A 72,089-nucleotide genomic window follows, 5' to 3' on the forward strand; every position below is an offset into this window, starting at 1 on the left:
AGGTGCTGTTAATTTGTGTGGTGAAGGGGGGGCAGCAATGGTGGAGCTGGTGGTTTGTGGTGGTGAGTGGTGCTGCGTGGGTGTTGGTGTTGCGGGGTGTTGATAATTGTTGGTGGTATTATTGCGAGGTGGCTGTGCAGGTGAGTGAGTGGGCTGCTGTTTTGTGTGGTGGTTTGAGGAGTAGGGGAGAAGCAGGGGACAGTGAGTGGTGTGTGTGTGCGTGGCTTGTGGTGGAGGATAAGGTAGGGTGTGGTGATGGATAAGGGGCAGCAGGGGTATTGGTTAGGGGCAGCTGCTTGCTTGTGAGCTTGTGCCTCGAACCTTGGACTCGGACCTTGAACTCGGACCTCCGACCTCCGAGCACGATCCTACACAACCAAATAAACATAAGGGAGAATCGGGACAAAGAATAAAATAAAATAAATAAAATAGAAATAAATAAAAATGAAAATAAGAAAAGGACGAAATAAAATAAAACCAAGACAAATAAAATAAAATAAATAAAATAGAAATAAATAAAATAAAATAGGAAAATAGACTAAAACTAATAAAATAAAGAAAATAAACTAAAACACACCAAAATTACCAAAATAAACCAGAGACTTTATTAAAGAGAAAACAAGAGAATAAAAGGAAAAATAAGGGAAAATAAACACGAAAATAACCTAAATACTACCCCTACGAGTGACATAAATATCACTTATCAAATTCCCCCAAGCTAAACCTTTGCTCGTCCTCGAGCAAAGCTAAGGCAAAAGAGAACAAGATGGAATTATTGAAACCAAAAGAAACAAAAATAGAAACAAAGAGAAAGAATGTACACTAACTCACTGTCGTAGGAATCACGGTTGTTTTTAGCTACAACAAGCCCTTAAAACCTCAAAGTCGCCTATGAGGACGAGTGAGGTCTCGTGAGGGTTTCCTAAGAGCTTACCCCACAACTCTCGACAAAAGCCAAGGCAAGACAACAAAAGGAAAAGGAAAAGATACACGAAGAGAAAAAGCAAAACACAAGCTTATATATGGACAAGAGATAAGGACAAGTACTAATGAATGCAAACCTTTCTAAATGGACAAATGTATGCACGTTCCAAGATGTCAATGGTTGATTGAAACATAACACATGCTAAGCATAGAGAACTACTTAGGACTCAATCCACCCTAGCCCCAACCAATCGGGCCACGTTCTCTCCACTAGATTCAAATCAACCCTTAAGCTAGCTTCTCAAGATTCCACGAAAGAACCGGAAAAAGATAAAGAAATGACAAATTTGAGAAGGTAATCCCGACATCTCAACTATGCATACTCTTTCCATAGGTTTGAAGTCTATCTCCCTCCACCGTTCTTTTGACCTAACCCACTAGAGTCTAAGGGTCTTTTTATTGGTTGTAACGTAAGGCTAAGGGTTAAGGCGAGGTAAAAATTTAAAATTTGGTGAAATTTCCTAAGTGAAGCAAAAAGTGCGGCCGACACTCAAAAATAACTCAAGAATTCACTAAATATCAAGCAAAAATACCACTAATGCCATTCCCCAAAGCTTATTCAACACAAACACACAATATTCCCCCCAAGCTTGAACAAAGCATTGTCCTCAATGCTTAAACTAAGGAAAAAAATGAAACCAACTAAAATATTTTTGCTTTTTTTTTTTTTTGTTTTTTTTTCAATTTTTTTTTTCTCTTTTTTTTTAACTTTATTCAATGTCCTTGCCTTTTTAACTTTGGACGGCTTTTTCCTGAAACTTCATTTGATTTCCATAAATTTGCATATTACTTTACAAGCTCAACTCTAACCAAATCTCAAAATGCATCCTGTCTATGATCAACAACTCAAAACTCAAACCTCACATGCCAATGCTTCACTAACTAAAAGGTTGGTAAACATAGGCCATTAGGTTTGTAATGTGGTTTAAACAAGAGCGGGAAACATAAGGCTCAAATTGGTTAGCAAGTAGGTTTATGCAAAATAGAAAATCAAATTTGTAACAAAATAAAAAGAAGATAAAGAAAAATGAGAAAGAAGTGCCCTTTTCCTCCCCTAGAGTGCTTCGGTCACGATCTTGGGAGCTATAAGTCAAAACAAGGATCAAGACATGCATAGCTAAGGATCCAAATGTGCCACACAACAAAGTGATGAAGGCTAGAACAATGTTACCTCACACGGGATTATAACTAAGCAAATACCAACCAAGGGTGCCAAATCCACTATAGAGAGCAACACCATCTTACCACATACCCGTGAACTAAGGCTTCATGGCGCCCTAAAAGTTCTTAACCCGGCTACCTTAGCATGTAATATCCTAGAGTCAACCAATGACACTCTCAAACCGTGCACACATTAACCACTTAGGAAGAAAGGCATTCAAGAGTAAACAAATCCAAAAGATATAATGTCCAATTAAGAACAAACAAAACACAATTTTGCTAAACTTGCCTTGAAGTAAACAAAAAAATCTCTTTTGGATTTTCCAAAAGCATGAAAAACATGGAAATGCATATACTCAATGCATGACATATATGAATCAACATCCCACCAAACATGATAGAATACCCTCCCCCAAGCTTGAATGAGGCAACATACTCAAACATAGACCAAATAATCCATGGGAGGGGAAAAGGAAGAGATAAAACCACAAACCAACACATGTCCAACAAGGCATCAACCATTAGAGAAAGAGCAAGGAAAGATGTTACCGGATATTAGGTGGGTGTAAATACCCGCAAATGACCCAAATAAACCTTTCAAGACTAAATTCCTCTAGTATCGAATCTCGCCCTCCATGTGCTAGCATTTGCGGTGCCAATCTTCTTTGATTCTTAATCCAAACCAATGCACCAAAGTATACCAAGTCATGTACCTAGCAAAAGGCACACAAACATTTCCATGAGAGAAAATCTATTCTAAAAAGAAAAGAAAATGAAAGCAATAAAACACGGGTTACTTCCCGCAAAGGCTTGCTTAACGTCCAAGCATGACCAATCTAGTAAATAACCCGACAAAGAACGCAAAAGCTTGTCATATGCACCGGCAAACATATCAAGAAAAAGAGCATACGCGATGCTCATATGACAAGCAAACATAAAGTACAAGGAGACTTTATGTTTGAGAGAAGGGGGAAAAGTAAAAGTAAAAGAATCAAAAGAAAAATCAATAAAATAAGAAGAAAAAGAAAGATAGGGAGGCAAACTATCCTCACAAAAATCTTTTTGGTTGGCATTATAACTCTTTTCCTCATCAACAATAAAAGAGTTGGGGGCTTCGGAAGCATGGATAGGAAGAGGATTCCTAAGCGGTTCTTTGAGAAAAGAAGGGAGGAACATAGGATAGTAGGGGATATGGTTAAACCTTTGGGAGAAAGGTGTATGAGTAAGGGGAAAAGGGGTAGCTACTCCCTCACCACAAGGTCTCACATCACTAATGAGGGCATGGAAATCAATCATGGAATCCTCAAATGAAGAACCCTTACGATCTATATCTCCCTCAAGCTCAAAAACTCCAAATGATTCAACCTCAACCTCCTCTTCACCACATTGAACAACATTTCCCATACATTTCTCAAGGCCTACCATATCAAATCCAAGAGTGAATGGGGGCAAATTTCTCTCAAACTCATCTCTTTCCAATGAAGCCTTATCAATGAACTCACTCATAAGGTTATGGGCTACCGTTTGAAACTCAAGAAATATTTGTGCCATAATCTCAATTGAGTCCAAATCATCATGGATAGACGAGTCAAAATCTTGCTCATTGGAATCATCTAGGGGACTATGGGGCACACCTTTAGAATTCATGCAAAAATCGGATGCAATATGAGAAAGAACATGCACTTCATCATCATTAGAATGTACCTCATTACATTGAGCTATAGAGGGAGGGGAGTTGAAATCATGCATTACATGGTCACTATGGGGAGCATCAAACACATCATGGGAATTCATATTAGACAAATCATGACAATTACCATCAACATTAATAGCATTAGAATCCCGAACATAAGTCTCATGATTGGCCCTCTCCCAATCAAAATTATCCCTAGCTAACCATGAATAGAAATCCCAAGCTTCATCCGAAGACATAGTTTCAAGACCACCATTTAACATATTATCAACCACTCCTCTAAAATGCTCATTTAATCCTAAATTAATGACTTCACAATAATCACCCTTGGTAAAACCTTTAACACCATCCAAGAAATCCTCAAGTCTATTAAAATACACCCAAAACGGTTCATTATCAAATTGAGGAATAGAAATACAAGCCATTTTTTCAAATAAAGCAACACAAATAAAAACCAAAAAATAGAAAGATAACTATACACAATGGACTAGTCTCAATAAGATAACACAACGGTAATGGAAGCCGTTCCCCGGCAACGGCGCCAATTTGACAAGGGAATAATCGCGTCGTCAAACGACTACACCTAGATCAAATACAATTTATACAACCTAAACAAACCTAATACGAGTATAAGGCAAGCATAGGGGTCGAACCACAGAGAACGGTTAAACACCACCAAATGTTATCGACAATTAAGCTAGTCCGGAATAGGAGATAAATAAACTAAAGTCTAAAAATGCTAAAACAAGAAATAAAACATTAAGGGAAATGGTTTAGGTATAGCATTCACTTGAACATAAACAAAAGCATAGAAGTTGAATTAATTATGAACTAAACATGCTCAAATATCGAAATAAAGGGTCCAATCAAGCCGCCTTCCGGGGTCAATTGGCTTCTCCTAACATAGCCTCTATGTTTCCACATTAGAACCATATACTAGGAGATACTATTAAATAACAATCGATAACAATGAACCTTAACTAAGTCAACTTCCGTTCCTTGTTAGCAAAGATTCACCTTTAATCAACTAACAACATGCATTTTGCAAGTAGATTAAAGAATATCAAGCATATAAAGACTTTAATCACAAATAAATCAACTCTAAACCTAGAACATGCTCAAGATCCAACTACACCACAACCATCCCCTCAGTGGGGATATTACTCACTAATCATGACAATAACAAGATTAATCAACAAATAATCAAGAATCAACATGATCAACAAGCAATGAAAGAAAATCAAAATAAGCAAATAAAACTAAATACAAAAACAAAGAAAGAGAGTAAGAGGTTGCTCATTAATTGAAGATGAAGATTTGCAAAGATTCAATCAAGCTCCTTCTTCAATATCCAAGTTCATCAATGGAAAAACCCTCACTTTCTCTCTCTAAACTACTCTAATTCTAATCTAAACCTAGAGAGAGAAGCTCTCCTAAAACTAAATTAGAGAGTAGAATAATGGGTATTTATACTAACTTCATAAAACTAGGAAAAATAGAAAAATAAAAGAAGAAAATAAAATAAAGAAAGAAAAGGAAATAAAAAGAAAATAAAAGAGAAAAGAAATAAAAGAGAAAAGAAAATCAGAAAAGGAAAAGGAAAACAAATAAACATAAAAAGAAAAAGAAAAATCAAAATAAACCCACAATTCCCCCCAAAACATCAGACACAATTCCCCCCACAAATAATCCCATGCACCATACTTCACCAAGCTCCACCATCAATTATCTTCATTGCATCACCACCGTCCGATTTCACCCAAGCACCAAATGAACGGTTATCACCACCAATCGCATCATCAACGCCTACTATGAGCATCAATCAAGGCCGTTGGTCTTCATTAACAATCGCGTGCGAAGCTCGTGATGTGGTTCAAATTGAACCCCGATTTACGCGCCCGCGAAGACACCGCGCAGAGGTCGCGCAAACTTACTGCCTCAACTCTGAATTTCGACTCCAGTTGTGCGCCTTCTGACAGGGCTGCGCGGCCGCGAAGCTCCAATAAAATTGGGGCTAAATTGAGGTAATTAATTGCAATTGCGAGGCTGCAAATTCCGATTGATGGGAGATTATTGCGAGGTGAGAACAGGGGAAGGTTGAGAAGGCGTTGGTGGCTGCTGTAATTGGGGTTGTTGATGAGTGTGTGGTCGATGTGCGTGGCTGGGATTGGTGGTGGTTTGGGAGGCTGCGATTATTGGTGGTTGGTTGCGGGTGAGGTGCGAGGTGCTGTTAATTTGTGTGGTGAAGGGGGGGCAGCAATGGTGGAGCTGGTGGTTTGTGGTGGTGAGTGGTGCTGCGTGGGTGTTGGTGTTGCGGGGTGTTGATAATTGTTGGTGGTATTATTGCGAGGTGGCTGTGCAGGTGAGTGAGTGGGCTGCTGTTTTGTGTGGTGGTTTGAGGAGTAGGGGAGAAGCAGGGGACAGTGAGTGGTGTGTGTGTGCGTGGCTTGTGGTGGAGGATAAGGTAGGGTGTGGTGATGGATAACGGGCAGCAGGGGTATTGGTTAGGGGCAGCTGCTTGCTTGTGAGCTTGTGCCTCAAACCTTGGACTCGGACCTTGAACTCGGACCTCCGACCTCCGAGCACGATCCTACACAACCAAATAAACATAAGGGAGAATCGGGACAAAGAATAAAATAAAATAAATAAAATAGAAATAAATAAAAATGAAAATAAGAAAAGGACGAAATAAAATAAAACCAAGACAAATAAAATAAAATAAATAAAATAGAAATAAATAAAATAAAATAGGAAAATAGACTAAAACTAATAAAATAAAGAAAATAAACTAAAACACACCAAAATTACCAAAATAAACCAGAGACTTTATTAAAGAGAAACAAGAGAATAAAAGGAAAAATAAGGGAAAATAAACACGAAAATAACCTAAATACTACCCCTACGAGTGACATAAATATCACTTATCAATGCTTGATAAGGTAAGATGACCAAGTTGCCTTTTAGTTGAAAGGGTAAAAGAGCTAAAATGACCTTTTGGAACTCATACATATGATGTGTGCGGACCATAAGTTCAAGGATTAGCAAATAGATTAAACAATTTCATTGCTTTTACTAACGATTTAAGTAACTATATCGATAATTACTTAATGAAGTAAAGCTTGGAATCATTGAAATGTTCAAGAATTCCAAAATGAAATGTAAAATCAGTTTGAGATAAGCAATTTAACACCACAATATGATTGTTGTGATAAATGTTTAACTCAAAATCAATGATCATCTAAAGGAATTGTTGAATTAGTTCACAATCCAGAAACATTACTATTACAATGTATGTTTATAAAGAAGGAATCAAACTTTGCTTGCCATGGTTCGATCCTAGATTAGCTTTAATGATTTACAAATATCGTTTGAGGATATGCATTACAACAAAAATTGCGAATATACTAAACAAAAAACTTAACCAAAGAAGTAGAAAAAGATGTCATAAGAGTTATGATTTGGAAATGTTCTAAAAGTTATCTTTTCAAAACAGGATTAAGGGTTATGAAATAAATGTAAAATGTTTACAAAGATGAAATAATAGACCCTAAATTAGAAAAATAGTTCTTCATGGGTTTTCTCATGGAAACTAAGAGGTATTATTTCTACAATCGTGTAGAAAACAAAGTGTTTGTTGCTCGCGATAATGTCTTTATAGAAAGAAATCTCTTCCTACAAAGCCAAGTGGGAGTAAAGTTAGATCTCAATGAGATTCGAGACGAGCAACAAAAGGATGTGAATAACATCACATCAGTGACGAAGGCATGTGAAATCAGTTAATTTGATAAACCATGTGTCGAAGCAAGCTAATTCCACTAGCGAGGCTTCTATCGTCCCAACTTGAATGAAAGGCTTCAAAGAGTTGAAGAGAATAATTCTATTTTTGCTCAAACCTATTGTAGGTTACTTGGGATCAAAACCAACAATTTGTTGAAATTCTGAGAAAAAGGTGGATTCTAAAATTTTTCAATTGGAATGGTTGGAATCCATGCCCTACAAGCAAGCTTTGGATAAGTGCCAACTCAAGAAATGGCTTAAAGCCAAGATATCCAGTATGGACTCCATGCCTATAAAGATGTGTTAGTCCATGATAGTCTTACAAATAGGGTCAAACCTATTAGATGCGTAAGCCTATTCGGATTCTTCTAGTGATTGCTGATTTCGATTACGAAGTTTAGCAATGGAGATCAAAATCACCTTCATGAAATGTTCTTGACGGATGGTATGTATATGATACAACCTAAGAATTTTGAAATCCAAAAATCCTAGAAAGTTTTGTGAACTTCAGAAATTCATTTATGGATTGAAGTAAGCATAATGGAGTTGAAACATTCGTTTCGACTAGGCAATCAAACAGTTTGATTTCCTCAAAGAACGATAACGAATATTGTAGAGAGAAGAATTTTAGTGGGAGCAATTGGTCTTCTTAGTCACGTATGTAGATGACATACATCTCATATGAAATGACATATCAATGCTTGAGTAAGTCAAGTAGTGGTTAGGGAGTTGTTTCTATATGAAAGACTAAGAGATATTGAGTGCATATTAGGAATTAGGATCCATGAAGTGATCTTGAAGAATGATTGGAAAACATCGAGAGACTTATGTTGATAAGGATCTCGACAAGTTTATGAAGCAAGACTCTAAGAGAGGATGTTTTCCCACGTTTCATGGTAGTACGCTCAGTAAAACTCAGTGCTTTCAAAAGCTAATAGAGTTGAGTTGTATGGATAGTGTACCTTATGCTTTTGCAAAAGGGTCCATTTTATGTGCCATGATATGTACAAAGCAAAATGTTACATATGACTAGTGCATGTGTAGCAAGTTTCAAGTAAATTTAGAACAAGCATACTGAAAGTTGCAAAGAGAAAATCCTTGAGTACTTGAGAAGGACTAAAGGAATTTTTCTAGCTAATGGTGTTAAAAGTGAATAAGTTGTCAACAGGTTATACGGATGCAAGTTTCCAAACAGGCAAGATGACTCTAGATGTTGATTTAGATGCACATTCGTGTCTGTATGAAGAAGGACAGTAAGCTTGAAAGAGTTCAAAGCAGAATACTGTTGCATACTCATTGTCAGAATATGTGTTTTAGCTACAGTAAGAGTAGTTAAGGAGGAAGTTTGGATCAAATTGTCTTGTGACTAAAAGGACACTTTTGCCAAAACAAATGAGTCAGGGTCACATCATAAATCCAAACAAATAGATATGAGATATCACCTCATTTATGAGATCAATGACAAGCGGAATATTGTGGTCTGCAAAGTTTTATTACTAGTGAGAAATCACTAAACCCCTTCCATAGACTAAGATATGAGAGTCATATTAAAGACTTGCATTGAAGCAAGTTATGTAATTCAAGTTGTATATGTTTTGAGAAAGCATATTACATAAGGAATGCATATATTTGCAGAATTATGTTTAAAATAGAAATTTCATTTCTCTTATTTAATTATGGTTTTGGAAATTAAATAAAATGTCCAAAATAATTATGGATTGATGGGCTTATCAGGTTAGTTTATTTAAATGACCTGGTGAATGAAACCCCACAGGTGAACAAAATTCATATATTATTTAAGTTCCTAGTTCGAAATCATTAAAGTGGACATAAATGATTTCAATAAATGGACTAGAATGTAAGATTGATTGGATAGCGCAGTTTCATGGGCTACAGGGGCATAGAGATGCTCGGTCGATCACTTGGATATGCATGAATGATGCATGATCGAACTATTGACCTACTTTGAAGTTCAAGTATAGAGCTTCCGGATATATTAGTGGATTCCTTTGACATGAGTGGAACATTGATTTCATTCAATGATTGATTTAACTGTGGTACACTCAAACGTCTTCCCGTAACTGGAGATTATAAAGTGTGTTTCCCGGTTTTTTCAAAAGTTGAGTGGGAGCCTTGTTGCCACAAGATTGGATTGAGTCTACCTATTAAATTAGGGAATGTGTCATGGCCGCTTGAAGAGGGAGAATTCAGAAAATACGTAGCCGCGTTCAAATGCATTACTCAGTAATCATTTGGTTTTGTAATTCTAACTCAGATTTAAAGAAACAATTTGTAGATTAATATGATCTCGACATGTGATGCAATCATATTATCAAATCGACACATATTAACTTAAGGAATTTGAATATTACACACTTGTCTCAGACAAGTGGGAGATTGAAGGATTTATGTCTTCGTCGTGTGCAATTACTAGATATATAAATGGATCAAATTATGGAGATAATTAAGTTCGGACATTTGGGTCGTCGTTTTATCATAGCTAGAGGTACTAACGATCTTTAGGCTAGTAAAATAGCTCAAAGCCCAATTGGAAAGATCCTATAAGGTCACACAAAGGGTCTAGATCGGGCACGAGAGGACAAGGCCCATGATGGGCCTCATCCTCTAGTATGGTCGGCCATATGGAGTAAGGTTGAGGGTTTTGGGCTTCCTAACCCTAGTCTAATTATAATGTGATTATAAATAGACTAGGTGCCTAGGGTTTGCTAAGAAGTATACAATTATCTGATCAGTGAGATCAAACCCTAATTAGCAAACACGAGACCAACCCCTCTCATACTCCTCTCTATCTCACGGCTCTCTCCTCCTCCCTTGGCGCCAGTGTGGTGGTTCGTGGTGGTGGTGGATCGTGGTGGTCGGCTTAGTCCATTAAAGGTGGTGATCGCGGTTTTCCTCAATCACTCGACCAATCTAGTATTGGTGGACGGCTCGTTTGAAACTCGTGGACTAAGTAAAGGAGCAATGCTTGGGGCTCTATTCTCTCCCTGATTTGTCAATCAATTGCTACGTGGAATTCACTCTTCAAAGGTATGATTATGTGTCTTGTGTGTTATGCATGTGTTCTTGGAATTAGGTACTTTTATGAATATGATTCATGATTTTCCGCTGCGTAGTACCTATAAACTCCTACACTTTTTACTTTGTTAAAGTTAGGCTAAAGTTTCAATGACATATCGAGGGACTTTAGACCAACGATGACATGATTGAGAGGAAATTACCCCCTAACTCCTTTTTTAAACCGATCTCTTCTCATGACTTGACATCACCCAGAACACCTTTACTTATAAAAGTGTTCTACAAATGCAAAGGATCAATCTAGATTCTTTAGCACGTTGAGACTAGAGATATCGTTTTCTAGCCTTAATAGCTACTTGTTACAAACACTTAGCGAACCAAGGATCGTTTCGACATCCTTAACCTTTCTGAAAGATTCTCTATTCTTTGAGAACTTCGCAGAATGAGTCTCGGATTTATTTCCTTGACTACTTTGATCATCGTCTATTCTAGACTCGATCAAAGTGGGGGCTGACTGTAGACACCTACTTTTGGCCTCTTGTCCTGAAAGGAAGTGCGATGATGTTACAAAAATCCGTTCTTTATGTTAGATCAAAGTTGAAGTGTTTATGGACTACCAAATGCATTATGAACTAAGTTGAAACCCATATTTGAGACCAATTTATCTTAGAGCCTTGTCCGATTACTAATTAGGCCTAAAACATGTTCATACATGTTTAAACTTGATTAATAACGGACCCAAATGCGGCAAATGCAATGATTGGATCCAATGGAACCTATATTGTTGAAAAACAAGCCAAACAGATAAACCAACCATCAAATTCCCATTCAAGGCCTATACATATGGATATCCCTTTCAAATATCTTTCCAACGGTACATTATAAGCCCAATTCCGAGCCAAAACGGAGAAGTTATGATCAAAACACTAAACCGGGCCCTAAAACCGACACCCTTGCACTCTAACGGCCATAACTTTTGATCCATAACATATTTAACCTAATACTAATGGAATTGGAAAGTAGAAATTCAGAGATTTCCAATGATATCTCACACGCCTTAATCCGACTCCGCAATCAAAAGTTATGGATGTTTTAAAAACGCATTTCGTATAAGGCAAACCGCAAACCAGCGCAACTCAATCAGTTGTGCGCGCCTGGCGCGCGCGACTCATTGAGATGCGCGTGGCACCCAGCGCGACTCAGAGAGTTGCGCGCGCCACCTAATTGTTCGGCTCTAAAACCCTAAACCTAGATCCCTACGCCTATAAATAGGGGTCTTCGTTCAACATTACGAGGACCGAAAAATTCAGAATTAAAACCCTAGTATTCTCAAAACCCTAATCTCTCAACTTCTCTTACTATCATACTACTTTTTCTTCTCTCTTCCCAAATACTTTCCAACCCTAATTGAATTCATTGAAGTCCTTGGATGTACGAAGAAGAAAGAAAGTCCATAAACACATTAAACGGAGATTTAACATAAAAGAAGAACGGTTAGTTTCCTGAGCACTTAGATAAATCATTTTTCCTTTATTGTTTAAAGAACTTTAATTGAATAATTAGTGTTGTTTGATCACTTTAAACAAAATTTTAATTAATTAATTCACATAGTACTCTTTCGTTAATCAAGACTAGGATTTGAATAATTAATTGTTGTTTTATGACTTAAAACAAGGCGAATATTGCTTATTTATTATTCTTTCACGAATATTGATTAAATAAGAATAACGACTTTTGCAATGTAATTCCTACATGATTAATGCGTTTAAATAAAATCAACTAACTTAGTTTTAGGTATCGCGTTGCATATATTGTTTGGTGATGAAATTGTGAAAAAGGAAGAGCTACTAGAGGCCGCACTAGGGCTAGAATAGCGATTCCTCCCTAAAAGGAACGTTATTTTTGTACCCTCGCTCCCAAACTCGTTTCTGGTTTATGTAGACCAATTTGGGCATGGGTAAACTTACGATTCGTGCTAATTAATCCCATGAACTCCACATGGGAGAAAGGCATGAACAAGGTTTATGAGTTTTCCTAAAACTCATTGGGGACTCCCTACTTGTTTCTTATAAAAAGTGTGATGACAAGATCAATTCTAATTCAAGGTTCCCCAAACAGTCAGGAATTAAAATCCTACTACACCTTAACAAGTGTAAAGTCCTAGGCTTTTAAAGAGCCAATGGGCATCTAAGGAAGGATCCCCTTACGATGGGAACACCCTGCTTACACTAGTCTCATATCTTCCCTTAGTGAGCATCTCAATAGTTCCACGAAGGAACAGGAAAAGAAAATGTTTTAGGCTACTCGACATCTTGACTATGCATCTCCTCTCCTTAGGCTACGACCCATAATTCTCGCCCCTAATAAGTGACTCAACCTCTAGGTCAAAAGGAATTTCAAAGGTTGTAACGTCAGGGCAAAAGGATGAGGGTAGGCTAAAATTTAAAATTTGGTGGTTTTCCTAATCAGTGAAGCAAAGGGTGATCAATCCTCAACACCATAATCAAGAAGTCACCAAACAAAAACAAACTAACACCCCCAAGCTTATTCAAAGCTATACTCACAATCATATATACAAAAAGCGTAAACGCTTCTCTCCCAAGCTTAAATGAAGCATTGTCCTCAATGCTTAGAAAGGGAGAATAATTCACAACAAAATATTTTTGAATTTCTCATTTGCACTTTTTTTTTTGTATTTTCATTTTTCAAAGCAATTGTCCTTGCCTCTTTTAACTATGGACGGCTCTTACAACTTTGCATTTATTAAGTCCTTGCCATTTTAAACTTTGGACGGATTTTTCCACTATTCATTTGCCATTATTCACAAAGTATTCACAACACAAGCTTGCTTACAAAAGTGAACCAATATCAAAACTTATATACCACAATCTCCAATAAAATGATCAATTGCCTCATAAAAACCAAAAATGGGAACAAAAATGAAACAAAAGGCTCAAAATTCTAAAGATGTGGCTTGAAAAGAAGGGAAACAGCTCAAATGGTTAGCAAGTAGGCAAATGTAAACCCAAAAACCAAAGATGATTAAAACTATCCTAGAAAAGAAAAATTACCACCCCGAAAAGATGCCTTTGTCCTCCTCCCTAGATGGTTCGGACTCGGTCTTGAGAACCATAAGTCAAGCTTCTAGATTACGTCCGCAATAGTCAAGGATCCATGCCGCTCATGCAAATAAATGTTGAAGGCTTGAAGAATAATGAACCTCACATGGATGTAGCAAAAACTCACTATTGGTGTCAAATCGACTATAGGAAGCAACTACCAACATGCCACAAACAAGTAGAATCCGGTTTCATGATCCCCCTAGTTCTTAGACATGCTACCTTAGCATACACTTATCCTAGAGTCAACCAAGCATACTCTCAAACCGTGCATACCATTACCACTTAGGAAGATCTTCATTCAAAAGCAAAAGTTGGTTGCTTATAGTCCAATTCAAAAGAAAGACAAAAAGTGAAAAATAAAGCCTCAAAACTTTCCACAAACCAAAAATCAAAAAGAAATAAAAATAAAAGAAAAGAAAAGAAAAGAGAAAAGGAAAGCTATAGATAAATTAAGAGTAGGAAAAGAAAGAAAGGAACAAAGATGCAAGTATAACACATAATTCCCAATCAACAAACAAGTGATCAATTGACAACATCGCCAATGATCCCAAACACTCTAGGTGTTACAAGCATCCATCCTCGAACCATTCAAATTCTCCTAAAACTAATCCTAAACTACGCATCCAAGAAAAGAAAAGAGATAAAGGAAAATAAGAAAGATCTCACCGGCTTCCAAGCAATGCTAATAAAAATAAGTGGTAAAATCAACCACCTTCATTGAGCTCCAAAGACAATAGCATCAACATCAAAGCCATGTGAGAAGAAAAGTAGAAAAAGGAACTATATACAAAGAAAACGGTTAGTAACTTCAAAACAAAATAAAAGAAAGCAAAGCTAAATGGAAAGAAACTAATGACAAAAATTAAGCTAAACTAACTAACAAGAAATAAGAAAAAGTAAACTATCAAGAAGTAAACCACAAAGCAAATAAACTAAAGGAACTACACACTAATCTAACAACTAATACTAAACTACAAAATTTGGATTCAATGGGATTTGGATATTAGGGCTTTGGATTTGTGGGAGCAACACATGCATCATCATGAAAGAAGAATCATCACAACAACAACAACAAGAATAAGGTAGAAAGAATAGGCATGGAAAGCTCATGAAAGTAACAAACAAATAACATCAAAAAGAGATCAAGATATGAGACTATCAAACAAAGAGGCAGAAGAAAAACAAGGCAAGCTCAACAACAATATTGGCCACCGAGACAAACCCCTAAAAAAAATGAAGTTCCCCCAAGCTAAACATGAATACATCTCAACATCCCATCAATACAAAGCAAGCACACATAAAATAAGGGATGGAGTCAATTGGCACAAAAATGAGGGAACTAGCTACCACTACCACTCGGCCCGACTCTATCATTGCCATCCTCATCATAGGAAGACCCGGATAGGGGACCATAAGGATCTCATCCTCCGGTGTAACCGGGTGACCAACCATAGTGCCGCTTGAAGTTTTCTTGTTGCCAAGGGGCAAGAGGAGTAAATTTCTTGGGCAAAGCGAGCTGTAGTGGGTGCTCGGGGTGCACATAGGGGTAGTTAGAATCACCTCTATAGTCGCTCCCACCGGGAACACGGTAATCATAGTTACTGTGCTCATCGGGGAATGAGCGAATCTCGGTGTTGGACCCCGGGGGTCCTTGCCAATATGGGTACGTAGGTACCCCATCACCCCCATAAGATGGTATAGGACCAAGTTGGGGTGGAAATTACGGGTAGTTAACCGGGGGAGTGATGTCTCCCCGGTTAACACCCGCATCATACATTTGTTATTGTTGGAGAAACATACCTTGTTGCATCTCCGAAATTCCTCTCATTTGAGTGTAGAGGGCCTCAAAATCTTGATCGTACATCCCCTCCAACCGGATTTGCATACCCTTCATTTGAGCCTATGCCAGCCAGCACTTCTTTCTTCTTGCTTCTTTGGTGCGTTCATCTGTGGGCTCTTCGTTCCATATCATCCCGGGGCTATTGAACCCACCAAAAATGGCAGTTTCAAAACATGTTGACAGTGGGTTCAACATCCCAAAATAATGATAGCACCACAATGAACCCACCAAGTTCAAACTTACTTCATATTTTAGCATAATTTTTCCCATCTTACCTCACTAAAATTTCTTACCCTTTTACCTCGAAATTCGATAAAATCGAACATAATCACATCAAAAACCACAAAACACCTTTCCATTGCTCATTCTCACTTAAATTAATCCAACTCCACGAATTCACCATATAAATCCAAAAGAAAAAAAAAAACAAGTGAAAGAAAGGAAAATTAAATTAAAGAAAATTAAGGAAATAGAAATCAAAAGAAAAGGTTAGAAATCTCCGGGTTGCCTCCCGGGAAGCGCTTGCTTATGGTCCTAAGCTCGACCCTCACTCCAAATCATGTAGGGTCAAAGAACACCACCTTCTTCAAAGTGGCGGAAGGTACAAATTCCTCTTCGACCTTTAGCAACTTCTCATTGTTACTTGATGAAACTTCACTTGCTTGCACTTCAAAAACAACCTTCTCATGCTTCAACTTCAATCTCATTCTCTTCTTCCTAGAAGCTCTTGCCATCTTCTTGGCCTTGTTCCTTCTTGTAGACGGTTTCACACCATCCACATCCTTGGACTCACCCTCTTCCTCTTGAGAGCAAAGCTCAAACCAATGCGGAAAGTCAATTACCTCCTTATCCATAGCCTTTAAAAGCTCTTTTTTCTCTTCACTAACTTTCATGCAATCTAAACTCACAAGCACATCATCACAAATCTTATGAACATCGTTAGTTGAAGAATTAATCACACACACATTATCAAATGAATGAGGGGAATTAGCACTCATGATTCCTTTCATAAGGGACAAGGACTCATGCATCGGTTTTAGCTCAAAACTTTCCTTTTTGTTACCAACCCTTAATGTGATTCGGCCTCCTTTGACATCAATCAAAGCTCCCGAGGTAGCTAAAAATGGTCTCCCAAGAATAATACGAATGTGGTTGTCTTCCTCAATTTCTAGCACAATAAAATCTACGGAAATTGTGAAACCACCAATCCTAAGGGGAACATCTTCAACCCTTCTCATGGGGAACTTAATTGATCGATTGGCCAATTGTAAGGTCATATTGGTAGGAAGAAGTTCTCCTAGCTTTAGCTTCTTAAAAACCGAGTAGGGCATAATGCTAACACTAGCACCTAAATCGCACAAAGCATTTTGAAACAACTTTCCTTTGATTTTGCATGGGATGGAGAAATTACCCGGGTCCTTCATATTTTTGGGCAAATCATTGTGAATTAGAGCACTACAACACTTCCCAACCTCTACCGAGTCGACCTCATTACACTCTCTTTTGCCACTCAAGATCTCCTTAAGAAATTTTGAATACCTAGGCATTTGGGTCATGGCTTCAGTAAGAGGGATTGAAAGATGGACCTCCTTAAGCATGTCAAGGAACCTCCCAAATTGTTCATCAATCTTAGCCTCATAAACTTTTGGGGGTATGAAATGTCGGGTTTTCTCACTTCCTCTTGCGCTTTCTCAACACTCTTCTTTTTCTCTTGAACTTCCTCATGGCTCACCTTCTTTGACACATTTTTCTCATTCTCCTCAATTGTGTCACTCCTCTTCTCATCCTCCTCACTTGTCCTAGAAACACTCTCTTCAAGCACTCTCCCACTCCTTGTGGTAATAGAATAAATGTGTTTCTTAGGATCAACTCCTTGAGAAGGTAATGAAGAAGGGCTAGCATAATCTTTCAAGGTGTTGGCTAGTTGGGTGATTTATGTCTCGAGCATTTTGTTATATGTCATCATCTCATTAAATTTCTTATCGCTCACCGCCATGTAGATATTTATTATCTTGGTTTGGTTCTCAATTATCTCTTCCAAATTAGTTCTAGATGATGAGGGTTGTGCATAAGAATTGTCACCATTGCCTTGAGGTTTTGGAGCAAATCCGGGTGGGGGTCCCCTTTGATTGTTGTTTTTAAAATTGCCCCTATTTTGGTTGCTCTAATTACCTCGGCCTTGATTGTTGCCATTATTTTGGTAATGGCCACCAAAGCCTTGAGATTGGCCTTGATTTCCATACCCTTGGCCTTGGTTTTGATTACTATAACCTTGGTTATTATAGTTACCTCGGAAACCTTGATTTCCTTGGTTCCTATAACCTCCATTGTTGTAGTTATCAAAACTCCCTTGTTGGTGAGGATTCCTAGTCCCAAAATTCCTTTTACCTTCAAATCTTTGACCATTATTGTTATTAGACACAAAGTTCACATGTTCGCAATCATTATTTTCAACATCATCACATCCATCCACAAAGGTATGAGAACACATAGAGGAAACATACAAGTATCACAAAACAGACAACCATTTGGCATATTACTTGAAGTAGAAGGAGTAGAGTTAGAAGATGTACCTCTCCCTTTGGTGTGGGAGCTGAGGGAAGACTCGGTGAATTCGTAGAAACACTCTCAAGCTTGGCCTTAATAGATGTCATTTCCTTCCCCAAATTTGAGATTTGAGAGGACAAATTGTTAATTGCATTGAGATAATCAATCGAATATACCGTTGAGCCACTCTTGCTTGTAGACTCTCTTTCTCCCTCTTGCCAATCTATGTAGTGGCGAACTACATCCTCTATGATGTCTACAACTTCCTCCTCGGTCTTTTTCATGATCGGGCCTCCAGCTCCGGCATCAAGACACGATTTCCCTTGGGGACTCAATCCTCCATAGAAAATTTGAATGATTTGATAGGTGGGGATTCCATGGTGAGGACATTCTCTTTGATACTCCTTGTACCTCTCCCAAGCTTCATATAGACTCTCGCTTGGCTTTTGCTTGAAGCTTTGAATTAAAGTCCTTGCCTCGGCAGTTTTCTTTTGAGGATAGAAGCGGGAGAGAAATTCCTTAGTGACCTTATCCCACATCCTCAATGAATTGGGCTTTACCTCCTTGTCAAGCCATTCCAAAGCTCGACCAATTAGGGAAAACGGAAATAGCTTGAGCCTTATGAATTCTTGTGAAACCCCATTGACTTTGATTGTGTTACAATATTTCTCAAACTCTTTGAGATGGTTAAGGGGGCTTTCATGTTTGGCACCACTAAATTGCCTTCTCTCAATCATTGTTATCATCGCTGGCCTTATCTCAAAGTCGTTGGCCGATGTGGTTGGTATAGCAATGCCACTCTCAAATCGGTAGGCACTGGGAATTCCTAATTCATTTAAAGCAACCCTTGAAACTTCTCCCATACTTCCTTGTTCTTCTTCTTGAAATCCTTCTTCACTTGAAGAACTAGAACTCAAATTCATCCTAGCAACTCTTATCCTTGCGATTGTTCTCTCAATCTCCAGATCAAAAGGCACTAAAGTCCTTCCTCTTGTCCTATGCATAAATTTCAAGAAACGATTAGTAGCACGGCTACAAGTGTAGCCTAAAAGAGAAAAAATCTTTTTGTATTTTTGGAATAAAGTGAAATAGACTCATCAACAATAGCAATCAACTACGCAATTCCCCGGCAACAGTGCCATTTTGACGTGGGGTGAGACTAGGTCGTTGAAACTAATCTTTCCCTAGGCCAAACAAAATTTATATCATTCAACACACCCTTATAGCTAATATAGGAGTAACTCGATGGTCGAACCACTAGGAATGGGAGGTGGTTATTATTTCTAGAGTTAAGCTATTTCGAAAAGGTGAAATAGAGGTGTGTGTATTCTAAGACAACTAAACAAATAAGATAAAATCAAATATATCAAATACTAGGGTTTAGGATCCACATATACTTGCAATGGATACAACTAATCAAGATTGGAATTGACTAAGTCGAGTATTGCGAGGAAAAATCAATAATGCAATCAAAAGAGTATGATAAGCTATTCTCCTAGAGGTCAAAATAGCGTCAACTACGAGAGACTCTAGCTAGGAACTTCACAAACCAACTCAATCGACAAATGCAAGCTACAAATCAATTGTCCGTATCAATGTGAACTTACAATGCAATCTAGTGCAACAATCAAAGTTAGCTACTCTTCAATCAATCACACACATGCACATAATCAATCAACCAATTTAATCACAATATCAACTCCATCAATTTCCCCCAATTAGCATCAATCCATTACTCATATATGCTTCACCATCACCCTAACAAGTAAACTACTCACAATCCATGGAAATCAAGATCAAAACTAAGCTAAGTAACAAATTATCATCATCATATTAATCAAACTAAAATCAATTACAAATCAATCAGACTTGAACAATCAACAAAACAACTGAAATCAAAAGCTAAAGATTGCATTAAAGTAAAAGAAATCTTTACAAACTTGCTTCAAATCAATAGAAAAATGCTTAGAATCATCAATCTTCAATCATCAACCATGAATTTCTCTCTCTACAAACTAGAGTTTCTCTCTCTAAAATATAATAAAAAACCTTTCTAATAATATTTCATCTACTTCTCCCTCTAAAAATAGAAGAAAAAACTATATATAGAAAAACTAACAAAAGAAAGTTAGTTAGATCATCCAAAAGAAACCCGTACAGGCGCGACCTACATCAGAGAAATGCGCGGCCGCAAAGAAATGGGTACGGTACAGAGACCCAGAGAGGCGCGCCCGCGCGTGGGAGTAGGGAAGCCTCCTTCATCCTCGACTGTGCTCTTCCTCGTGCGCTCCACTTGGTGATGTTGATGAACACGGAAGGTGGCAGTCTTCAAAGAGCCTCCACGGTGGGTTCAACACCAAGAATGGTGCCCCCACCGCTTGAATGCACAAGTTAGAACTCTTGGACCTTGCACTCCTTCAATCTTGAGCTTCAAATGGTAGGCACAAGGCATCTCAAACGATGTAAAACTTGGGAAGGAGACTCGGGAATCCTCAAATTATGATCATAACCTCAAAAATGAATGAAAACAAGCAAATAAAAGAGAAAATAGCAAAATTGACGCGGGTGCATGGAACTTAGTGGAAGAAGTGGAAGATGTGCCACGTGTCGTGACAAGAAGTCGGGCCAAGCTCCTTGGAGGTCACTTTTCGGGGCTAACCATCATCACACTTGAAGACAAGAAGAATTGAAGAGGTTCGGCCGAACCAAGGAAGTCCGACCGAACCACCTAGGCAGTTTCAAACCCGTTTATGTCGATTTTGCAGCAGTGGTCGAACTCCAAAAGTTCAATCGAACCAGGAGCAGGACAGTTCAACCGAACCATCACTAGGTGCGGACGAACCTACCCACAAGTTCGACCGAACTTACCCTGAGTTCAGCTGAACCTTTTCCCGTTTTTCTGTCAGCTTGTGCGAACTATTTAAGTTGTTTGAAGACGTTTTTGCATTTTAATTAATGTTGAACTTTGCTTGATTTTGTAATTAAAGAGACTTTCTCTCTCTACCATAATCTTTGTGATTATCTTGCTTTCTTTGTGATTGCTACCTTGTAATCTTTGTGGTTACACCTTAATCCTAGCTTTACTTGGTGTTGGCTTTGATTAAGACCCCTATTTCATTTATCTTGGTGATTTTGAGATAGGTTTGCCTTATTTGTTGCATTGAAATTTGTGCTTGTTTGAAAGTTGTTCCCTTTTACTTATCTTTCCTTGGTTATTTCATATCATTTTTTATCAAGAGCCAAGGTTATTAGCCTAGAAAGATCCTACCTTTTTGTATTTCTCTTTCTCCCTCTCAAAAGATCTCATCTTTTTCCATAAAAATTTGAAATTTCTCTCAAAATACAAGCTTTCTATCTTAAAACATGGATGAATAGATACTATTATGAAGATGATGAAGGTTACAATGAGCACTCTAGATTGGATGCTCTATAAAGGAAGTTTGATAGACTTCTTGAGGTCTTGGAGAATAGAAGAAGTCTTAGAAGGAGGAGGAGCCCTAGTGAAGAAGATGACTCTCACTCTCCTCACCGGAGAAGGGAACACCGCCAACGACACCATGAGGACAACCATGACCGAGATATCAAGTTGGAATTTCCGGACTTTGAAGGTAATCTTAATCCTAATGAATTTCTTGATTGGGTTAGAAGTATGGAGAATGTGTTTGAATATAAGGCTTATAATGATGAAAAACGTTTCAAATTGGTCATCCTTAAATTCAAAAAACATGCTTCTTTGTGGTATGAGAACTTAAAGAATCGTAGGAGGAAATATGGAAAATCAAAAATCACTTCTTGGGAGAAATTGAAGAAACATATGAACAAGGCCTTTGTGCCTAAAGATTATTTGCAAGATGCTTATCTTAAATTGAACTCTCTTAAGTAAGGAACTATGTCGGTAGAGAAGTATACTAGGGAGTTTGAGAAACTTTCTATCATAGTGGAATTGAAGAAGCACCGGAGCATAAGATTTTGACAGGGTAAAGTCGTATCCCCTAATCAAAAGTAATACCTAAGTTCTCTAACTACAGTAGATAGGGAAGTAGGGTCGAATCCACAGGGAAACTGGTCTTTCTATTCCTAATTAATTAATATAATCTAAATTATTAAGGTAACTAATTTTATTACTGTAAAAGGAATTAAACTACGGAGATCAAGTTCAGGGAGAAAAAAAATAATAAGAAGGCCTAGGGTCACAGGTTCACCAATAATTAATATTCCGGGATAAAACATAACAATCAATAATCAACATTGCACAAATAACATGATTAACAGGCTCTCGCAATTTATTAATCAACATAGATCTAACAGGCTCTCGCAATTTACTAGATCTAAGTTCTTATTGAAAATAGCCTTTAATATCAAATTAACATCTGCTCGATTCATCAATTCAATATTGCTATACTTTTACAATCAAATCACATCTGCTCGATTCATAATCTAATTGTAAAGAATTAAAACAATTCAATAAGAAATTATCATGCAATATCAATAATCAACAATAACAAATTATCCCTTCATATTAATTATGGATCCCCATAAACCCTAGAATTAAACTACTCGGACATAATTAAATCTAAACTAAACGAAGTAATAAAAGTAGTCATGATAGAGTAAAGAAATAAAATATATAACTGAGATTAAAAGAGAAGAAATCGTTACCAAATTTAAAAGGAACAAGAGTTGTAGAGAGAGAAAATAATACTAAGAGTTTGAGAGAAGAGAGAAAGAAAAAAGTTAGAGAGAGAAAAGAGAGAGTAAGGGAAGGGAGAAAAGAATTCCCCCCTAAATTCTCTTAACAAAAGCGTATTTATACTAAGATAGAAAATCCTAAGTTAAAACAAATTAAACGACGCTTAAAACATCCTCCAGAAACACGCGCCCGATCGGGCGAGGCACCGCCCGATCGGGCGCGCCTTTTTGATCGGACGAAGGGCTGCTGCGATATAAGTCTTCTTTGCCCGATCGGGCGCGCTATCGGGCGGATCATCGGGCGGACCATCGGGCGGATCATCGGGCGGATCATCGGGCGGACCATCGGGCGGACACCTTTGGGCCGCTTGGACTCCTCGTTTGGGCTCGTAACTTGGCCCAAACCAAATATCCTCTTTGGGGCTTAAATCATTCGGTCCAAATGCCTCGTCTTCACACAAGTCGAGCCCTTGTTCACCGGCTTGATTACTCTAACCGATCTTGGGCTATGAAAGATGGTCGTGCTCCTCCAATGCTCGTAGTTGCTCCATAAAATCCCGGGAAAATGCTCCAAAGGTGCAATTCCCTACAAAAATCAACCAAAACTACGAAAACACTAGAAAACACATATTAGTAATAAAAGTGGCTCTAAAGAGCTAAAAACACTACTAATTATGACCAAGGGACGGGGGTAAAATACTATATAAAATAGACATATCAGATTTCTAGGTATATTAGTGGTCTTGAAAGAAAGCTTGGGCAAAAGGTTGATGTGCATGCCCATGGAAGTTTTGATCAAGTGATGCAAAAGGCTTTGAAGTTTGAGAAGTATGACAAGGTGAGTAGTGCTAGTGGGTATACTAAGCCTACCTTCAAGAGTTCTTTTGCTCCAAAGGGTGAGACAAGCAAGCCCATTGCCAAGGATGACAAAGGCAAGACTCCCATGCACTCTTCTAGCAAAGATGATCACAACAAGATGAGCAATCGGAAGACTTGCTACAAGTGTAGAGGTTATGGACATTTTGCTAATGAGTGTCCAAATAGTAGAGCTATGATGATTCGTGAAATGGATGATGATGAGTATGAAGATGAGAAGAGGGATTTTGGAGACCTTATATATGATGAAGAGGATGAGATTCTAGTTGAAGCCGATGAGGGTCAAATCCTTGTTGTGAGGAGGGCACTTCACTCCATTTCCACCCCTTTGGCGGAAGAGCAAAGGGAAAACATCTTCCAAACTCGTTGCACCATCAAGGATCGAGTTTGCAACCTTATCATTGATAGTGGCTCTTGCACTAATGTAGCTTCAACGACATTGGTAAGCAAGTTCAATTTTGAAACTATCGATCATCCTACTCCCTACAAGATTCAATGGCTTAACAATCACAATGAGGTGAAGGTAACGAAACAAACTCTTCTTTCTTTCTCAATTGGCAAGCTATATAAGGATGAGGTGCTTTGTGATGTATTGCCTATGGATGCTTGTCATGTATTGCTTGGTAGACCTTGGAAATTTGATAGAGATGTAATGCATGATGGAAGAAAGAACACTTATTCATTCATGATGGATAAGAAAAAGATTGTACTCAACCCCTTGTCCCCCACCATCAAACACAAAGGACCCTTGGGTACAGGAAACACAATCAAAGAGAACGTTCTCATTGGGGAAAATGAGATGGGAAAGGAGATAAATAAAGGACACCTTGTCTTTATTTGTCTTCTTAGGGAAACACAAGAGAGTGAGCGAGAGAACCCAATCCACCCCCTTGTCAAGGAAGTATTGGTTGAGTACCATGATGTTTTTCCCGATGATCTCCCAGCTGGTTTGCCACCTATTAGGGAAATTGAGCATCAAATCGATGTTATTCCCGGATCACAACTCCCTAATAGACCCGCTTATAGGTGTACCCCCGATGAAGCAAGAGAGCTTCAAAGACAAGTTGGTGAGTTGATTGAAAGAGGATTTGTGAGGGAATCCCTTAGCCCTTGTTCGGTTCCGGCTCTTTTGGTTCTAAAAAAGGATGGTACATGGAGGATGTGTGTGGATAGTAGGGCCATCAATAACATCACCATCAAGTATCGCTTCCCTATTCCTCGACTTGTTGATATGCTTGATGAGTTACATGGTTCCAAGGTGTTTTCGAATATTGACTTGAGGATGGGGTACCATCAAATTCGAATGCGTGAAGGAGATGAGCGGAAGACCACTTTCAAGACAAAGCAAGGCTTGTATGAGTGGTTAGTTATGCCATTTGGGCTCTCTAATGCTCCTAGCACTTTCATGAGGCTCATGAACGAGGTACTTCGCCCCTTCATTGGTAAATTTGTTGTTGTTTATTTTGATGACATACTTGTTTATAGCAAATGTGAACTTGATCATGTTAAACATTTGAGGCAAGTATTTGAAACATTGAGAAGTAGGCGGCTTTTTGCCAAGTTGGAAAAGTGTACTTTTATGGTGGATAGTATTGTATTTATTGGTTATGTGATTTCGAATGTAGGGATCTCAATGGACCCTAGTAAAGTTGAGGTCATTCAATCTTGGCCTATTCCTCCCACTCTCACTCAAGTTAGGAGTTTCCATGGTCTAGCTTCCTTTAGGATTTTCCATGGTCTAGCTTCCTTCTATCAAAGGTTTGTGAAGAATTTTAGCACTATTTTGGCCCCGGTGACCGAATGCATGAAGAAGGGTACTTTTGAGTGGACACCATCGGCTCAAAGGGCTTTTGAGACCCTCAAGAAGAAGTTGTGTAAGGCTCCAATCTTAGCTCTTCCGAATTTTGATCAACCCTTTGAAGTTGAATGTGATGCTAGTGGGGTTGGAGCTGGGGCGGTTCTTGAGCAAGGAGGGAGACCGGTTGCTTATTTTAGTGAGAAGCTTGGTGGAGCAAGAATGAGATATAGTACCTATGACAAGAAGTTCTATGCTATTGTGAGGGCTCTTGATCATTGGTCACATTGCTTGAGGCCTAGACCATTTGTGCTACACTCCGATTATGAATCTCTCAAGTATATCAATGGTTCTCATAAACTCAATGCAAGGCATGCCAAATGGGTTGAATTCCTCCCATCATTCACTTTCTCTTCTAAGTACAAGGAAGGGAAGAGCAATGTTGTCGCCGATGCTCTTTCTAGGAGGCATTGTATGATCACTATTCTTGATGTGAAGTTTTTAGGGTTTGAGTTGCTCAAAGAGTTGTATAGCGATGATGAGGATTTCGGAGGGTTAATGAAGAAGTGTGAGGAAGGGATCGATGGCTCTTTCATGGTGCAAGAGGGTTTCCTTTTCAAGGGAAACAAGCTTTGTGTTCCGAAATGCTCTCATCGACGGTTGCTTGTTAAAGAAGCTCATCAAGGAAGACTAGCCGGACACTTTGGGGTTGCAAAAACATATGACATTCTTCGAGAACATTTTTATTGGCCCAAGATGTTTGGTGATGTGCAAGATGTGATAGCTCGATGTGGGGCTTGTCACAAGGCTAAGAGTCAATTCCGTGAAGGACTCTACTCTCCTCTTCCGGTCCCTAGTCACCCTTGGGATGATCTTAGTATGGATTTTGTGGTTGCTCTCCCTCGCACTCAAAGGAAAAATGATTTCATGTTTGTTGTGGTTTATCGTTTTAGCAAGATGGCTCACTTCATTCCTTGCCATAAGACCGATGACGCTTCTCATGTGGCTACCTTGTTCTTTAGAGAAGTGGTGAAACTTCATGGCATTCCAAAATGTATTGTGTCGGACCGAGATCTTAAGTTCTTGAGCTACTTTTGAAAGACTTTGTGGAAGTTAGTGGGAACCAAGCTCTTGTTTAGTACCTCTAGTCACCCTCAAACCGACGGCCAAACCAAGGTAACTAATCGTACCATGTCCACCGTTCTCCGAGCTATCAATAGCAAACACATGAAAGATTGGGATCTTAAGCTACCTCAAGTTGAATTTGCTTACAACCTCTCTTATTGCATAGCTACCAGGAAAACACCATTTGAATTAGTGTATGGTTTTAATCCCCGCCTACCACTTAACTTGTTGCCTAGTATCCCTCAAGAGGAGTTGAGCTTTGAGGCAAAAGATAGAGTTGAAACGATGAAAAAGCTTCATGAAGATGTCAAGAAGAGAATTGAGAAGGCAAATGTGAGTTACAAGGAAAGGGCAAACAAATTCAAGAAGCCAAGGGAATTCAATATAGGTGATCTTGTGTGGCTCCATCTTCGGAAGGAAAGATTCCCAGCTAAAAGAAAGAACAAGCTCATGCCAAGATCCGAAGGCCCCTTTGAAGGTTTGGAGAGAGTTGGACCTAATGCTTAGAGGCTTAAACTACCGAGAGACTTTAGAGTTCAGCTACCTTTAATGTTGGTGATCTTGCTCCTTTTCTTTTAGAAGTTGATATTGGTGATGATGATCCGGAATTGAGGGCAATTCCTTTTGAAGAGGAGGGGTTTGACGCGGGTGCATGGAACTTAGTGGAAGAAGTGGAAGACGTGTCACGTGTCGTGACACGAAGTCGGGCCAAGGTCCTTAGAGGTCACTTTTCGGGGCTAACCATCATCACACTTGAAGACAAGAAGAATTGAAGAGGTTCGGCCGAACCAAGGAAGTCCGACCGAAACACCTAGGCAGTTTCAAACCCGTTTTTGTCAGTTTTGCAGCAGTGGTCGAACTCCAAAAGTTCAACTGAACCAGGAGCGGGACAGTTCGACCGAACCATCACTTAGTTCGGCCGAACCTACCCACAAGTTCGACCGAACTTACCCTGAGTTCAGCTGAACCTTTTCCCGTTTTTCTGTCAGCTTGTGCGAACTATTTAAGTTGTTTGAAGACGTTTTTGCATTTTAATTAATGTTGAACTTTGCTTGATTTTGTAATTAAAGAGACTTTCTCTCTCTACCATAATCTTTGTGATTATCTTGCTTTCTTTGTGATTGCTACCTTGTAATCTTTGTGGTTACACCTTAATCCTAGCTTTACTTGGTGTTGGCTTTGATTAAGACCCCTATTTCATTTATCTTGGTGATTTTGAGATAGGTTTGCCTTATTTGTTGCATTGAAATTTGTGCTTGTTTGAAAGTTGTTCCCTTTTACTTATCTTTCCTTGGTTATTTCATATCATTTTTTATCAAGAGCCAAGGTTATTAGCCTAGAAAGATCCTACCTTTTTGTATTTCTCTTTCTCCCTCTCAAAAGATCTCATCTTTTTCCATAAAAATTTGAAATTTCTCTCAAAATACAAGCTTTCTATCTTAAAACATGGATGAATAGATACTATTATGAATGTTCAAAATACAAGCTTTCTATCTTGAAATTTTTCCATAAATGACACTCATCAGCACGACACCTGCTGCGGCAGAATGTTCAAAACCCTAAACGCACTCATTCCCTATAGATAGAGGCTTAATACGAGGCTCAAACAGATAAAAAATAACCTAAAACTCTGGCAGAAACTTTGTGAACTTGTGTGCTACCAAACCCTCTTGTCCTAAACACTCACCCCCTTCATACTTGTTACTACGGTGGAGGTTCCCGAACAAGAATGAGTCCATAAGTGTTCTAAACGAAGATCTAGCAAAGAGAAGTGGTAAAATCCCGAGCACTTAGATCAATCATATTTATTTTATTATTTAAAACAACTTTGATAAATTAATTAGTGTTGTTTGATCACTTTAAACGGATTTTTAATTAATCAATTCCACATAGTATCTTGCGTTAAATAATAATAGAATTGAATAATTAATTGTTGATTGATCACTTAAGCCAAGGCGAATCTTGTTTATTTTTGTTCTTTTCATGAATTTGAATTAAATAAAGAATAACGACTTTGCAATGTAATTCCTACGTGATTGATGCGTGTAAATAAAACCAACTAACTTAGTTTTAGGTATCACATTGCATGTATTGTTTGGTGATGAAATTGTGAAAAAGGAAGAGCTAGTAGAGGCTGCACTAGGGCTAGGATAGCGATTCCCCTTAAGGGAACGTCATCTTAGTACCCTCGCTTCCGAACTAATTTCTGGTTTATGTAAACCAAATTGGGCATGGGTAAACTTACGATTCGTGCTAATTATCCCATGAACTCTACTTGGGAGAAAGGCATGAACGAGGTTTATGAGTTTTCCTAAAACTCATTGGCGACTCCTACTTGTTTCTTACAAAAAAGCGTGATGATAGAATCAATTCTAATTCAAGGTCCCCCAAACAGTCAGGAATTTAAATCCTAATACACCCTAACAAGTGTAAAGTCCTAGGCTTTTAAAGGGCCATGGTCATCTAAGGAGAAGGATCCCCTACGATGGGAACACCCTCCTTACACATAGATACTTTTAAGACCTTTCTCCATTTTAGCAACACTATATGCAAAATTGCAAATCATATAAAAAAAATAAGATATAAAAAAAGCAAAGTTGTCTTGTTAAAATTAATAAGCAAAGTAGTGCATGCATGTACGTTGTCTTGTTAAAATTAAACTTGCTACATTGACATCAAGACTAACATGTTACCATCTTTTACAAATTATGAGTTTGATTATATTATTCTTGGTATATGTAGGTTTGCTTTGTGTTGAATTCTTGTAGCAATGGGGTAAGTTGTCTTGTTAAATTCACTTGAATTTTATGCACATGTTTACTCATATTTTGAGTAATATTTGAATTAATTGGTTAGACAATGTGCACTGTATTTGTAGAGGTCATTGAGGCAGGTGATGGCTATTGCTCCAGCTAATACAACAAAGAAAGCTACAAAAGAAGAACCTGAATGCAACCAATGTTGTAATGCTCAACATGAACAAAGTGATGAGCTGAAAAGTTGTTAGTCTAGTTCAGATGATGGTACAATGGTACTAATTCCTAATATGCTAAAGCTAGTGATAGTGAACTATACTATATGCCAAAGCTATTGACATGAACTACACTATATGCAAATCATATAGAAACACTACACCAAAGTTGTTCACAACCAAGTCATTTGTATCAAATCAAGGTTCATACTAGAAACAATTGAAATACCTATTCCAAAACCAAACCCAAACAAATAAATTGCAAATTCTAAAACCCTAGAACTCCAAGAAATCTACAAGACAACACTAAAATTATTAACATAAAATTATCTAGAAACCCTAGAAATTGAAACCCAAGAAATTATCAACATAATATTATCTAGAAACCCCATAAATTTAGTATTAATTAACAACCTTCAATACAATATTATCAACTTAGAATGTTAATCATAATTATCAAATTATCATTTTGATAACATAAAACAATTAACGAAAATTCAATTTAGAAACCCTAGAAAATAACAAAAATATTAATTAAGATTAAAGTATAGTACCTGAATTTGTTGGTCTTTGTTGAGTTTGGTAAAGAATTCACGAAAATCCAATTCAAGAACCCTAGAAATTTAGTTTAATACATTAATAAATAAAATTGAAAAGAACAAAAACACTAATTAAAATAAAAAATTACTTAAAATTAAAATATAGTTACTAATTTTGTTTGTCGTTTTTGTGTTTACTAAATTTTACTTAGGTTAGATTTAGTTGTTCATCCTTCTTTGTATTTTTGTTGAAGTTTTGGCTGAAGTTTAATTTTTATTGAAGTTTGAGGCTTTCTCTTTCTTCTTTTTATATCAATTTTGGGAAAGCACTGATATCAACAGTAATCAGTAGCATTTTGACGGTAAATTTCCCCCCAAAAAAACCGATCTCGTTTTTCCAACCATACTACGTAAGAAATTAAATTTATTTGTTTTTTTTTTCATTTTTTTCGGGATATTAATTTTTTAAGGAAATTTTGAGATTTGCTACCTCTAAAACGACCCTCTTTCACCCCGTAAAAAAAATGACCGTCTTTCACATTTGCTACCTATTTAAAATTTTATTTTATTTTACTACCACCCAAATCCTACAATGTTAAATATTGCTACCACTTAACATAATCTGTTAGGGTTCCGTTAAGTGGGGCCCATTATTTCATTGAAAAATAATTTAATTTATATATAAAAAAACAAAAAAAATTTTAAAAAAATATTTCCCAGCCACCTTCCACCTCCTCGTCAGCCACCCTCCCACCTCCCTACACCTGCCCACCAAGCAACCGTACCGGACCTCACACCAACCACCATCACCACACAATTTTAGCGACGTCACCCTCACCTCCCCTGTTCACAGCCACCTCGCACATCCCTCTATACTCACGTAAACACCAACAACTCCAACAGTAGCACCCAACCAACACAACAGTAACAACAACAGTTCACTTCGCACAACCGCACCACCCACCAACCATCGCAGCAACCACCAATAAGCAGCGCCGCCTAATCAATCACCAACTGCCCAAACCGACCTCCACATATCAGCTGCTCCACCATCGTACCACCAAAACCAAATTAAACCTTCCCCTACCTCCTCCATTTCCCTCGCCCCCGCTGCCCCGAAAACCACCCTAAATGGGTGAAAACGAAACCCTAAAACCTGTTTAGGGTTGTTTTAACGAATGAGTTTATGGTAGGGGTGTCGATTTTTGGGCGGGGAAGGTTGAATTTGGTTTTTTTTGTTAAAGATCTAGATTCGATCGCCAAAATTCGACCACCACCATAGCCAACAGGGACGATGAAGAGGAGAGATAAGGGTGGCGAAGAGGGCCCAGCAGTGGCGATTGATGTCACCGGTGGCAATGATGTCACAGGTGACGTAGCATGAGTAGGGAAAGGGAGGGGGGATCGACGGTGCCGGGGGATAGTTTAGACACCGGAATGGGGAGAGGGGCTAGCAGTTAGGGTGGTGGAGGAGGTAGGAGCAGATGTACGGTGGCAATGAGGGTGGCTGGACGGTGGTTGGGCTTCGCTTACGGAAATAGTAACGACATAAGGTAACAGGTTGTGATATACTTCCTCCGTTTCTTTATAGTTGCAACACTTGCCTAAAATGGAAATGTCACAATAGTTGCAACACACTATAATTGGAAAGTATTTTATGTCAAAAGCTGTAGTATCACCCTTATTATAATCTCATGGCCCACTAAATTATACTCTTAACAATCTCTCTCCTCCATTTTAAGTATTTTAAATCACATGAAATCCACTTTTTTAAATATCGTGAAAAAAGGTGTGTTGTTGCAAGTATTAAAAACGGAGGAAGTATATGTATAATTTTGGGATTTGAATGGGAATATAATAAAATAAAATAAAAATTTAAGCAGGTAGCAAATGTGATAGAGGGTCATTTTAGTTGTAACAAATGTCAAAATTTCTATTTTTTAATCGTGCGCTCGTCCAATTGGATCATTTTCACTTTTGCCAAAGACTTCCTCGATTATGAACATGTTTATGTTACTCCCTCCATTTTTAAATACTTGCTCCACTTTCCTTTTCCGGCCGTTTTTAAATACTTGCTCCATTTCCTTATTTGGAAAGCTTTTACAATATTTAATTAATTTCTCTCACCAAGTGGATCTAACAATATTAATTTCATATTCTCTCTCCTTCAATTCTCTCCACTACTTTTGGTTTTTTACAATTTTTTATTCTTTCACCAACCCCACTACCTCCATATTTTATTATTTTCTCCAATTTCTCCTAAAACTCCGCGCATGGAGAAATGGAGCAAGTATTTAAAAACGGAGGGAGTATAAATCTTGTTAAAAAAATCCCTAAATTACTTAATTTCCGTAAAAAATGGAAAATAAGCTAGTAAATAAGGGACGGAGGGAATAGTGGATATATTAAACAAAAATTGCAAATAACGTGAAACAAGGTAGTATATAAATGTCCTAAATAAATAAAAAAAAAGGTAGTATATAAATTTACCCTTGCGATTATGAACATGTTTCTGTTATGAACCCAGTTTGGTGGGAGGCTTGACCGAAAACAAATCAATGGAAGCAACCAGAAGATGCGAAGCAGTGTTGGACAGAATACAGCGCTTGCCACTCTCCAAAATCACTGCCTCTTGCAAGGGCACTCTTCTTCGTCTCGTCAATTCTGAGCTCAGATTTCTTTCTCGTCTTTCTCTTTCTACTTCCACCCCTTGTTCATCATTCAGGTTTTCTTTTCCTTCTTTTATACAACTTTATTTAATTTTTTTGCTTTTGGGTTTTGTATTTTTTTATTTATTTGTTTAGCATATGTAATCATTATTATTCTGTCAATTCCATTAGATAATACATTCGAACTATCTAATTTGATTGCGCAAGTATACGAAGTACATGTATGTATGTTCTTTCGTGAGCATGATGCGCGTTATGAATTTTAATAAGGACCCTTTTTGGTAAGCAGTAATAACACATGGTAGTGAGAATGATTTATATAATTATAAATTTGTGAGAAAAATAAATGTTATTATTCACAAATTTTAATTATTATTGCTTGCCATTGGTGGGTGTTAGATACTTAGATGTTAATGGAGATATCTGAAGGAAAATACAAGTATGCTACTTTAGTTGCTAAATTGTACTTAACATCACATTATTTATAATCGACACCAAATGGGCTGTTAAAATGCAATATTTAATTGTTGTACTTTTGCAATATGTTGATTTTCAAGTATTTGTCGGGAAAGGCTATGCAAAATTACATTAATGAGGAGGTTTAACCAATAAATATGAGGAAAAAAGAGAAGTAGTTGGTTGTAAAAAGGTAGGTATATCGGAAATTACCTCATTATTTGTTAGAATAAGACTGTATATATCTTAAACTGGCTAAAGGGGGGCATATGGGAACAATATGGGTGGTGGTGCCGTGATGCTAACTTGACAATGGAGAGGATTGTAATACTGTACTTTCTGTAATATATAAAGCTAAGAGGGTTGAATTTTAGTGGATTTCAAAATGAATGAAGCTTGATGTGCTTCGAGCAAGCACCGGGGATTATCCTTTTTTTTTCTTCTTCTGGGTGAGGCGATTTCAATGCCACATCCACATGCATAGGGCTGGGTGCACAATCTTTTAATTTTTATTTTCACGATTGTTTTTTCACGGATCTATCACTTCAGTGCGCCTTGGACTTATTTCATTCATTGATTACAACATCAAACTAAACTTCCTTAACACGTCAAAATGTCAAATGGATTGAGTAATCAGTGTAAGATGTCAATGTCATCATAAGTTCATTTCAAGGCTGAGATGTCTTTGTCAACTGTTTGGCATCATCTACACCTTTTCTTTTACATCCAGCCATCATCGTATAAGCAATCTACCCACACAATTATATACAATATATTATTATGCTTTTGGATAAGCTGATTCATGTTATCATTATTAAGTGGAAGGTTAATGCATTCTTTTTGCAGCTGTAATGTGGGCTATTTTGAGGCCATCGTTCACATACTTCAACAGCCATACATAATGGGAGTGTCACGAGTGTGCAAGCGTGTTCCTTTGTCACCTACAACTGGCCATAGGGAGAAAACCAATTCACAATGTGAAGCTGTACATGTTGATATTGTTTGCAGTCTCCATAACAATCCCACCTGGTTTATTGTATCTGATCGGAACCGGAAGTATATTACTTGGGATAGTTCAGGGAGAAACAAGGGTCTGAAAATGCGGATTGAACAAATAGTTAGCACTGCTCAGTTTTCCTTGGTACTGAAGCCTGTTTCTATTGTTCTCTTCTTCGCAAATGGACTAGATGTTACAATTAGTGAGAAGCTGTTGATGAATTTTGGATTTAGAGGAGTGAACTTGGATTTTTCACATTTTGACTTTGTTTTCTCTGATGCATTAGAAGGTGAATGGGTCAATGTTCTTGGAAAATCATATCAAGGGGCATGCACTCTGATAATGGATGTTGATCAATGTGCAAAGCCTTGTCAAAGCATTGATAGTGTAGCAGAGTTGAGTACTAGTGGTGTTCATGAAGAGTTTGCAGAGGCATACAGTGAGTTGGAATTGGGATCTTCATTCCTTGATCTAATTATGAACATGAAAGACTGGCCTTTGGATGATGAAGATTTTCCATCTTGCAGAAGAGAAGACCCCTTAGGAGATTATGACATAGTCAATTTTGATACAACAGCATTAATTGCTATTATATCAGGCATAAGTAATGGTGGTGCTGAAAAGCTTTTGGAAAAACCGGAGGATGAACTAAAGCACCGATTTAAAAACAACACTGAGTTCGTGATTTCTCAGGTATATTTTTGATTCATTTTCATTTTGTACCTTGTTACTTTCCCTAAAATTGTCATTTTTTCTTGCTGAATGGATACTCTTTTTATCCTTAAATGTTCCATTCCAGAGGGTATATTCTTATGTCTCATCTCTTATGTTTTCCTTGATAAATTTCAATTCCTTTTTGGTTACTTTCCTTGATATTTTCTGTACTTTCTGGGTGACTGCAGTCAATTTTTTTTTTAATATTCTATCTCAGTTGCCATAGGATAGGCTGACTGGATCTATCTTTCAGCCCTATTTTTTTATTCCCTCTCACCGTCATGGGTGACTGCAGTCATTTTTTTTTTTTTTATGAAAGGACCTGTAGTGATTCATTGTTTTAGGTGTTGTTGCATTATCAATGTAGTATTTACCACAGGCTTTTCCAGTGTAGCTGGGGTAGTTTGTGTTGCACCTTTAAGGAGTGTGGTGAAGTACATTTTTTGGCTATGGAACTTGGTTTTGCATTTTTATGCAATTTGGGGTCAAATGTCTTCTCTACCATCTGTATGAGACAGTTTGTGTATGTACATTTCTTTTTACTCATTAGGGAACACTTGGTAGTTTGTGTTGCACCTTTAAGGAGTGTGGTGAAGTACATTTTTTGGCTATGGAACTTGGTTTTGCATTTTTATGCAATTTGGGGTCAAATGTCTTCTCTACCATCTTTATGAGACAGTTTGTGTATGTACATTTCTTTTTACTCATTAGGGAACACTTGGTTTTCCTTGAATTGTTGTAGGAGTTCTTTTAACCTTTTAGCTTGATTTGGTTGATCTTGGTCTCCATCCTTGTAGATCTTTCTTCTCACTTAGTGGAAACTTTTTTTTACCTGAGAAAAACCTCTTTTAAATCTTTTGTAAGTGGATAACCAATTGGGTGAAGTTGCTACTTGTAATGGATTTAGGGCCTATTTACTTTAGCTTAATTTCATTTCATTTAAGTTCAGTTCAGCTCCAATCAATTCAGTTCAGTTCAGCTCCTAATTTCCTTCTCTCATAAAATATTCATTTCAGCTTCATTCATTTCAGTTCAGTTCCAATCAGTTTAGTGTAGCTAAGTTCAGTAAATGTGAACAGGCCCTTAGTGTTGAATCCATGGATGGCTTTTGCTATAATTCTTATATTTTTTGAGTGAATTTGATTGGCTTAAACTACGTATTTGGGAATACTAATTAATTAAGAACTAGATACACTTTTAAAATGAGAACTTGAAATTCAAAATTGATTGTTAAATTCATGTGGTCAGGAAATATTCAATTAGGCTCAATACACAAGCAAGAATTTTCTTTATTTTCTATTAGCCTATTGTAGCTTCTGAAAACTCAGCAATTTTTGTTGATGAGGTTGACAAAATCACAATACACAACAGTTAGGCTTAGGGCTTGGGTTCTTTATTTTGCCTCTTATTGTTCTAAAATGGGTAGTTACTGAACAAGAATGGACTAAAGATAAGTAGCATAACCATGCCCAAGCTGTGCCACATGTTTCTTTTCTTAAGGCAAACATTTTACTTTTCTGGCAAACCTGCATGGTCTTGGATCTGCAGCTGGTTAGCCTAGGATAATTCTTGATTTAGTGCCCTAGTGGAGCAAGAAGTTTTGGGTACACATTTTCAGTGGTTATGTTTTTGTCAATCACTTTGCTATATGGGTACTCAGATAATGGGGAAGAAAAGAAAATCATATACAACTTTATGGTCTTTGTTGAATGTCTAAAACTTATATCAGTGGGATGATTGAAATCATTGGATTCTATTGTGGGTTTTGAGAGGTTTCTGTTTCAAATTTTGGTTTTCTATTCTACGATTTCTCGTAAATTTGTAATTGATCAGGCATATAAAAGCTGGAACATGCGGTGGAAACTTGGATTTCCTTTTTTCTGTTACGCTGAGGCACAGATATCTGTTGGCTTTCTCTCGTCACAGATTTCAGTCTGAGGATGGCTTAGTCAAAATTTTCCTTTTTCTATTTTTTTTTTCCTAGAATAAATGTTGCAGATGCCATTACAATTTATCTGTGGTAGTGTGATATGCTATGGAAATTGGAAACAGGCAACCGTAAGATTCTGTGGAGGATAAAGGATTTACTTGATACTATGTGTCAAGTCTCAAGAGAGAATTTTTTTTCCTTTTATTTATTTATTATGTTTTTATTTTAAATTTTTCTTTATTTGTAAATTTAATAATTGTGAGTTATTTAGTAGTCAATTATTTGCTGACTACACTACCAGTATTTGGTATTATCACCCTCTTTATCAATATAGTATTACAGTTTGATATCTTTGATACTAATTTTCCTTCTTCCATTGGATTAAGATAATTTTTTTAAAAAAATATCTATTATCTAATGACTAGCTTAGATAGAATGTTCTGACATCCATGGACAACCAAAGTACGAGAATATTTTGTCGTAAATGCTGTGGACTTGGAGCTCTTGATATGTCATCATAAGTTGAAGATTATTTCTGGTTAGAATAACATTGTGTTTGTTTAGGAAATTAGTATTATGTTTTTGTTTTTCCAATATTTATATGGTATAATACATTTATGGCCTTGCGTTTTGTCCTTGTCAATTAGATTCAAAAAGTAATTGGGCATATTTTGTGTTCCAGGTGCTAATCTTTTTCGTACAAAGACTTTCATAAGTAGCATGATTGATAATATCCAGAAGCTTACTGATGGCTGAACTTTTAATGTGAAAAAAAATTCCTGCATTTACTTTAGGCCTTTCTGGCACAGTTAAATTGAAGACTTCATTAGCATCAGTGATGTAGTATGGGTTTTCACAGATAAAGTTTCTCCTAATGGTGTTGAAACATGTCTTTTCTTACCCAGGCAAAGTCTGAAATTGAGAGTCCAATCCATGAGGAAATGTATTCTGCATTATCTGGAAAAAAGGGCATTGTATGTAAAAGTGTTCATTTAGAATTTATGGAGTTGGTTTCTATGTTTGGAGGCCCTAATGAAAAGACAAGAGCCACTCAATTGGTCAAGCTTCTCAAGTAAGCTTTTTCTTTACCTATGCTCTTCCCCCTCCTGTACAATATATTAAATCTTGGATTTGTTGATTTTCTGTTATGCTTTTAATATTTGCTCTAAATTGCCCTTCTACTTTTATTTAATCATGATCACATTTTTGTTTAGTGCCATGCCATACCATTGACTTTTATCTTTTTTTTTTTTTTGGGGGGGGGGGGGGGGGGGGGTGGGGAAGGCATTTATGCTGCATACCCTTCACCCTTGCATTGCACTAAGCTTTTTTTTAGCTCCACTTCACCATTTTAAGTAGATTATTCCTAGTGAACCCTTGAACCAAAAGGCAACAAACAAGCCTAGAACTTTGCATACTGAGACATTCATTACAATAATTCTTTGTATTTATTGATTTTAGGAAAAATTGATGGGAATAATCCCACCTTTTGAGCGTTGGACATTAATAATCCCATCTTTGGGATTCTTTTTAATAATCCCACCTTTGATATCAATCCGCTGAAATATCCCAACCGGTCATGACACGTGGCGGCCTGTGATTGGTCAAAAAAATAAAAATAAAATAAAATAATTTTTTTTTTAAAATTAGATTTTTTAAAAGAAAAAAAATTAATAATTAAAAAACCAAACCCACCAATTCCAGCCACCATCCCCGCCCCTGAATCCGTTCCCCTGCCCTGCGTCTCCGACCACCAAGCCCTTAGACACGACGCCGGCGACAGCGCTAGACCCTCCCCTCCCTCCCTCCCCTGAACCACCTGAATCACCAACCCCCTCCCTCACCCACGATTCCACAAAACCCAGGCACGTTTAAACCACCACCACGCCTCCCTCCTCTCACCTCGCCCCTTCCCCGTCGCGATTCCGGCCGCCAAACCACCACACGCCTCCCTCCTCTTCACCTCGCCCCTTCCCCGTCCCGATTTCGGCCTTCTTCTTCTGGGTCTAGTTTGGTGGGTTTCGATTTTTCGAAATCCCACCATTGGGGTTGGCTCGGTGGTTCAGGGGAGGGGAGGGGAGGGGAGGGGCCCTGGCGGGTTCCGTCCCGATCTCGGCCTCCCTCCCTTTTCCCCGGCTTTGATTCAGTCTGATTGGTGGGTTTTCGATTATTGAAGGTGGTTTTGGGTTGGTGGGTTTTTGATTTTTTGAAGGTGGTTTTGGGGTTGGGTTGGCTGGGGTGGATTGCAGTACGGTGGTTTCGGGGGTGGCTAGTGGTGGGGTGGTGGTTCTGATTATGGGTTTGGATGGTGGTGGGGATGGTGGTGATTGTGGTGTGGCTGAGGTGGTGTTGGTTTTCTTTTTTCTTTTTTTTTTTTTTTTGTTTTACTTTTTTTTAATTATTTTTTTAAATTTTGGACAAATCAAATTGTAACACGTGTAAAATAAACTTAATAAAAAAAAATTACCTCTTCAACCGGTTACTGGTCACCCGGGACTATTTTCAGCGGATTGATATCAAAGGTGGGATTATTAAAAAGAATTCCAAAGGTGGGATTATTAATTTCCGACGCTCAAAAGGTGGGATTATTCCCATCAATTTTTCTTTGATTTTATTGTTTGATACTTCTGGCTTTTTTGTTGAATCAAGAGATTTTTTTTTTCACCTTTTATTGCTTTTTATTTTTGTATGACTGTGAGAGTACTTTGGCTTTCTTTAAAATCTTCCTCTTCTCCTTTTCTTTTTCTTTTTTTGTTAACTTTGTTGCTTAGGCAAAGTCCTGCCAAGAGCAATGCACAATTTACTTCTCCCTCCATTCCTTAAAGTTTGCCCCACTTTCCTTTTAAGGCAAAAGATTTCCTCATACCATAAATGTCCACAAGGGAATACAACTTTATGTTCACCAAAATCATAGAAGATCCTACCAATTTTCTCTCATCCATTTCACTCAACCAGAATGTAATAAAGTAAACTATGGCTATGGGGTAAACAATTGAGGACAGAGGGAGTATTAAATAATAATTTATAATTAGGGGAGTTTTGGGGGATACTTTGACTTCCAATGCATAAGCTCCACATATGTGTTTTTCCCCACATTTTGTCTTTGTGGACCGAGGAGAAGGGGGGCTCGTCGGAAGAGTATTGTACGATGAGGAAGCAAGGAGGTGACGAGAATTCGAAATCATGTTTTGGCTATATTTCCTAAACCCGTTTTCTTAGTTGTTATTGGAGGAAGTGGACTCAGCCACAGTCTTTTCTCAAGGACCTAGAGATGGTTCCACAGGTTAAGACACTGCAGAAAGTTGGTATACAAGAGAACTATGCAAATGACAGTTGGAGTCAAGGTGTATGTAAATTGGCCAGTTGAATTAGATTGTTTACTAAGCTAAGCTTTTCTTAGACTCAGCCATAGTTAATGCTTTAACAGTTTTGGCATCTTGGGGAACCATTTCATGGCCTACAGGGAAATTTTAGCTCTAAGAGATCAAAACAAGGAAAAAAGTTGGAGGGTGGGGGGTGGGGGGTTGTGGACAATTGATTGATGTTAAAGTCCATATTTGTGAGGTAAGAAATTCCTTGATGATAGTTTTAGACTTGTAAGATTCTCAATCAGTTACTTAATATGTCGTAGTAGAGTAGTATCACATATGTGACAAATTAAAGAGAAAATATAATTGAATGACTTGTATCAGCTTTATTATTATTCATCCATAGGTATAGTATTTATACAAAACCTACGCTCATAAGATAGGAAACAATATTCCTAAAAGATATACTAGCATAACTATATATCCTAAAGATATATTCACTCAATAATATCTTGAACATAAATATCGTAAATATATTACTCCCTTAATGATATCAACTGAAAATATATCACACATATATTTTCCGATATCTCATATCTCTAACATCCTCCCGCAATCGTAATGGCAGTAACACGAACGTTTAATCAATCAAAGCCTTAATCCCATAAGTGGGGTCGGCTAACATGAACCAAATTTGATTATTCCGTGTAGTCATCGACATAAATCTTCCTCCATCCATTACGATCCAATGCTTCATCATCATGCAAATCCATATATTTCATATCCTTCCTAACTCCTTCCAACCAAGTCATTTTCGGTCTCTCTATCCCTCGTTTTACCCCTCCATAGTCCCACTCTTCAAACCGGTGCACAAACCAGCGAAAGCGATTTTCCCTTACTTTATCCGCAATGCCTGCCACGCCTACTTTCTTGCGAATAGCCTCATTTCTGATTCCATCTCTTGGATTGTTCCCAAACATTCACCTTAACATGCGCATTTCCATAACTTCCATCTTTTTAATGTGCTTCCTCTTAGAAGCCAACATTCTGTACCATAGAGCAATACGGGTCTTATGGCAGTCCTGTAGAATTTTCCCTTCAAGTCACATAACACTCCTGTGACCGCTCTCCATTTAAGCCACCCCGACTTAATCCTATGGAAATTCTTCACTTTGTTGAAGTGATCGAGTTACACTACTCTATTGATGTCGCCTTCAATTTTTGTCGCCCTCAATTTTTTTTCTTCAATGATGAGAACGTTCATCTTTTTCGAACTCATCAGTCATCAATCAAGTTGGAACATCACACTTTTCGACCTGCAAATATAACAATTTTTGGTATTTTTAGAGCAAAACCGAGCACCAATCAAATATTGGTTTGTTAGAGTAAACCACACTCAAATATCTTAATGGTCATTGAGAGTAAACCACACTCAAATCTCTTATTGGTCTTTCAGAGTAAACCACACTCATATCCAAAGGAGTAAATTCATGCTCGAATCAACTCACAAAAAAAATCACCCCATACTTGAAGAGTGACAAAAGTCAGGCATGCTGATGTAATTACATCAAGACATCACCATATTCACCAACAAATGCTTAAATTGCATTCACGTACTTGCGGAAATATATTTTAAAAAATAAATATTTTTTGGCTAAATTTTTTATCTCACCTGTGGGTTTAACCCACCGGCAGGGGAAAATTCTTTTGTGAAGGTCCCAATATTTAACCTGCTCTTGATATTATGACAAATTAGGGTGAAAGAGAGAATAGAATGGCTTGTATTGCTTTATTATTATTATCCATAGGTAGAATATTTATACAAAACCTACGCTCATAAGATATACTAGCATAACTATATATCCTAAAGATATATTCATTCATTAATATCTTAACATAAATATCCTAAATATATTATTCTTCTAATGATATCTACGGAAAATATATCACACTTATATTTTCCGATATCTCATATCTCTAACAATATGTAAGCAACTAGGCACTGAAATTAATTAAGTTCATTTAAGTTTAGATGAGATTAGGGCTAATGAGTTGTATTTACAACTAAAATAAATTTAGATAAGTTCTAACTAGTTCAGACAACTGTTAGACCAGATCTTAATGTCAGATGGTTTTAGTTCAGTTTAGGGTGAGATGAATGCAATTATGCAATCACTAAGTGGTTTTGGGGTGATTGTGTGAACTTCAATCAATATATAGCTGAAACTTTTCAACTCTGTGCTTTAAACATCTGAATACATCTGCATGTGTCTCTTTATAAAGTTTATTGTGTTTTTATTGATAGTTGGTAATAATCTCACAGGGTTGTCCCTGATACTCCATCACCACGCATGATGGCCCTACCAGTCACCAGGAAGCTAGCCATGAAGAATAAGGTTACTTTTGGCACTGGAGATTATTGGGGTGCTCCAACTTTGACGGCAAACATGGGATATGTGAGAGCTGTCTCCCAAACTGGAATGTCTTTATTCACTTTTGAACATAGACCACGGGCTCTTGTTGGTGACTAGAATTTTCAAAATAACTTCAAGAAAGTTGCTAGATCATGTTTATAATTACCATCTGTTATCAGAAGCCTGGTCACCTGGTCATATGAGTTTTTAGTTTTTATATCAACACTCCTGTAGGTTGTAACAATCAAATGCTTGGCACTTAAGAACTGCAAACTTTAGAGGGAAGTTATTAATTCTTGAACACTAACGCCAGTTGGTGTGGCCTCCATCTATCCCTAGCAGCTAGAGAAAGAGGGAAGAGAGTTCGTATTTGCCCTTTTCTTCGGTGGTGCATGTTTGCAGAGTTAGCCCTGTTGTACAACAATACTTCTTGTGGCATATCGTTGCCTTGCTGAAAAATATGTTGGTGAGTTGACAAAGCTGATAAATTTGACAAAATCAAGGTAAAAGCTGTAACATTTAGTCTTGCTTTACTTGAAGTACTGTACGGTTTAACAAAAAGTACCTACTGTGGAATTTGCAGAATTATATATTTCGTAAGCAACCATCTTTTCGTGCATAAATGATTATTTCATCAGAGCCTCTTGGCAGATTGTTAGTATGATGTTCCTGTTGAGATATATTGCCATACTTTCTTTTCCTGTAAATTTATCCTCCCCCAGTTCCTTTTCTGCTTATTTTGTTGAATTTGCAACAAAGATGATATCAGTAAGGTCCTATTGGCCAGCTGAAATAGCGGAAAGAAAGGTCATCTGTTAGGAGAAGCCATGGCTTCTAGAAAATTGTCTTGGAATCTGACTCTCAGCATATAATCTTTAACCTTAATGCTCCTGCCTCATATTTTTCTGATTTTGATTAGATTCAGTGTCGGAAATTGCTTTTGCAAGTAGTCCTAGTTATGATTCGGTTGCTTGTTCTCAATTGAGGAGAAATGGGAATTATGTAGCCCATCACCTAGCTACGCTAGTGTCATTTGGTATAAAACAACATTGATAATTGCATCACCCGACAGAAGTTTCATCTTATGTTCTAATGGACACTTTATTACTTCAGTGTTATATTCACTAACTTTTCCCTGAGAGCAAAAAAGACCCTATTTGGCTATAAATACAGTGGAATTTAATTTTGTAATATAGTATATTATAGATCCTGAAATTACTACTGTAAATTTTCAAAATAAAACTACTTGGTAGTAGAAGATAATCAATGTCTACCATATTGTATGAACCATAAAGTAATTTTGTCAACTTCAGTAAAGTTTTGGTCAATTTTAAAATAGCTGAACAAGGTCGGGTAGCAGTGTTGCCAAATTTATATATTTAAGTATTTATGATGTGCATTTTAGGTCTTACAGGTTGTTTGGGGACTTGAGGGGTGGTGTTAATGAGGAGGAAGGTGGATCTTGCATGAAGAATACTCTGGGTTTATGCCCTCGAGTGGAGCTCCTATATATGTTGAGCATTCAGACAATTTAGCCACGGTCTAGCCAACTCATTTGCAATTTGAATGTATAATATATTAATTACAGATTTACAGGGAAGTTAGAACACGAGAATTTATTTAGTCATCATAGCCTATGGTAAACTATTCAGTTACGTAAACAAAAGACACGAGTTTATACTAAGTTGAGAAAAAAGCTTTTATAGTATACAAATACGAATCAAGAGACTTTAATCTGGGAAGAAAAAAAAAATGAAAGAAAATAAAGCTGAGATATACATGAACAAAAATGACAAATAATTGAAGATATAGATTAATTCATTATTTCTTAATTACTGAAATCTAGGAAAATGAATAGATTCAAAGATTCACCCTGATTTTGCAATTGCTAGCTTTAATACTAATGGCATTATTGGAGCTCAAGCTATCCACTGTCAACTGGCAGTTAACCAAAAACCTCACTTTCCCAAGCTTCATACTCTCGACTTTAATCGAAACAGGTTGATCCACTTTCAGCTCCAAAGGAATGTTTCCCGTCTGCTGTTGCTGCTGCAACGCTTGAATCAACGTGTTCCCATACTGATTTTGCCCCGAAAGGGAGACATCAGTTGCTGTTGTATTAAGCGGACTCTGATAGTATGCTGGAAAAGACCCTTGACACAGGTTAGTTTTCTCGTACCAAACACTCATTTTACCTCCTTTTTCATAGTATATACCAATCTTTTTATTCGGATTCTTTGCTGTTACCCTCACGTTGAACCTAGCATACAGGCTAAGGTCCAAGTTGAGCCTGAAGTCGGTTATTCTTAGCCTGTCAACTGAGTAGCTAGGAACTTTAGGATGAAAAACCAAGAAGAAAACGAGGGCAAGAATCCCAACGACAAGTAAGAAGGTAGCCAGTAAAGAAAATATGCAACAAATAACTCTGCAACAGCAGCTTCGGCCCTTTGGCTGTCTAGCAAGAGAACGAAAAGGCGGTAATGACTGTGGATAAGGGGGTGGATTGTTGCCCATTGTGTGCCCTTTATCTGATGAAATCGAACTGTTTCTAGGAACTAAAGGAACTGTAGGTTTTGTTGCCTGGTCTATGACAATGGAAGTTGGATAGATTCTCGGATTCACCGGTATCCGATCTGAAGGCATACTGAAAACTTAAGGATAAATTCCGTCCTTAATTTGTAGACCAAAAACGTAAAGCAAGCTACACAAGTTAGTTTGAGTATGCTTGTTGACTTCTTTGTAACTATATTTATGATTAATTGTTGTAAAGGAGTTGTTCTTTTAAGTCTTTTAAGTTAGGTAACCTGTTTCATTTTCCTTTTACCTAATTAAGCTAGTAGAGCCGCGGATGAAGCCTAAGTTTGAGAGTGGTTGAGCTAGGAATTCTTTTGTCACCTTTTACTTGTTCTCATTATTAGCGTCTCTAGATATGTACAACATTTGCTAGTTATTTTTGAATTGAATAAAGTTTCATGAAATGACCTCTTCATAACCTGAAGTCTTAAATATATATCCTTATCATGTATATACCAGGTGTACGTTGTATGAAAATTGGAGTTCGGGATGAGGATTGAGAATTTATTAGAAATTTGTGAATGAAAATTCCCACGAGTAAAAATATTACGAAAAATTGCCACAATTAATCTCAACTTTGCTCCATCCGCCAATATTAATCCCAACTTCAGTTTATTCACCATAACTCCCAACTTTATACCCTATTAATTTTTATCACCTCCAACCAGTTATCCAACTTGATGTAGGAGGTTATTAGACACGTGTCAATGCATCACAGGTTCGAAATTTTTTTAAAAAATAAATTTTTAAAAAAATAAAAGTCTAAAATAAAAAATAAAAAACAAAAAATCCAAAACCACCAATACCTAGCCACTGCCACCCACGGCCAGGCCGATCTACCCCCTTCCCCCCGGATCGCCGACCGTCAACCATTTCCCCTTCCTCTACCCCGGTGCTGGTGCTGCCCTTACCACTTTCCCTTTCCCCTTCACCACGCAAACCAGCCAAAATCCCCCAAATCCCAACCACTGGCCACGAAATTGGTGATAAAATCGGGCATTAATGGCCGAAATCGGCCGGTTTAGGGTTGAAATCAACCATTCATCCACAAAATCCGTCGATTTTGGCTGTTTGTGGCCAATTTTGTCATTCTTAGGGGGGAGGGGTTGTTTTGGGTGGGGAAACTGTGGTTTAGGGATGGGTAGGTGGGGCAGGTGTGCGGTGGCCGAGGCAGCGACGACACCAGGCAGGAAAAGGGAGTCTTGGCGGTGGCTGGCGCTCCCAGGAAAGGGGGTTGGCTAGGCTGCGGGTTGTCGTTGGGTGGTTTTGGATTTTTTTGTTTTTTGTTTTTTGTTTTTTAATTTTTATTTTTTAATTTTATTTATTTTTTTTTACTTTTTAACCAATTAGGTTGCAACATGAGTACACAAGTAATCCCAAGTCAACAAGATTTACCTCTTCAACCGGTTTCAAGTCACTTAGGGTGATAAAAATTAATAGGATACAAAGTTGGTAGTGATGGTGAATATACCGAATTTGAGATTAATATCGGCGGATGGAGCAAAGTTGAGATTAATTGTGGCAATTTTTCTAAAGTTTTATTAAAGAATATTTTTTTTTTTTTTTGAAACCTAATGAATATTGACCTTGGATAATAGTACACATTCTTTATATCATCTCGTCAACAATACACTTCAATTGAAGAGCATTAACACCTAGGCGAGTTCAATTCTAGCTTGGTCTTGTGGGTGGTGCTTGCTTTGATGTTTTGCTATGACGGGTTGCATTGAGGCCAATGTTTGAGTCGTCGCTAGCAATGTCTATGTGATGCAAGGATTAAGAGGACAAGAAGGCCAACCATGGCATATGAAGAGGGAAATACTCTCTCCGCTTATTGGGGCTCTCCACCATCGTGGGTGTGTTGCCAAAAAGATAAATTATTTGGAGATGCTTTAAAAATGAAGCATCTTTCCAAATTACAAAAGCATCTAGCTTTGACCCTTGATAATATATTTTCAATGGCTACATTGTCCAAGGAAAAAACCCCATCAATTTCCAGTAGTCCTTGAGGCATCAAGTCACTCTTCTAAAACAAGCTAATCACCAGCTGGCCGGTACTTGTCCAAGGAAGAAACCTCCACTTTATAAACTTAGAAAGGATTCCAATTCCATGACCCTTTTTTTTCTTTTTTTTTGGGTGACGCAATATTACACAACACGGAAGAATTCAACTTGACTGTGTTGCACGCTGCACCTGTTATTCCTGCATCTCACTGCTGATAGAGTATTTTGGCAGTGAAGTATAGACGCTCAAGAAACACACTTTTCATTGCTGCCTTCTGCTTGATTCGTTTCACCTCAAACCAGTGTATGAAAAGGTGTGGACCGGGAAAATAAGACAACCTACCAGTGTACAGCATATTGAACTAAGACTGAAATCTGTATAGCTTTTGCGTAGTAGTATATCAGTATATCACAGCACATCAAATGGTTGTTCTTCTGAATAAATTGAAACTCAGCAGATCTTTACAATTTCCAGTAGCCCTAATTTACAAAGAACATCAAGTAATCATATGTAAGGAAAATGATAAGCTGTCAGGAGTGATTTAATCCAAGGGCCAAATTGTTGCATATATACTTTCTCAAAGACGCCTATGTATTCCGAGGACTGGCAGATGAAGAGGATTCCATAGCACTGACTGGATTAGGATTTGCATCACCAATTCTTTTATTCTCCACACTGCTATCTAATTTTCCCTTTTGCTGCTGCTCCTGATCCTTCACCAGGACAGGTTGAAACTGCAAAAGATGAGCAAAAATCTTTTAAGATATCCATGATAAAGAACACTTCATCTAGTAGTGCCTAAACCAGACTTATTAATTATTATATCTATAAAACAAGTATAAAGAGTAATTTAAGGAACTCCCCCAACCCAAACCCCCCCCCCCCCCCCCCCCCCCAAATAATATGAAAAAAGATACAACAAAAGCTTTAGTCCCAAAATGACTTGAGATCGGCTAATATGAATCATCAGAAGGAACCGTACGATATAAATAGGGACATAACAAGGTAATCAGTTGAATGAGTTTTTTTTTTTTTTTTTTTTGAACGGACAGTTGAATGAGTTTGAAAAAAGGTGAGTAAAGTGAAAAAAAAAAAAAAAAAAAAAAAGAGAATCCAAGAAAAATAAAGGGAGTTTTAATAGAGAACAAAAAATATAAGTCAAGAAAGTTTTAAAGAGGTAGTTAAAATGTTTAGAAAAACTCAAGAAGAAACACAATGTGGACACATAACATTCTGTAAGCACACAGTTTGACCAAATATCAATTCTGATAAGGACCTGGTATACAGAGTAGATAACATTTCTTCTTATCTGCGCCATCATTTCTAGGAAAAGGTTGTAGCCCTCGAGTTTGTATTCTATGAGTGGATCTCTTTGTGCATATCCACGCAGGCCTACAGCTTGCTGAACAAATTTGATAGCCTGCAAATGTTCCTTCCAAAGGCGATCAATGTTGCTCAAGATAAGAAATCGCTCTGCTTCCTTCATCAGGCCTGGTGCCTGTTTCTCCACCATGTCCTGAAGCAAATTGAAACATTATCTACATCTGTACAAAAAATACATGGAAATGCAGAAAGATTTATATTACAATGTTGTATCCACATCCCTCTACAGGTATAAAAGGTGACTACGAAAAATATTCTGGAACAACAGAAAAATTCCACCCTAATCTTTCTATTTAGCTCAATGGAATCATTGTACAAGCCAGCTCAAAAGGTCAGAAGAGCCATGCAGCCAAAGCCACCAAGACACACAGTTTCCATGGAAAAGTAGACGGAAATTATGAAACAAGGTGAGGCATCATGGTTAAATTTATTATCATGGAAGCTTTATAAATGTTAAGCAATGGAATAGACCATTCTTCAACCGAAAGCCTTCAACACTCCCCATAGAAATTTATGGGCTATAGCCAAAAGTCAAACAAACTAATGCTGCAAAATCACACCTCCCTCTACACTAATTGGAAGTGTGTTTTCTGGCCATCAGAGAACCCCATCATGACATTAATAAGAATCCCACTAATCCCTATTTTTGTTTGGAGAGAGGTAGATGGCAATTAATAACTTTCCTGACCAAATGCCACACATGATGAAATGCTTTAGCAACTATTTATAACAGCCAACAGGAAGGACAAAGTGAACAGAAAATCAAGCAATACAGATAGAGAGAACATGGGGAAGACACCAACATACAAAGAGTACTTTAATGGGTGCATAACGATTACACAAAGGGCAAAAAGTAGGGAATACTTTAATGGCAAGAAAGCAACAAACCTTTTTCTGCAAATATGCCTCACGACCACAACGACGAAGGTAATCTTGCAAATCTTCATAAGTTGAACAGTTGTTTGAGAGCAACTGTGGGGTTAAGTCATTCAGCAGATAGCAATACCTAGAAAAACAAATAATTGTCAAACAGATAAAAACGACTTACAGATGCCAAGAGTGTCACAGAGCTTGGTACAACCAGCTGCCTTTCTTGCTAAAGAAGCAATAAATAGAAAAGTAACCACACCATAGGTAACCCTAAAAAGCTATTCCAAAATTTAACTTGTCAATATGTAGATATGACAAATCACTGAGGATTGCAACTATCATATCAGAAACTTTTGTTAAAATGCACAATCATTGCTTGAAAGATAAAGTGTGATGCTAATTTATGAAAGTCAATCTAAACTATCTAGGCAAGGATCCGCAATTTTGATGTCTCCATATTTGGGAGAGCTGTACTGCTTGATTGTGAAACTAAAAAACAATCAAAGGGACATACTGTGGTGACTGGAAGCACATCTGTGAAGCTCAAAGCCAGTGACACACACACACACGCGCACACATACACACACTCACACACACATTTTTGCATTATTGTTACAAAGATCAATTGCAAAAATGAAGTCAACATAGTTTATCTCACTGTTGAATTTTAGCGATGAGCTTTTCAAGATCCCAACTTTCCTTTGGGGACTCAGAACCAATATTTGCCTGTACATTAACAGAGGGCATCCAAACATTAGAAGAGGAAAAAAAAAGGAAAGGAGATGGAGAAATCATTCATTCTGTACAAAATTCAACTGAGATCACCTCTAGTATATCATCCATCGTTAATTCAGCGTACTCAATAAGAAGAGATTCAAGATTGTCTGACTCCAGGGCTCGCCTTCTCTCCGCATAAACTCGGTCTCTTTGGCTGTTCAAGACTTCATCATACTCAAATAACTGCTTCCTTATATCAAAAAAATAATTTTCCACTTTCCTTTGAGCTTCATCTAGTGCTCTAGTCAGCATCTTAGACTCAATGGGCAAGTCTTCAACTCTGAAAGCTCTCATTAGACCCTAGTGGTAACAATGAAGAGTGTCAGATACTACATACATGATAAAGAGTTTTCAAACAAAAAGTAGGGACACAAGAAAGGAGATACTTGAATGCGGTCACCACCAAATATTCGAAAGATGTTATCTTCAAGGCTAAGGAAAAAGCGGGAACTTCCTGGATCCCCCTGCCTGCCACTTCTACCACGTAACTAAATGACGTAAAGATAATTAATTCAGCTAACATTCCACTTTTTGCAGCATAGAAAACAAGCAAAGAAAAATAAAGATAAAAACTTTATCATAACATGATTTGAAGTCACCTGATTGTCAATACGACGTGATTCATGGCGTTCAGTTCCAATGACATGAAGACCACCAGCTAATACCACCTGTCACAGAAAATTACATAAGGAAATGCAATATACATCAATGGCTTGTAGTTCAAACATAAGATTGCATACCGTGTTTTTCTCTTCATTAGTATAAGTCTTATACTCTTCTGCAATTTCCAAAAACGCATGTCGGAGCTTTGCAATGACTTCATCCTGAGCAGGACCCTGACATTTACCCATAATCAGGCACAATAATATTCAGAGTATTTCAATTTCATCGATCATTGAATTTTTTAAATGAATCACTTCGTCTAGCATGGAGTAGTTTAGTGCTTTAAAGTTGAACATTTCATCCTCTTCCCATTTATTGGGAGGAACACTTTCAGGGATTTTAACAAGTTGCCCAAAATACTCCCTAATCACTTCCCTAGCTCTCTTCAACTTGGAATTCGAGGTGTTATCAAGTGTACATTTGATATGACAACAAGCAGCTACAGATACAGGGTTCTGTAACTTAGTAGAGGTCCAGTAGATAGCTTCATTGCCTAGAATTTGCTTTTATTCACTGTAACTCAATGGGAGGTGTTGGATATATAGGTGTATCATGTTTCTTTGAAATGTCCATATATCTCTAAAGCAGATGAGAAATATATTTTGCCAGGAGGCTATGAGGAGATGATCCCATCTTTGTTATAATATACCCTTGTAACTGCATCCTTCAGCCGCTTGGTTAATCTGGAAACTTATACAGAATTGTTGGATCCCATCAGGAGAGGCTCAATGCCACAATCGCAATAGCTTGTGGCATCTCATTTTGTATTTGCATATGATTGATCTTTTGCAAACCAAATTATTGATTATATATATACTTCGTATATAGGAGTGACTAGAATGAGAAAACCACTGATAAACTGCCACATGGCCTGCATATCCATTCCACCCCCGCCCCCCCATATTTTTCAGCAGTATAAACAATGACTGTCTTACACTCTTACAGCTCTTACCTTTTAGGGTCATTATGTGCACTGTATTCCTTTTTTGGATGTTTCACAATAGATGCACTGTTTCGCTTTTTATTTATTTATTTTTTTTTTCGGTGAAATGACACAAATGCTCTTACTTAACCCACTCAAAATATATCAACTAGGCCCACTTGATCAGACCTATATATGATGAAACATGCAGGTATAATGAAATGAGAATTAACCAGGAGCGTAACAGATGCACAGGATAACGACTGAAGAGGGAAGAGGGTGGGGGGTTAAAAGTATATGTTAACAATTTCAAACTCCTTACCTTTTCACATGAATAAGAGAGTCGCTCCTCTGCTTCAAGCTCACTTAATGATTTCCGCCCCCAAGTTTTGACAGCCAACTGTACTGCTTCGTCAACCAATTTGGCATTTTTTTGTGATAGTTTGCATGGAAACAAAGTTTCTTTAACCTAAATGAAAAGACAAGTCCATACCATGGGTTATAGAAGCAAGATATAATGAACACTACCAACATCAATAGTATTACAAAATTAAGAGCACACCTTCCACGTTTTCATAGGAGGTGGGTTCTTCATGGAAACAAATCCTCCATCACCTGGCCTAACTACCCTGCAGGTGCAAAATATTAATGGAAGAATGGCTAACAATAATACAAAAATGATAAGTGCAAAGTATTACAAACCAAGTGATCTCATCTCAACAGGATGAACTTTAATGTTAATGGAGCGAATTTTGAACATTTTATAACATTTACTAATACTAGTAGATAGTTAAATATACTAATGGTCAAAGTTGTGTATTGGCAAACATGAAACTATGAAGTCGTGGTAGAACTAAAATAAAAACCTGAGGAAGTACATTGTTGCAAAGTTAAAATTTAAAGTCTATAGCTTTGACCCCAGATACGCAATATAGTTAATCACAGCATGGTAGTTACATCTTAGAAATCTTCTTCATAGTATGACACCATCAATTTCAGACACTGCTTGAAGGTTGAACAATTTGAGAGACTTCACAGCAGTACCTTGGCATAAGCATCTCACGAATTTTCAGCCTTGCCATAAATTCAGCATTACCCCCAAGAATGATGTCTGTTCCACGACCAGCCATATTTGTAGCAATAGTAACAGCTCCAACGCGACCACTTTGGGCCACAATCTCGGCCTCTCTTTCAACATTCTCGGGTTTAGCATTCAGAACCTCCACATAAAACAACAACCAATTAATGTCACCGTCCATCTATCAATTTTTTTTTATTTTTTATTTTTTCTTTTTTTTTTTTTAATTATTATAAGGTCATTACAATAGTAAAAATATTCTTAATTTCATCCATTTTGATTTACCTTACCTCGTGAGGGATACCAGCTTGTTGTAATTGCTCAGACAGTGACTCACTCTGCTCAACACTTGTTGTTCCTACAAGCACGGGCCGGCCCGTCTTATGCATTCTTGAAATTTCCACTACAACTGCCCGCCATTTGCCTGCAGTTGCCCTAAAAACAACATCGGATTCATCCTACAAAAACAAATTTCAGATTAGTTAGCACAAGAAGAATTTGTTGGAGAGAAAGACCTATGATCATCTTGATGATTCTGATCTTATTACTGATTAAAGTCATGAAACTAGGAGTCTAGGACTCCTAGAGTGTCTCTTCTTATGCAATAAATTAAACTTTGAAGTTCAACAATTTCGAAAAAGGATTTATATTGCAGAATCAAACGAAAATCTGTTACCCACATGGTGTTCCTTGCTTTCAAAGTCTCAATAAAGTAGAGCAAACTTCTTACCAAAAAATAAATAATAAAAGAAACCTGAACAAACAAACCAATTAGTGTAGTGCTTTGCAACAATAATCACTTGCAACTTAAGTTTTTCCTTAGCCAATGTCAGGTAGTTAGCTATGACATTACCTTAGTCCAAAAAAGTAGGGGACAAACCTTTTGTGTTTTTGGGTGATTGTTTTAAATTTCCTGAGATGCAGCAAATATTCCAATACTAGGTGGCTCTCACGGTAGAAAGTGATGGAAACAGCCCTCAACTCGTGGAAATTATCATGCTATCACTGTATAAAATTAATTATGCCATACGCTAAAACATGATTTCCTAAACTCTTGAAATTATAATGATAAAGGGGACCTTTTCAATTTGTCAATTCATTGCAAGGCCGCAAAGCATGTCACAGCATCTGCAACCTGTCACTTTTGAGACATTAACAATCACAATGACTGCGAATTTTTTTCTTTGATTTGAGAAGGACTGAACAGGTTTAGCAACCTGTCAAGTTAATGTCAGGCCCATCTGCCACTGATTTTGGTATGACATGGTATAGGAGATGAAATCTGCTCAGAAATATCCAGCAAATCGATAGGCAGGGCACAAATTTATAATTATAGATATGTAATCGTACCGGCCATCTCTCTCCCCTTAGAGGAAGCAAAGTGCTACTCCGTATACAATAGTGTCAATCCCTGAAAAGAGCTACCTTACAGACGAGAATCCCAAAGGATGGATGAATTAGGATATTCAAGTATTTAACGACTAAAGAGAGACATATTGTGATTTACCAGTCCACGGCAATATGAGGTCCTATTTACAAAGTTCAACTGTTCAAGGTCTTAGTCAAGAAGAAGCACTTCACCTTCTTGGGCTTCAGTGAGAGCAAAGGACTAAAGGGTGTAAAGTTGAACTTAGTTGTTCTAAACCCAAACACGACATTTTAGCATATGTAATGCTACATTTTAGCATATGTAATGCTACATTTTTTTTATCACCATATGGAGGTTTATATATTCAAATGAAGAGAATATTTTGTTCTGATGAAAGAAGTATGTAGTGTTCAGCTGGTATATCAAGATTATCAACTAGATGTCATGAACTTCATATGCTAGAAAAGTAGCATGTAATTTGTACAAACATGCTAATAAGATAAAGCCATCAAGGTCAACACTTAACAATTTTTGCCTATTGCTCTCCTCTCTCATACAAGAAAGGATTGGTTAAGAAATGAGATAACTAGGAAGAAAGTAGGGGTTAAATCTATTGCGAACAAGACGAAGGAGATCGCCTGAGGTGGTTTCGCAATCTAAGACGGGGATTGAATGACGCTCCTGTAAAGAGGCTTGAAGAGTGACAAAGTTAAGGAGTCGTGATGGGTAGGGGTGGCAGACCAAAGAAAACTTGGAGGGTGAAAGAGGAAATATGGTATTGGAGAGGGCGGAATGGATGGAGAAAATCTAAATTTATATACTTTTTCTTTTTTTCTTTTATCTAAACTCATTGTATTTTCCAAACTCTATTTATTTTCCTCTGTCACAGTTATTTCAAACTTTTTCTAAGTTCATACTCGCTTGTTCTTCCTCTCTTTTAACTCCCCTTACTCCTCTTTAATAAAACTTTCTCAGATTTTATGTTATATCCTCATTTGGGTTTTCACTTTACACTAACCTAGTTTTTTCACTATATCCTCATTTTTCTAGTCTTGTCATCCACTTTCATTTTATCACTCTCACTTCTTTGTTTCATTATTGTGGACGATTATGTTAGCCGACTCCAAATCATTTTGGAACTAAGGTTTTCTTGTTGTTGACTTGTTGCTGCTCTCCTCTCTCAGACATCACAGTAAATGTAAAACAAAACAAAACCAAATGATTAAGGAAGAGGAGATTGAAGAGACCTTTCGTAGCATGGGTTTGTTTGTGGGAACAATTGTAACTTGAAGCTTGTATATACTCTCAAATTCTGCACTCTCAGTAGCTGCTGTGCCGGTCATCCCACAGAGTTTGGGGAACTGCACAAGGGAAAAGATCACAGTAAGATACCTTAGAGTTGAAAGTCGTGCAGCATTAATGACAAGCTCAAGAATGTGGCAGGGACCTGAAGAAAAAAGTTCTGATAGCTAATTGAAGCCAATGTTATTGTTTCATTTTGTATAGGCAGGCCTTCTTTTGCTTCAACAGCCTGGTGAAGCCCATCACTCCAACGCCTCCCCTAACAAAAAATCATAAATATATTGAATACTGAAGCTACTTCCATTATCAGCAAAAGGTAACATCAAGGTCATTTTGCAAAAGTACAAGGCCACCACATAGAATTTCCTTAAAGTATATTAATGTCCTTTGAGGTCTTTTTGCATTTACTTTTGCAAAACATCAATGCAAACCATCCAAGCACGACCGAAAACCAATTATCCATATATTGTATCATTATCCCCCCCCCCCCCCCCCCCCGCGCGAACCAACTCCTAAAATATCACTTCAGAAACAACTGTGATTAGGGCCATTGGGGAGGGGGGGAAAAGAAAGCATATGGATAAACCGAACCATGAATCAATTTGCAAAGTCAATTACTCCAAAATCAAGATGTTAAGCTAACCTGCATTACACGGCCAGTAAACTCATCCACTATAAGAATCTCCTTGCCTCGAATTATGTAGTTCACGTCTTTTAAAAAGAGCTCTTTCGCCTTGATTGCATTCAGAATGTATAGTGCCCATTGCTCTCGAGGGTCGTATAAATCCTTTACATCTAGAATCTCTTCAGCATCTTGATACCCTTGTTCCATGAGTAGAACTGATTTTTGCTTCTCATCAACCTAAAATGTTGCCATGAACAAAATAAATCAAGCACAATGACCTGTGTAACAGTTAAAGTATCCTACATGATAAACACTATCCTTGTATTTCTTGAAGATTGCAATTTGCTCCAGTAAACAGAAGTGAGCAATATATAGTCCCACTGACTCACTGTGTCTAATTTCCTACCGTATAGTGTATGTCCCGTTCGAAGGCAGAAGCTATTTTGGCAGCTTTGTAGTACCGCTCACTAGGCTTCTCAGCAGGTCCAGATATGATCAAAGGAGTTCTTGCCTCATCAATTAGTATAGAATCAACCTCATCGATTACACAGAAATTGAAACCCCTCAGTACGAGCTCATCAACACTCTGCAGCATCCAAGAGTACATTTAGGCATTCAGCTAGATCATCCTACGAGAGAGTTGTTTTGCAAGTATGAAAAGGCCAAAATGAAGGCAATAACTCGTTAAATTGTTAACCATAGAAGCTACTTTCCGTGGCAAGATTATCTCTCAAAAAATCAAATCCAAGCTCACTATTAGTGACGTAGGTGATGTCACATAAGTAATTTTCCCTCCTCACTTCACTTGTCATGTTCTCTGTAACACAAAAAATCATCAATTGTCAATTAATTGCTGAAAAGTTGATAACATGCAGACATTTGGGCTAAACAGGCAAATTGTAGCAGGACAAAGAGCAAATTAATCAGGACACATAGCTCATTATGCTTATGACAGACTATGCTATAAATTGGATTGTCTATTTGCATTTTGCAATGAATTAATGAATCCCAACTAATGTGAACGTGTACAAAACTTCATCAGTCACATTACAAACTCCAACTGAATAATTCAAAGGCCCTAAACATACATTAAGCATACATAAATAGATATGGACAGTAAATTTGACAAAAAGGGAGTAGCACATACGCTGAACAAGGCCAACCTTGAGACCAAGAAATCGAGCTACTTGACCAACCCATTCACAATCACGGCGAGCTAAATAATCATTAACAGTAACAACATGAACCCCTTTACCCATCAAGGCATTGAGATATGCTGGTAATATGGCAACTAATGTCTTCCCTTCTCCAGTTCGCATTTCTGCTATTTCTCCTTTATGTAACACCATGCCTCCTGCATATCGATTTTTCCACATTATTGTATCGCAAATTCGAGCACTTCTAAAAATAAAACAATAATCCTAGCACGAGTTGGTTCATAATAATACCAATAAGTTGGACATCAAATGGACGAAGGCCTAAAACCCTCTTGGAAGCCTCCCTAACAACAGCAAAAGCTTCCTATATATACAGAGAAAAAGCAGTAATTAAAAAGCAAGATTGATTTAGTGAGGGTTAACTCGAGTGGTTAAAGCTTTCCTCCCAGTTCCAGGTGATCCTGGCATCGATTCTCATCACAGATTGAATTAGAAAGTACAGTAAAAAAAACGAGGAATAAAGGTGCATAAATTTACAGGAAGAAGAGAATCAAGAGATTCTCCGGAAAGAGCGCGCTGCCTAAGTACAGAGGTGCGGTCTTTGAGCTGAGCATCTGATAAACTGGATATCTGAGGTTCTAACTGATTGATAAGCGAGACGGTGGCTGCATACTGCTGTCTGGTGGATTCAGCAGGATCGCTACCCTTAAGGTTGAACAACATGTTTCCCAAGTTTAGTAGTCCGCCTTGTGCCGACGCTCTAACTTGAAAATGCGGCAATTCCCCATTTTTTCTTGCTCTTCCTCTTTCATGATCAATTCGACGACGAGTACTAATCCAAACGTAGCTGAATTGGTTGTGATTGAATGAAGACGAACAACATGAAGAAGCATACAAAGATGACAATTGTAAGGCACTTCTTGCGCAGGATTCCATCTTAATTACTTTGATTATCGCTGCTACTGTATTTTTAATGCTTTAGCGTTGTCGCCGGAAGCTCAATTGCTTGGTATGGAGACCAGAATGTTCAGTGGCCAAATGTGGCAAGAGAGACGAAGTGGATAAGAGTTTAATATTTCAGATTTCTTTTGTTAAAACTAGTTGCGGCACGAGAAAGTATTGCCCACTAGAAAGTATTGCCCACTATCAGCTAGGGAGTAGGAAAAACATTATTTTCTATTTTAATACTGTAATTTTAAGTTTGAGCTGTTAAAATAAAATTTAATATCGTTATATGCTTCTTCAATATTGTTTGCGAGGTGTTATTTTGCTCTGTTTAGTAGTACTTATATATTAAAAGGATAAGTATTTGTGTTAGAAATTAAGTATTATATTTGTACACTGTTATTATATAAGTGAAATCTGTTATTAAGGAAGACAATACAGTTATTATAAATTAGAAACTGTTAAGCTGCGTGATTTTCTATCAGAGGCATACGGTTAAAAGATAAATTAAGTTGTTAATTTAATAATTAGATAAAACTGGAGAATACTAGACCTTCTACTGAGTGTAAGAAACCTGATTTTAAGCATTATTATCATATTCCTGAAAATACTAGTAATTTTGGCCCAGTCCTTAGGTCAAATTGGTGAATTAAGATCGGAAGTTGCTAACATACATGCTCGTTGTATTAATATCGAGAATAAGATATCAATAACCACAACCGATATTAATAAAAAAGTAAGCGATCTAAAAGAACAGGTTAAACTAGTTCAACTTGCTTTAACAAACGAAATTAGGCATCAATTTGGAAAAGAAGTATCACCAAATAAAGAGAAAATTGTCCCGTATAAATATAAGTATCCTTTTCAAAATCTAGATAAAAATAAAAAGTTTGCTGTATCACTCCCTAAAAGACCTACTATTAACCAAGAAAAGAACAAAGACACTAAAGATGAACCCTCATCTTCAGGAGAAAACACTTAACGAATTACAAGCCCTATTCGATAAAGAAGAAGACCCTAATAAGCTTAACGAAATCATGAACTTAATTTCTGAAAAAGGGATTGCTTCTGATAATGAAATAGAGGAAAGTAATTATGTTACTTTAGAGTAAGATTTATATCAACAAATGGGATTAATGAAGTTAAATGATCTAGACTTTCTACCCATAGAAGTTGTTCGACAAAAGATTGAAAATAAACTAGGAAAAAGAGTAATGGATAATAATGATGTTGGAGGGGGAAATTATTAATGAAAACATTAACGTAAACAATGTTATCCAAAGACCTAGGTATCAAGGAGAAGGAAGTTGCACACGACCAAGATACATACCAGGGAAGATTACCCGGTTTAGTGTCAAGGTTATGCCTAATCATATACCTAAACAAGAAGAAGTGACTCTTGAACCTATAAGTCAAATTGGTTATAAACTTAAGCTAGACGGTGTAAGAGATAGATAAGATGTTTTAGATCAGTGGAAGAAGAGTATGAGTAGTGTACTTAATTTAAACACTGATTGGACTTCAGAAAATTTCTTAAACTATATCGAACATAGTCTTTATGGCTGTGTAGAAGACTGGTACGATGGAATAGAGGAAGAAGTCAAAACTGCATTAAGAGCTAGTGAATCACCTACTAGAATGTTAAGACAGTTATGTCAATACATTGAGTTAGAATTCATTGGTCCTAGAGCCGATCCTAATGAAAAACGAATGGAATATCAAAGGAAGTTAAGTAATTTGTCCATCTGTAATATGAAATATGTTGATAATTACATTATGGAATTTGAAACATATTATTATAAAATTGGTGAAAATGAAACAAATCTTGGAATGTTCTATGAAAAATTACCCAGTCCTCTTAATGAAGAAATTAGTGAAAAATATCAAGAATGGAGAGAGAAATTCTTAGCTAGGGATGCCTTAGGTAATAGAATTGCTTTCCTAAGAAAGTGGATTGAAAAGAAATGTAGAGAGGTTGCAGGAACTCAACAAATAAAGAGACAATTTCTCACTTGTTGGGATTTCCCAAATAGCTATGGATGTGAAAGAAAAAACTACAACAAGAGAAGAAACTACAAGAAAAATAAATTTGACCGATCAAGAGGAGAAACCTATAAGAAAAAATACTATAAACATAAATATAGAAAACCAAGTAGGTTTTTTAGAAAGGCAACATATTGTTCTAAGAAAAAGAAGACATGCAAGTGTTGGTCTTGTGGAGAATTAGGACATTATGCTAATGAATGTAAGAAAGCTAAATATAAATTAATGGAAGCCTTAGGTAGTTGGGACTACATAGAAATACTAGAAGACGAGGCTTTAGAATTGGCTTTAAGTAATAATAAAGGAATAGTAGAAATCATAGAAGAGGAAAATGAATATAATGAAGAACCCGAAGTTAGTGATGAGTTTGAAGATGAAAATTATGAAGAAATTAATAATATGATGGAAGGAGAAGAATTAGAAAATTCAAAATTAGATGACAATGAGGAAGATAAAAGCAAAATGACTATAGGTCAACTAAAAAGAGCTGAGTATTCATTTGAAGATAATGACCTAGATCAAGTAAACAAAGAAAGCTGGAATTTTCCCCAGATTACTAAGGATAAAATATTTAAAACTTCTTTCTTTAAAACTGAAAGTAAATATGTATGTGAAGAATTGGAAGGAAGCATAGTAATCGAAGATTGTGAACAAAAAGCAGCCGAAATTAATATCATAAACTGGGAAAGTATTAAAAAAACATAAAGAAAAAGGAAATTATAGCTATATTTGTATTAGTGCAGTACAAGTATACATAACTCCTTTACGAGATTTTGGCAAAGATGTTAAATGCTTGAGTTTTATTTGTGATATTAGGCATAAAGAATTTTATGACCAAATAATTAGTGGTATCACATGTAACTTAAGTCAAGGAACGGTAAGCTATATATGTGAACCTATGTAAGCTTAGAGGATTCCTTTGTGTCAAAGTTTTTAGCTATTAAGTTATTAATAGAAGGAGTGAAAATGCAAAAAGGAACGCGACCCATACAATTAAAATGAAAGGTGGTTTATAAGTTGGTAAACACTATATACTCATCTTTTAAGAAACAAATAGTCGATGCTCAGAAATATGAGCAAGCAGGAGGTCCTAAGAAGAAAATTACACCTATAAAAGTAAATCCTAATGGAATTGAAATTGAAAAAACTTGGGAGGAATTCTTTATGAACCCTGCAGTTAGTAATAGATCAAGTAAGATGTTAATGGATGAATCAGAATTACTTCATATTGGAATGAATACAAAACCTAAAATACAGAGAAATCTGAGTCTTAGAACACCAAATCTAAGTAGACAAAATTCAACAATAATAAGAATGAAAAAACAAGGTGATGAAAAGCCAGAAGAGGATGAAGAAGAAATATTAGTTCTACTAAAGAAAGTAAATGAAAAATATGAAAGTAAAAAAGCCTTAAAACAACCGGCAAGGCATAACATTGATATGGGGTCATGTTCTAATTTAGAGTTAAATGAAGATCCAAATAATCCTATTAGAAAGGTAATTGGATATAAAACCAAAACCGTAAGTGAACCAGTATATGAAGATGAACCAGTATATGAAGATGAAGTTAATATGCAAATGGAAGCTTATAATGAAATATCTAGTACTAATCCTAATAGCATTTATATTCCAATTGATATATGCATTGAGGATTATAATAAATATAAATTATGTGCATATATTGATAGTGGTTGTTCTACATGTTTTGGAAAGAGGACGTTATTTCCAGAATTCTTGTGGAAAAAGGCTAAAAATCCTATGCAAGTTAGAATTGCTAATAATAGTGTCATGATGCATACTGAAATAATTGAAGAATTACCAATAGAAATTGGAGGAGTTCAATGTGTTATTCCTATTTTATGGGCAACTGATCAACCTAGTCATGATATGATAATAGCAAATAATTTTCAAAGATTATACTCTCCATGCACTCAAACTATTGATCAAGTAATCTTTACTATTAAAGGTCATTCTGTTCCTATACAAAAAATCACAAAGGCTTATACTCATTAGACTATGGAATTTACGCGCAGCCAGCGTGGTGATAGGGTTACTCCTACACAACGAGAGGTTGCACTTAGAATTTATGAGTGTGATTCATCATTAATAGATTAGATAAATAAGCAGCAAGAAAATTTATGTGAAAAATTATATTCAACAAATCCTTTAGAAGATTGGGAAAAGGATAAGGCATTTGCTAAGATAACTCTAACAAATCCGAATAAGATTATTAAAGTAAGACAAATGGTCTATACCTACCAAGATATTCAGGAGTTTGATGAACAAATAAAAGAATTGCTTAATAAAAAGTTGATTAGGAATAACAAAAGTCCTCATAATAGTCCAGCATTCATGGTAAGAAATCATGCATAAGAAAAAAGATGTAAAGCTAGAATGGTCATTAATTATAAACAACTAAATGACGATACTGTTTTTAATGGCTATTATATTCCTAATAAAACTGTGTTATTTAATAGAATACAAGGAGCCACATGGTTTTCTAAAATGGATTGTAAGAGTGGCTACTGGAAAATTAAATGGAAGAAGAAAGCATTCCACTAACTGCATTTAGTGCCCCTCAAGGGCATTATGAATGGCTAGTAATGCCTTTTGGATTAAAAAATGCTCCACAAATATGTCAGATAAGAATGGATAATATTTTTAAAGAACTTAATCATTGTTGTTTGGTCTATATAGATGATATCCTAATATTCTCAAAAGATTTAGAATAACATAAGAATGATCTTTAAGCAGTAACTCAAAAATGTGCAGAGCATGGTATAATCCTTGGAAAAGATAAATGTGTTTATGCTAAACAAGAAATTGAGTTTCTTGGATTAGAAATTAAAGCAGGACAAATAATACTTCAAAAACATATTTTAGAATAGATTGAAAAATTTCCAGATAAAATTGAAGATAGAAAACAACTAGAAAGATTTCTAGGATGTTTAATCTACACTTCTTATTTCATAGAAAATCTTGCTCTATTAAGAAAACCATTACAGAAAAAACTCAAGAAAGAAATAACTTAGAATTGGAAGGAAAGTGATTCCAAAATTGTTCAAAATTTAAAAGCTATGTGTAAAGATCTTCCTGTACTAACACTACCTACTAGTGAAGATGATTTAATCCTTGAAACAGATGCTAGTAATGAGCACTGGAGTGCTGTGTTAAAAATCAAAGAAGGAGAAAGACTTTGCAGATATAGCAGTGGAAGTTTTAATAAAGCCGAGTTAAATTATCCCACAATGCAAAAGAAAATCCTTGCAGTCATTAAAGGGATCGAGAAGTTCTTAATCTTCTTAGCCCCTAAAAAGTTCTTAATAAGAACAGATTGCAAAGCCATACTCGGTTTTGTTAAAAAGAATTTGTCTAATATGCAAGCGCAAGGGAGACTCCTGCGTTGGCAATTATGGCTTAACTAATTCTCTTTTACTGTTGAACATATACAGGGATCGAAGAACTCTTTAGCCGATAGTCTAACCATAGAATTGGCTAATGACGAAGAAGCACAAGACATCAGAAAAACCTCCTGCCCATCAACTAGAAAAGATGGAGGTAGAGAGAAAAACTCTTATTGAAGAAACTAATAAGGCAATGGAGCGGGTTTCACCCTCCACTTGGGCCTTGATGGAGACCATGATTGTTTCATCAAAAAGAAGATCTCGAGATGGTTTAATTAAAAGTTGTCATGTAGCAGTTCGAAGGTTCCTAATGTACGAAGTAATGGTCATTATCCTGAGGCTCATTCTTGATATTCAGGATATAATACTAAATAAAATAAAAGATAATAATTTTAGGTTCTGGTATGATCTTGTTGTATCAAGGTCATATAAGATGTATGATGTCTATGATCTATGGGGAAGTAGAATAATATTCAACACAAATTCCAGAGTGGGTACTGTGTCAATTCATCCACATTCACCGGAATGGAGGGCACCTTATGTAGCGGAGAACTACAGAGCTTAGGATTATGGGATGGTTCATAGTATTTTACCATTTCTTGATAATAATACTATGTTCCTTGAGAAGCTCACGAAATTCCAGAAAGTATGTTTTTAGGAGAATTTATGAAGCAACAAGATATAAAGGAAGAGTTGAACAAGTCCAAGTGCAAAGTGCAAACATTGAAATGGTTGAAGGAAAAATTAACTCTCCACATTTCCTGATCATGTTTGAAGACATTCAATGTAAACTTAAAGATCCAATCTGTATCCAACAGAGACGAGTAAAAGATCTTACAGAAGCAAGAGCTTATGGATTTTTCTATATTGCTCAGTATCTTAACCGGTTCATGGCGTTAAAAGAGGAACCACCAGTCATAATACATGTGGGAAATACTACTATAGTAGCTCCAGAATGGTTAAGAAATTATTTAGAAGAAGGAGTATTACATGGTGAATCAGTGTATGATTATCTCAAACAAGTTGAAGCTGGGAGATATTTATCCTTAGAGGAAAAAGAGCACTTATTGGAGATCTTTGTCACATGGGATGAATCCTATGCTGCTAAATGTGTGATGGATCTAGGTATAGAAGAAGACAACCCAATGTATGTCCATTATGAAGAGAGTAAGGACAACAAAGGCAGTCTACAAGATATGATGGAGTCCTGAGCCCACACCAGCAATTATGTATTCTACTTTTACTATTGTAGCACGTTTTATTTGTTTTAAAGAATCTTTAGAAAAGCAGTGAACGATATTCACTGGCTGAGTCATGGTTTTCTGTAAGCTTTAGAAAGTATCGGTGAATTTTGTGAGCCTTCCCCTATATAAAGGGCATTAGGCAAAGAAGTGAAGGCAGAGTTGGAAGAGTTAGCTACAGAATTGCTCTGAAAGCATTAGAGAGTCCTCTAGAGAAAAAATACTCACCTTAAGAGATTGGTTCTCCATCTCTCTTAAAGTAGAGAAAACTCTAGTTCAGCTTATGTCTGTTTAAGCTTTCAGTTTGTGTGTTTGTTGTAATATATGAGTGTTGTAATCTTTTCAAATTAAATAAAAGTTTCGTTCAAGAAGGGAACGTTATCCCCTTGAACCTTATATATCAAATGAGTTATCTTTCTGTTTAAAAAGTTCCATCATAAACACAGTAAGGATTGTCTAATTAGAGATTACGGTCTAAGGTAGGAAACGAATTAGATCTGTGCCGAGCCTGATCTAAGGAAGACAGGGTTGGGGTTAGCTACCTTGGTAAAGCCGGAAGCTCAGAATGCCAGAAGTTCCATTGTCGACTAAGTTCAGGTATTGGTCAAAACTCTCTAGTTAAATAACTATTATTGCGAAGCATGGTGGGCTTTTAAACTGTTAAAATAATTTATTTTGATGTATAAGTAGTAGAGTTGTGATAACTATTACCGTTAAAAGTCATTTAAGTAATTATCAGATCGAATTATAGTAAAAATAAGTGTATTATTAAAAACAGTTATTTTAAATTAAGGTACTGTTATTAATTTATCAAATACTGTTATTAAGTCATTAAGTACTATTATTTACCCTAAATAAAGTATATTTTAAAAAAAAAAATCTGACATCACTTGGTATTGGGCGGGGTAACCTATACCGGGTAGCGGTCCATCATTCCCCGTTGTGGCACCGCGTGCTACGCATGCGAGCAACAACTTGGTTAGTGTATATAAGTATTGTTAATTAGGTTTTTTATCAATTGATGTTTGATAGTTTTAAGTAGAAAAATTTGTAAATATTAAGTCAACCTTTTGGCAATCCACTTTTATTATGTCAACCTTTTGATTAACTTTGAACACATCAACCTTGTAAACGCATTAATTTTTATTACGTTAAAATTAAAAATGACCTATAAAAACAAGTTAAATGCTTATGTGTAGACTATTAGATGAAGGTAACAAAACATTGAAAATTTTTTATTTTTTTTCCAATACTTATTCCACAACTATCTACAATGATAACTTGATAAGTTCAATTTAATCCTCATTCTTACTTTTTCTTCTCCATTCGATCTTCTTCTTCCTTATTTTTCTTATTTCAATTTTAGGCTAAAATGAAGCCACAATTTGTTGTTTAATATTCTACCCTCCCTTAAAAAAAAAACCTATTAATTCAATTTAGAATATTCAAGTGCATGTGATTCGAAGAAGAAGATGATGAGAAAAGAGGTGAATTGGTTGTGGTAGGTCAGTAGGAGGTTGTGTGGTGACGGTGCGACATGTGGTTTTGGGTCTGCTAGTGTGAAGTGTGAGCATATGTGGTAACAAGTAAGCAATGGTGGAGGCTGGGCCGTGGGTTTTAGAGTAAGAGGAAGAAATCAATATGTTTAATGGAGTTAAGAGTATGAAGATGAAAGGAACAATGGAGACCGGAAAATCAAATTTTCTTCTCAAAATCAGAAATTACAAAGGATTTACCTTGTTATCCGGTTACCGGTAAAAAAACATGATGAAAATTAATGTAAATTCAAGGTTGACGTGTTTAGAAATAATCAAAAGGTTGACATAATAAAAGCGGACAGTCAAAAGGTTGACTTAATATTTACAAATTTTCCTTTTAAGTATTATACAAATATTTACAAAGTATGAAAAAAGATGAGAGAACAAGAGTATAGACGTACAAACTTAATATATTATTTTATTTTTATAATACAATTATTGTATTACATAAGTAAAGCTTGTTGCAAAACAAATATTTAAATTTTGTAAAACCTTGTATATATATACACTAATATATATATATATATATATATATATATATATATATATATATATATATATATATATATATATATATATATATATATATATATATATATATCGTATAACTATGATTTAAAGCTTGAGTTTAGTAAAATTTGTTGACATTTGTTGTAAAAGTTGTTTATGATTGTGTTCTTCTAATTTCATTTGATAGTAGTTATAGTCGCCAACATCTATATTGTAAGTTTGCAGCATAAATTTGAGTGTTTGTCTAGCAGCATTTTGTTGTGATGGACCAATTCGGGTGGCTGGTATCCCAATAAATCGCACATGACATGGGACATTAGGAACACCATGTATATCTAAGAAAGCTTTTATTTCATCGTCGGTGACAGCATATATGCCGAATTCTGCTCGAGGTAATCCTAGTTGAAGTAGTATATTGTGCAGAATTATTTTGATATTTGTCTCCAGAACTCTCCGCGGATCCTCCATTAGTATACTGGTTTATGACTTAGTATTTTAATGTGAAAAGGGGAACTTATTATGTATGAAGTTAAGTACATTAGTTATTGCTGTGAGAGAAAATCTCAGTTTCTATTTCTATTTATAAGCGTACTTTAAGAACCTTGTAGTGATCCTTTTTATTACGTGGTAAGAATCCAAATATGCGTGTTAAAACCCAAAAAGTTTTATAATACACACGGCAGACATGTATTATGTTTAGTGCATGGTGTACAAGTATAACATACTCTAAATTGTACAATAATTGTACAATTTACACGTGTGTGTGTGCGTTTATTTGTGTGTATCTATGTATTATTTTAAAATTTATTATTTAAATCCTATGTGCTTATAATATATCATATTAATCCTATGTAGTTGGTATCCTAATAAGTTGTACGGGATTTACTATGCTATAGAGTTAAGTTTAAAATATGACAAATACCTAAAGTAAAAGTCTATTTTATGTAAAATGCATGCATAAGTACATATGTACACAAACAAACATTATTTAGTGTACATTTTATAGTTCAAACTGCCTAAAGAAATAAAGTTCGTAATAAAAGCATGAAATTATACATATATGTACGCTCATAAACGTTTTTTGTTATTATTACACATCTAAACTCTAATAATACGTTTAGCTTTCCAGCGGAGCTATTAAAATCCTTCTCCCAGCATGTATGTGGTCATCTTTATGGTCAGCTCTTTGTCTTTTAAAGTTGCAATGCAACTTTCTTAAGCTGACCTTTGTTCCTGCAAATGTGTATAAATTGATTTTTTTTTACCCATGTAATGACAACCGCAAAAAATTAGTAGTGTTGAGTTTAGTATAAGTTGTAATTGTTAGGTAATAGTTACATACTTGTAGTGTGAGCGTAGCCATGTGATTAGTGTCATCATTTAGCCGTTGTTCAGCAAGATGACCAAAAAGTGTAATCGGTATGTCGCCACTATCGTTAGCAAAAGTTATATGCAGCACAGTTCTACAACGTGTATGATTACACACGATTATATAGTGAACATTATATAAAAAAAAAGGCAGTGACTATTGTATGCTATGTTATTAGTAATGCTACATCAATTACCGTGGTTCAGACGTCCCTACGTGTAGGGAGCTAAATGCACGACAGGTAAACACCGATCCTCTTTCAATGTCACAGCGTTTGCTACAGACATTACATGCATTGTATATAATACTGTTCTTGTTTGTAATGTCAGTGACACGTCCGACGATCCGTAGTTTGTTTTGCAGACTTGTACAAAAACAGATGCATGATATAGTTATACAAAACATTATGTTGTTCACTCTAATTTGTGTATTGAAACGTATTATGTAAATTACCTCTTGTTCAGGTAGTTGCGAAACTGGAATCAGTAACTCAGGTTGTTGGGAGCTTTCTGCTGCTTCAGTTGCAAATGAACTTTGGAGGATTCGAATTTGGTCCTTATTATTTTCCGCCTTATAAAGCAACAATGTTAAGTAAGTAATAATTAATACACAAGTGGAACTAGTTTGAGAAATTCTGTTTACCAATCTCGGAGAAGTTGTGCTTCAAGATTAGTTGGATTAATTTTCACTGTAGAAGCAAAGGTTGTGTTGAATGAATCCTCTGTAAACATGTGTACAATAAGCAGTTAATGAAAGCATACTCGTTATTTTGTAAATATTTATTCATATTATATACCGTCGAAAGTTGATGCTTTGACACGGGACACTTCTATTACAGGCAGCGTGTCTATAATGTCAACAACAGCAACAACTTCGTGTTTAACCAAACTGTTCCACATTGAAACCTTAAGTAGCGCCATGCTGTCAAAAGTAGAAGAAGTTAAATGTTCAATAAGAGTAATTGTAATTACCTACGTATTGAAAAACCAGTTTATATTATTGCAGTATGTACACGTACTTGGAATCTATTATCTCAATCCTACGCACTTCATTAGACAGTCCAAAACTCTTGGAGCGAATGGTTGCTATTTCATGTATGTGAATAGCAATTCCAATGATATCTAGGAAAAAAAAATAAAGAACGTAATTATATGTCGAGTAATTCAGATGTATTCACAATGCATGTACAGTAATTTCAATATTTAATAAATGGAAAGTAATACTTACCCATTCGATCGGATCTTCCAACAAGATCCAAAACCTGGTTAAGTGGGACAAAGTATGAGTTTGGTTCAGGTTGTTGTTGTTGTGTTTCAGAGACTTTTGTTGCGGAGTTAATCGTCATCTGATACAACTACTGTTCTCTTGTGTACATCTCAGGTGTACGAGTTATGACAGAGTTGGTAATGTTGTATTCTTTCCCTTCAAGAAGAAGATTCCAAAATAGCTTAATATCTCGTTCAAAGATCACAGCCTTCTTTTGTGTTCTCTGCAATTTCAATGTTACATAATCATGAATTACGTTAAGATAATTAATGTTTTATAAGTTGTGTAAAATATACCTCAGTGTCTTCAAAGATCAGCTGCTGTAAAGTTGTTGTGCCACTGTGAGATTTTTTAGGTGGGTGCTTCTTTATTAATTTAGCGATTACAGTAAAGTTTCGGCTCTGGTCTGTCAGTCTGGCGAGGGTGAGGCGTTGAGTGGCCATTATGTTGTTCTGCACTATGATTTGAACCCGTCATCAATGTATTGTCAGTAAACATTTAGAGAAGTAAATAACAACAGTATTGTATAATGTAGTGTTAAAGGAAAAAACATGTTAACCTTCTTCTAGTATCGTATCTGTAAAAACAATAGTCTCAATATTCCAGCGCGCATTAAAATCTCATAACATACAACATTTGTAGTTCTTTTCCATCCATCTAATTCATCCGTAGTGGGCTTTATCGATATCTGAACATGTTTACTTTTCTTAACACGAGACAGTGCAACATATAACTGACCATGAGAAAAAATTGGTTATGGTAAATATATGCCAACTCTATCAAGTGTTTGACCTTGAGACTTGTTGATGGTCATTGCAAAACTCAGATTGATTGGAAATTGCTTGCGGGTAAATTTGAATGGGTACTTATCCGTAGCCGACGGCTGTAACGGGATTCAAGGTATAAAAACCTGTTGGCCACAACGATGTGTTCCAACAATAATTTCAACATTAATAACATTAGGGAAAAATGCTTTGCATACTAATCTTGTTCCGTTGCATAAGCCTGATGTCGGGTCTATATTTCAAAGTAAAATTATTTGACTGCCTACCTTCAAAGTTAAATGATGAGGCGGAAGACCGGACGAATAAAGGCTGTTGAGAAATTCAGTTGGGTATTGTTCGCTTGAATCGTCTGTGCACCCGTCAAAACTTCTGTACTTGTAAGCTCTTCCTGGATGTTGATGAACTAACAGGGAGTTTATTTTTGTAGCATGTTCATTTTTGGGGGTTAAAATAGATCTTTTTGTTGCAAAGAATGATTCAGAAGTTGTATTCGCTATATCAGGGTAGATACTATTTACCAAGAGATGCAGAGATGACTGTTCATTGTCGTATGGGATAACTAATGGTTTGGGTAGCTCTATATTTCTTCCATCTTCATAAGGAGGCATGCCATTTCCGATTTGCAACACAAAGTTACAAAAAGGTAGATCATTAATTTCTCTCATGTTGTGTGTTAAGTGGATTTTCTAGAGCTCATGCCATAAGGGGGACATCACAAAACTCGTTGCAACAACTTCACGCACACTTCCTTTTGGTACGACAGGTAATACTTGTCGGAAATCACCACCAAATACAACAACGTTTCCTCCAAATTTTTGTTTATTCGAACAGACATCTTGTAGCAACCTGTCAAAGTACTCAATTGTTTGACGCTTTGCCATTGGTGCTTCATCCCATATAATAAGTCTTGCAAGACGAATGAGTTGTCCTAGAGAACTTTGTTTACAAATACTGGGGCTTGGAATCTCATCAACATCAAGAGGGATTTTGAACCGAGAATTTGCAGTTCTACCTCTAGACAAACCCGATGCAGCAATTCCAGAACTCACAACTGCTAAAGCAATCATTCCCTTTTCTATTACATTAGCATGTAATGTAGAATATAAGAAAGTCTTTCCAGTGCCACCAGGCCCGTCCACGAAGAAAGCAGCTGGTTTGTTATTTAACACTTTATTGTAGATAGTGTTGTATGCAAGTTTCTGTTCATCATTAAGCAATTCAACTGCATTTATTTCTTCTGGAGTTATAGGGATCTGAAGTTCTTCCTCAATTTTTTTCATTCCTATTTCAAAGTCGTCTTCTTTGAGTTCTAGTAAGTTAAAATTGTAGGTGTCGAAAGACTTTCCCATCGATTCAACAAGGTAACAAATGCTTTTTATAGTTAGTTTGCGAACCTTTTTTTAGTCTACAGGGAAATTATGATTGTAATCTTCAGAAAGATATTGGTAATATTTTTCCCACAACTGTAAGGGTCTTCAGGATTGCAGTGTCCTAACAATGTAGCAAATAGTTGTCGCTAGGCAAATGGCATCTGACTTTGACAAGCTTCTTGTAGGCACTTGTCTATGGAGTCATCTGCATCAAGTAAACCCCGCTGGAATGCTGCTTCTCCGAACGAAG

At 36.7% G+C, this 72,089-nt stretch overlaps 3 protein-coding genes, 1 non-coding gene and 1 pseudogene across 5 annotated transcripts; 2 read left to right on the forward strand and 3 right to left on the reverse strand.

Moving 5' to 3' along the window:
• The first annotated feature begins 18,532 nt into the window (after positions 1-18,532).
• Positions 18,533-18,638, forward strand: LOC145580459 (small nucleolar RNA R71). Its single transcript, XR_014099496.1, has one exon. It is a non-coding gene; the product is annotated as a small nucleolar RNA R71 (small nucleolar RNA).
• Positions 18,639-32,659: 14,021 nt separating this feature from the next.
• LOC145579125 (uncharacterized) lies at positions 32,660-43,511 on the forward strand. The gene is made up of 4 exons (XM_081636399.1): positions 32,660-32,880; positions 34,127-34,970; positions 37,827-37,993; positions 42,553-43,511. The coding sequence occupies exons 1-4, from the start codon at positions 32,714-32,716 to the stop codon at positions 42,758-42,760; spliced, it is 1,386 nt and encodes a 461-aa protein (XP_081492525.1). The 5' UTR covers positions 32,660-32,713; the 3' UTR covers positions 42,761-43,511.
• Positions 43,512-44,070: 559 nt separating this feature from the next.
• On the reverse strand, positions 44,071-45,413 carry LOC145579126 (NDR1/HIN1-like protein 6 pseudogene; annotated as a pseudogene).
• A 2,165-nt stretch (positions 45,414-47,578) lies between these two features.
• Positions 47,579-58,451, reverse strand: LOC145580190 (protein translocase subunit SecA, chloroplastic). 2 transcript variants are annotated; one of them, XM_081637584.1, is made up of 20 exons: positions 57,906-58,449; positions 57,660-57,732; positions 57,359-57,565; positions 56,925-57,028; positions 56,618-56,797; positions 56,230-56,448; positions 55,732-55,845; positions 55,532-55,645; positions 53,206-53,373; positions 52,882-53,057; positions 52,400-52,466; positions 52,160-52,306; positions 50,993-51,088; positions 50,852-50,920; positions 50,639-50,740; positions 50,301-50,552; positions 50,134-50,201; positions 49,494-49,611; positions 48,499-48,738; positions 47,579-47,956 (listed from the first exon to the last, which is right to left on the reverse strand). In XM_081637584.1, the coding sequence occupies exons 1-20, from the start codon at positions 58,302-58,304 to the stop codon at positions 47,810-47,812; spliced, it is 3,060 nt and encodes a 1,019-aa protein (XP_081493710.1). In that variant the 5' UTR covers positions 58,305-58,449; the 3' UTR covers positions 47,579-47,809. The 2 variants fall into 2 exon arrangements, with proteins under 2 accessions (XP_081493710.1, XP_081493711.1); XM_081637585.1 differs by lacking the exon at positions 47,579-47,956 and having other exon boundaries at positions 48,629-48,766; positions 57,906-58,451.
• Positions 58,452-71,155: 12,704 nt separating this feature from the next.
• On the reverse strand, positions 71,156-71,818 carry LOC145577958 (uncharacterized). The gene has a single exon (XM_081635372.1). The coding sequence runs from the start codon at positions 71,816-71,818 to the stop codon at positions 71,156-71,158; it is 663 nt and encodes a 220-aa protein (XP_081491498.1).
• Between the last annotated feature and the right edge of the window lie 271 nt (positions 71,819-72,089).

The sequence above is a fragment of the Chenopodium album genome, chromosome 14, assembly GCF_948465745.1.
Source record: "Chenopodium album chromosome 14, dcCheAlbu1.1, whole genome shotgun sequence".
Lineage (NCBI taxonomy): Eukaryota > Viridiplantae > Streptophyta > Magnoliopsida > Caryophyllales > Amaranthaceae > Chenopodium > Chenopodium album.

Coding starts and splice junctions, on each gene's coding strand:
- LOC145579125 (XM_081636399.1), top strand. CDS start 32,714: ATGGAAGCAACCAGAAGATGCGAAGCAGTGTTGGACAGAATACAGCGC. Junction 32,881..34,126: donor ACCCCTTGTTCATCATTCAG/GTTTTCTTTTCC, acceptor TTCTTTTTGCAG/CTGTAATGTGGGCTATTTTG. Junction 37,994..42,552: donor CAATTGGTCAAGCTTCTCAA/GTAAGCTTTTTC, acceptor ATAATCTCACAG/GGTTGTCCCTGATACTCCAT.
- LOC145580190 (XM_081637584.1), bottom strand. CDS start 58,304: ATGGAATCCTGCGCAAGAAGTGCCTTACAATTGTCATCTTTGTATGCT. Junction 55,846..56,229: donor TTACTGGCCGTGTAATGCAG/GTTAGCTTAACA, acceptor ATTTTTTGTTAG/GGGAGGCGTTGGAGTGATGG. Junction 53,058..53,205: donor AAGCTGGTATCCCTCACGAG/GTAAGGTAAATC, acceptor TTTTATGTGGAG/GTTCTGAATGCTAAACCCGA.
- LOC145577958 (XM_081635372.1), bottom strand. CDS start 71,818: ATGGGAAAGTCTTTCGACACCTACAATTTTAACTTACTAGAACTCAAA.